Raw genomic sequence first — 71,939 nt, 5'->3', positions numbered from 1 at the left:
TATGGAAGGGAAAGGGGGAAGGGGAGAAGGGAGAAGAGCAGAGAGAAAGGCAGAGAGAGAGAGAGAGAGAGAGAGAGAGAGAGAGAGAAAGGAGGAGTGAAGGGGAGAAGTGGAGAGAAGGGAATGAGGCAGAAGCTGCCTCTTTGGGAGAGAGACAGGAAGTCAGGCTGGAAGCAGAAGAAAGATCCACTTGCCTTGGCAAAAGGGTGAGGGAGTGGGCGGGGCTTGATTCTTTAAGGGACAGGACAGACCATTACAATGATAACTACCATTCTGTGTGTGTGTGTGCACGTGTGCGCGTGTGTGTGCATGCGTGTGTGTGTGTGTGTGTGTGTGTATGTGGTGTAAGTACTCGCATGGAAGACTGAAGTTGATGTCAAGTGTCTTCCAAGATTATGCTCTCTCTACTTCACTGAGAGTATCCTGAATCTGGAGGCCACCATTTGGCTAGTCTAGCTAGTGAACTTGCACCAGAGACTTCCTATCTCCTAGTGCTAGAACTGCAGGGTGGTTGCCATGTGCATAGACTTCATGTGGATGCTGGGATTCTGACTCTATTCCTCACACTCGTATCATTATTATGGTTGAGAACTGATTCTTTTCCTGATTATTTTACAATAATAAGTACACTGAGAAAAAATGCTTCTTTTTCTTTCTGAATTTGTGTGTGTAATGCTTCAGATTAAACCTGCTCCACACTTTTGTTTTTTCCTCTCCTCCCCCACATCTCATCTGTTTAGTAGTAATGTATTCTGCTCCAGTGTCAGGCTTTCCCACATGGCTCAACCCTAGCTAATCATGCCACCTCAGAGCTCTACTGTTTGTCCCTACCCTAAAGATCAGGTGGAGCCCCTGGCCTATTAATACAGCTCTGTGCTCCTCACTATTGCCATAACTACTGTCTTAGTTGGGGGCTCCCTTGTGATAAACACCAAGACCAGGGCAATTTATAGAAGGAAGGATTTATGTGGGCTTATTGTATCAAAGAGATAAATCTATCATCATCAAGGATTGAAGGGAAGCGTGGCAGCGAGCAGCCATAGAGACTCGAGCTATAAGCTGAGAGCTCACATCTTTTTTTTTCCACCCTAAGACAGAGTTTCTCTGTGTAAACCTGGCTATCCTGGAACTCGCTCATAGACCAAGTTAGCCTTGAACTCACAGAGATCCGCCTGTGTCTGCCTCCCAAGTGCTGGAATTAAGTGCATGCACCACCACCACCACCACCACCACCACCACAGGGCTAAGAGCTCTTAAATGGTAAGCAGGAAGTAGAGAACAAGCTGGGAGTGGTGTGGGGTTTTGAAACTTCAAAACCCAGCCCCAGCGACATACTCCCTCCAGCAGGACCACACTTTCTAAGCCTCGCTGAACAGCAGCACCCACTAGGGGCCAAGCTTTCAAATACCTGGGAACATAGGGAATATCTATCATTCAAACCACAACAGCTTGTTTAACTTTCTGAGATCTGTGAGCGTCTGTGTTTCCTTGTTATATCCAATGCCAAGCAACAGTCCCAGGGACATGGGAGACGCATACTAACTTTTACTGAATTTCTATCATTATTCTATGTGTTCTTCAGACAGGACAGAGAAAATTAGAGAAAGAATTTTTTCAATAGCCTCTAAGTGCTCTTCATGAAGTCCAGTTTCTCTTCAGTAAGAAGAATTTGTGTGATCACAGAATATTGAGAATGAAATCTTCTGAAGATAAAGACATTTCTAAAAGCCCTTTTATTACTAATATCATGTACTATCTAGGCCTAATTTTGTTCCAGATACATTTTTGTATTGTTATGGCTACTGAATTTACATAGCATATCAGGCCGGATGATAAAAAGCACAGACTATACATACAGAAAACTCATTCAACACAGGTCTATTGCCCACAAAAGGTTCAATCAATTTCTCTCTAAGAGAGACCCACATGACCCCCACATGACCCCTATGACCATCGTGGGCAACAGACATCAATAGGCAAACTATTTTATTATATTGATTTATTTCATTGAAATAGGGTCTTATGACCTTCAACTTGTTCTGAAGCAGAGAGTGACCTTGAACTTCTCATGACCTTGCTTCTACCTCCTGAGTGCTGGAGTTATGGATGTGTGCCACCATAGCTGACTAAAATAATGAGGTGCTAGGTATCAAACCCAAAACTCCACACATGCTGGGCAAGCAATACTCTACCAGCTGAGCTCCATCCCCAGGCAGAAAACTCACTTTACTAGATGAGTCAAGAGAAAGTGCACAGATCTACAGAGACAACCACAGCTTACCTGCTCATTGTTCTCAGGAAGACAGCTTCTCTCAGACATCCCACTTCCTCAGCTTTGACATGAAACCAAAAGTCCCAGTTGCCAAAAGACAGCCTTGAGACCCAGGTAAAGTAACACAGTAGCCACTCAGTATTTCTATCTACCTAATTATATAAGGCCAGACACTAGCATTCATATTCTGTTTATGCTAGCTAAGTGTGTGTGCGTCTTCTGCCACACACCAGATTTGTACACAACCCTATTCAGAGTAGTAACTGTAACAATAGCTCACTCTAATCTTTGTCCTTGGCCACGAGCAAGTCTGAACAAGAAATGGAGACCACATCAGCACAAACCCATGACGGCTGTTCACAAATGCCCCAGAGAACACTCTGTGCTGACAGCAGGCCAGAACCATTGTTTTAATGTGTGAAGAACAAAATGTCCACATTATCCTGTAATTTCTCCCCTTGTCCTCTTCTTGCTATTATCCTGGTCTGGTCCATTTACTACTCTGTTGCCAAGGTTACCTCTGGCTTGCTGTTCCAACACTATTAACCCTCTGCTGCCTCCACTCAGAAATCTGAAAGGCTGTCCCGGAACCACAATCAGATGCATAAGCTGGTCCCAGGCTTCCGTCCTGGCTGGCCCTTCCCTGCCCCTCTGCTGCAGTTCATCAATGACATTCTCCCCATCCCACCCATGTCAATCTTCTTGTGATCTTTCCCATAGGTCCCACTCGGGACAGCCTTGCATGGGTGTGCTGTCCAAGGCTGGATGATTTAAAATCTCCCAGAGGACCATTCATGCTGGGTATTGTACCTTGGTTAGGTCTTGAGGAATCTCTTATTCCTCTTGCTAGAGACTGACTGTCTAATGCAATTGAGATTTCTGTAGACTTTTTCTTGTTAATGAGGTTGAGTATTCAAGAGAAGCTTGACTTAAAGAAATGCCAGTGGGCTTTGTTTATAACATTTATTTTAGATATCTTTCTTGATTCTCTGATTTTCCTCCTACTTCTTTATTGATATAATTATCTATTAACTCACCATTACCGTTAAATGTTCCAAATCTCAGGGAGTCGTCACTTATGGGTATGAAATCACTACTGGGGAAATGACCAAGGGACTTATTCATAATGTGGCATATGGTGGTTAGTGTGGCAGATGGTGGTAAGCATTATCACGCTTAAAAAAAGAAGTGCTGTTTCATTGACTTTATACATGTTGATTTCTATGTGCTTTGCTACTGTAGCATGCATTCCTGCGTATGTGCTATGGATCCTCAAGATATGGCAAATGTGGGCTACACCATGACCTTTCCCAAGGGCAGATCACAAACCTCTAAGGGAAAAGCCTAGCGTCTAATAAAGGAGAGTCAAGGAGAATTGCTACAGTCAGCCTTGGTCTTCAAAACCTAATGGCAGCCGGGCGATGGTGGTGCGCACCTTTAATCCCAGCACTCGGGAGGCAGAAGCAGGTGAATTCGAGACCAGCCTGGTCTACAGAGCTAGTTCCAGGACAGGCTCCAAAGCCACAGAGAAACCCTGTCTCGAAAAACCAAAAAAAGAAAAACAAAACAAATCAAAACCTAATGGCCTAGGTATATGCATATCTTGCATTAGACTGAAAATTTATCTGTTACCTTGTTTTGTGTGTATGTGTGTGGTTTTGTTCGTTTGTTTGGTTGATTGGGGTTTTGGTTTTTGGGGATAGGGTTTCTCTGTAAAACAGTCCTGGATGTCCTGGTACTCACTCTGTAGACCAGGCTGACCTCAAACTCACAGAGATCCGCCTGTCTCTGCCTCCCGAGTGCTGGGATTGAAGTGGTGTACCCCCATCCTCCTGCCGTGTGCGTGTGTGTCTCAATTCACTTATTTTATGTGTATTCTGCCTGCATGGTTGTTTGTCACTTATGTGTCTGGTACTCTAAAAGGTCAGAAGAAGGCTTTGGATCCCTTAGAATTGAGACAAATTTGGACCACCTTGTGGGCACTGGGAATCAAATCTGGATCTTCCGGAAGAACAGCCAGGGCTCTTATGCACTAAGCCATCTCTCCAGCCCTGTGTGACCTTGTTTTGTTTTGTTTTTTTTAACTGAAATGCCTGCCACTTACCCTGTGCGTCTTTCACTATGGTGTCAAAAGTATGGGGAAGCTAGCTTATCTTTTCAGGTTTATAGGTCTTTGAATAAAGAGGAAATCTGCTTAGAATTTATTCCTCCCTGGGACCTCATCTGGACCTGATACAGGTGGTGCTTAGAATTTATTCCTCCCTGGGACCTCATCTGGACCTGATACAGGTGGTGTTTTGCATCTTTGAGCTGGTGATCATTAGATAAGTGTTTGGACTTTGAAATGATGCCATGACAGGAAGAGACTTCTGTGAATCTTTTGGAGTAAATAGATATTTTCCACGTAGACTGTTGGGGATCCCTAGGGCCTAGGAGTAAACAATAGCAGTTGAACTTGTATTCCAATAACTCCCAGCCTTATAGTTATCCCCCTTTCAAGTGCAAGTGGAATCTGTGAGGGTGCCGTCTATTGTTCTAAGTCAGATGAAGATTAGCCTGATAGAGCTACCTTGTCTAGCTAATTAGATGAGCCTTTGAAAGTAGAGTTTTCTCTGGCTGGGGACTGTGAGGGCCCACAGACGTGAGCCTCTTCCACATTGACTGGAGGTCAGAGAGTTTGAACTTATTTTTGCTCTTTCAAAGTTGTTGACAACAGATGTGGCTACAAACAAGAGATCCTGACCTAGGGTGTGGGTAATTAGTATTTTGGGTATAGAGGTGGATCTGCTCCACCTGGACCTAAGGTGGGAGAATTCAGGTCTAATCCTTATATCATGTTAATGAAGTCTGTTGTTCTCCCCACCCCACTTTGGAGTGAAGTATATAAGCATGTGGAGAATAAACGTGGGCAGCTCCGTATTCACTGAATGTTCCTCCCAGTGCTGTTCTGTGTTTCTGTCTCTTATTTCTCTCATATCTCTATTCCTTTTGTTTAATAATTCTAATCCTCACGCTCCTAACCTGGAACATACAAATTTTGTTGAGGCTGCTCCTTGACAGGAGACAACAGAAATCAGTAGAAGCATGAGAGGAACTGACCTTGAAGGAAGTTCTCTTACTAGCTGTAAAGGGTTCTGTTACCACTATGTGGGAAGAAGGAATGGCCCTGAAGGTAGAAATTGGTGTCCAGCTGACGGCAAAGAGGTGAAGCCTCCTGTAGACACAAGGAACTAAATTCTGTGAATAAGAGAGATGAGGCTGGAAACAGATTCTCCCTCCCTTGTGCCCTGAGAGGAACACGCAGCCAGTTGATACTTGATCTCAGTCTTCTGAAACTCCAGGCAAGAGACCCAGCCCTGCTATTCCAAACTTGAACCAACAGAACTGTAAAGAATAAATGGGCATCGCTATAGTTCACCAAATTTGGGATGATGTCAATCATTGGGGTAAAGGAGTGACCTGTAGCAGTCTTGCTATGTGAGACCCACAGAGCAAGAGAAAATAAATACATTGATTGACTGTGTCAATAAACAATATATCTTTGTGTAAGTGAAGCCAATTACTAATTAAATCATCAATGGCTATTGTGCTATTAGTTGTTACAATTCAGCCACTATCAATTTACACAACCCTGCCTTAAGACTCCATCGAATAAGCATTCCTATTTCCCTTTAACTTCTAAGGAAAATGAAACTTAACTACACTGAAGTTTTATAGATGATTAATTTCAGGAGGAAGTTAGGGGACAACAGAACTGTTGGTGCAAAAGGAGGTAGATGCATGGGTGCAGAAAGAAGACCAAGAGAAATGTCAAGGTGAGCCCACTAAGACAGAGAAGCCCCGAGAAACAACTGTGGAGCCAGCCTGAGAATACTGGGTTCCAGGATCAGAGATGCTGGAAGCAAGTGCTGTCTGCACAGGAAGAAGAAACTGGAAGCTAGCCTCACAAACTGATGCCAGAGAGTTCAAAGCTCAGTCTTGAAATGGGGATCATACAACACACCTGGGGTGGGTTCAACAGAGAGAAATGGAAAGAATTCCTTTTCCATTAAATAATGGTTCTTCGGGTATGGTTACTATTCTGGTCATCTCAGCAGTGCTTGGGAGCTTAGAGAGGCAAATTACTGGGTTCTAGAGAATCAACTATCTACGAAGGGTGTGACTTGGTAACCTCTGTTCTAACACGCCCTATTGGCCATTTTCATGTGCAATAATGTTTGAGAACCCACAGCAATCGTGTTTTCACACTTACCGCTTGCTAATGAGCAACCTGAGATCCACGGAGTCGTGAAGTAAGGCAAGACCCAGCTTCTTCTATTGCCACATGGGAGTCTTCCCAACAGGACGTGCCGCTGGGTCAACAGTCTTGAGTTTTGACGGTCTGAATTTTTCAGCTTTCATCCCAACTGTATTCTAAAGCAGGTTACTTCTGAGTTGCATATATTAATAAGGATTTAAGAGTATCAGCTAAAATAGATTATAAATTACTACTGAAGGAACAAGTCCCAATGGAATATGATCCAGAAGAAGAGAAAATGAATTGTAGGTAATTTGCTAAATCCATTCACAAAAGAAAAAAAAAAAAAAAACCCAAGCAGTAGGAAATTCTAACCTGAACACTGAGGTCACTTATACCTCTCACAGGAAAAATAGAATGATTTTAGAATTCGGGTGTTTGTGTAGATTTTCTGAATGAAGACAATTGCTTTTGGAACCAAATGAAGTCAACTCTCAATAGAAGCAAGAGTTTTGCTCCCTGTTTACTTCCCATTCCCCTATCTTCTGCAGAGCCAAACAGCACTGATGCTTTGGTTTATGTATCACTCTCATACATTGTTAATGGTAGAGATACATTCTGTAGATGAATCATCAGGTGATTTTGTCACTGCAAACATCACAGAATGCACAGTGAAGTTTATTCCATCGCATGACTGCGTCCTACCATCAAGCAGCGGGTGCCATCTATAATTGTACGTGCTGCTGGCAGAAGAGTACAGCAATATCAGCACATCTAAATATTTCTGTATTTAAATTAATAGTATTCACACACAATAGTAAAAAGCCAAGTATAATAGAGGAGAATTATGCAAATGAATAGGATTAGCACTCAGGAGGCTGAGGCAATCTCACCTTTGTTTAAGTTTGAAGTCACCTTGGGCCTCCAAGTAAATTCCAAAAACCTTGGGCTACAGAACTTGCCACAAACAAACAAACAAACAAACAACAAAAAAACTCAGCAAACCTAACTGTGTGTAGTTTTTTATTTCCTGCCTTTTGACTATTAAAGTTATCAAAGATTAAAAGGTGTGAGGACATTGTTTTGGGAAAATATGGGGTGACAATATGCTGGTAGGAATGTAAATTGATGCAGGATTTGTGGACTACCTATATGAATTATGAGTGGATATTATAACTCAGCAAGTTCATTTTGTAGCAGTAAGATCAAACTCAGAGCTTCCTGCATACTGAGTAAATGCTCTACCACTGAACTACATCCTCTGCCTCATGTTTTCATGTTGAGATATGGTTTACATAGCATAACATTCACTGTGTGTGGCAGACAGCTCAATTGTTTGGGTGTGTTTGCAGAGTTGTGCAAGTTCACGTCAGTGTAATTTTAGAATATTTCCATGTCACAGTGCTATACAAACGAAATGCTGAGGGCTGGGGTATTGGCTCAGTCTGTTTAGTATTTGCTGTGCGAGCATGGGGACTATATTTGAATTCCCAGCCCCCACGTGAAAAGGTAGGAGTGGCGGTGGTGTTTATCTGTAATCCTAGCACTGGGGAGGCAGAGATAGGGAGATTCCTGGAATTCTCTGGCTAGGTTGTCTTGCTTAATCAGTGAGCTTCAGGTTCAGGAGAGACTCTGTTTCCAAAGGTAAGGTAGAGAAACAGAACAGATCCAACGCCAACCTCTGACCTCCAACCTCGGACCTCCACACACTTGTGTGCACACACGAGCATATACTGCATAACACACACGTGCCACCACCACAGAAATATCTACAGCTGGATTGGTGTCCTTGCAATATAAAATAAAAATCCTCTGGAAAGACAAGTTTGCTGAAATTTCCTTGTTTCTAAACCTGTAATTTGAATAAAGAGCTGGGAGGAGCAGTCCTGAATAGATTATAAAAACTACGAGGCTGTCAAGATGCCACTTGGCAGGCAAACCTGATGGTTCAAGATGGATCCCTGGAACTCAAATGGAAGAGAGAACCAATTTCTAAAAGTTGTCACCTGACACGTGTGCCATGGTGCAAGCCTGCACACACATGTGCAGCATACATAATGGTAAGGGAAAATATAATGTGACACTGCACAGACATTTTTTTCTTTTCATTTCTTTTCCACGGGGTCTCTTGTATCCCAGGCCAGACCTGAACTTACTGTATAACCAAGATGACTCTGAAAGTCTTATCTTTCTGTCCATGTCCCAAGTGCTGTGACTTCAGACATACATCACCATGTCCGCATTGTACTGAGGACAAACCCAGGGCTTTGTACATCTAGACAAGCACTCCAGGAACTGAACTAACCAAGCAAAATGCCCAGGAACCTATGGATTCCTGGTATTAGCTAATAAGCATCCCCATTCGCTCACCGGAGTAAAAGGACCCAGAACTCCCTGAATTTGAAGAGAACAGGAGAAGCGCTAAGTTAGGTAAAGGAAATGGCTCTCCAAAACAATTCTCACTAATGACAGGAAGGATGGAAGGGGAAGGAGTGTGGATGGAGGAGCAAGTGGTTGTGAAGCCTGAGTACTTGGAAGGCAAGCAAGAGCAACACTGATTCTGTGTGTTCACAAGCTAACCTGCTGGGGTTTAGCTAAGTGATCTTCATGACCCAAGTTATTAACTAATAGCTTCTTCAATGATACTTCTTTAATTCAAACTCAATGTGCTGATTGGTAGTGGGAGTTACCAAATACAACTTGTGTGTGTGTGAAAAGTGTTCTTATCCAAGTATTAATGGTCAAAATTTAATAAACTCTTCACTCAGCCCTCTTAAGAAGCACCAGGCTCATGGGCAACATTAACTCTGTGCTCGTTCATGGGCTTAAGGACATCAAGTACTTGGCTGCTTTGACATTTCTTTCCTCTTTGCTCTTTGGCCTATCCTGAGGAAGGCATGGCCATGTGCTGTAATGGTGTAATAGGTGACCTGCAACTGTGAAGAGAAGGAAAAGCCGCAGAGGCTGCACTGACTGCCAAAGTCAACACGCTGGATCCCCTCCCAGTAAGATCGCGACAACAGTTTCCTCCATGCTGTATGACAAGCCCCATGCAGTCACAGATGGCCTGGTTTCACCCAAAGCTGGACATGCTTAGCCTACTGCAGAAGTTTAGCATGTCGTTCCTCTACCCACATGAAGATTTTTGTTGTTTTTACCTTCAGCTCTTGGTCTCAGTTCAGTCTCTTCCCCACAACGAGTATCTTTCATCTCTTTTTTTTTTTTTTTTTTTTTCCCAGAGTCCTCTGTTAGGCAAAGATATGACTTGGCAAGATCTTGACATCTTGTCTACAGGTAAACCTTGTATTTGTGTCTTAGGTACTTTTGGGTTGCTGTGATAAAACACCACAACGCAGGCAGCTTGGGGAAGAAAGGGTTTATTTTGGCTGATGGTTCCAGAGGATTAGGGTTCCTGAGGGCCTAGAAGAGGCATGGTGGCTTGAGCAGGAAACAGAGAGCTTATATCTTCAAGCCGTAAGCACAAAGCAGAGAAAAATCAACTGGAAATAGTAATGAGCCTTTAAATTCTCAAAGCCCCTTCCAATGACATACTTTCTATAACAAGGCCACGTGTCCCAAACCTCCCCAAACAGTCCTATCAGCTAGGGACCAAGTATTCAAATGGCTAAGAGTATGGGGGATATTTCTTATTTACACCAAGACAACTTGCTACCAGGAGACACAAGCATTGTGCTTTTTTAGGTTTGAAAGAATGGCCACCACCACCGACGAGGCTTAGAACTTTGACTTGGAGCTGTAGTGAGATGACTCGAAGGCTCAAGGGAGCTGTTTCTGAAGATAGCAGCAAGATACCCCATGAAGTCAGGAGGGTCCAGCTTCACCCCAAGGCCTTGGGATTTGCAAAGGCAAAGTCAAGAGCTAAGGTAAACCTCATTGTCTGGCCATGGGAACACCCCAGCATGCAGCCGTTAAACTGGAAGATAAGTCAGATAGGAGAACAAGGAGCAAAGGGGATCCATGACTGTCCCTCCTACCTACCACCCCCCTCAAGGGAGATAGCCCAGCTTCCACCCATTCCTAAATGAGACAACTTCTCTGGGCTGAGCACCATAAATCAAATGGATTGTAATCCATCTCCCCAAATGCAAATGCGTGCAGAATGAATCCACAAAATCCAGCTGAAGGCATCCTTCTGAGCCACTCTTCCCCCAGATGGGTTCAAGATGAGTACTCCTGTACTCCAGTCCTCTGCTTTCCTAGTTTACGGCCCAACTGTCCCAATTCTTTAGATTCATGGGACCCAGCTGAGGCACCATCCTTGCTACCAGCAGCTTTCTCCATGCAGAATCCCACCACTAGTTAACAGCTGCACACCCCTGGCAGATCAGGGGGCTCCTATCTGGCCCGTGCAGCTATACATACTTCACTCGCAAAGAATGCCCAGCAGCTTCTCTTTTGTTTTAAATCTGTTCTTCACAAGAAGCAATGGTTCTAAGAGTAGGGTTGTGGGAAGGATCAAGAACATTCGTTCCCTCTTTCCCATCCCGTGCTGTGGATTAAAAGTGCTAAACAATGGTCGTGCTAATAGCATAGATGTGGTATGTGTGTGTGTGCATGTGTGTGTGTGTGTTGGTTAGTTTTGGGTTTGTTTTTTTGTTTGTCAACTTGACACAAGTGTCATGTCATCTGGGAAGAGGGAACCTCAATTAAAAAATGCCTGCAGGGAAATATGTGGAGTGTTTTCTTTGTTAACGATTGATGTGGGAGGGCCCAGCACACAAGGGCAGGGCACCTTTGGGCAGGTGGTCCTGGGAGATACTAAGGAAAGAAGTTGAACACGAGCCTGGAGAGCATAAGCAGGCATCCTCTGTGGTTCTGCTACAGTTTCTGACTCCAGATTTGCGCTCTGGGTTCCTGCAGATGGACTGACCTGGGGGGTGTAAGATGACTCGCTTGTTTCAGTCCGTGTTTTATTGCAGCAACAGAAAGCCAGCTAGGACGATGTGTGAGCCGCTCAACAATCCTCACAGTGACTCTTTCTTGTGTGTATTATCTTTATTTTTCGAGGACACCGAGATCAGCAAGGTTTATTGATGGCTGACTACATGTGTGAACACCCAAAATTCCAAAACAAAACCTTAATCCGCAATGTGATGGTATTACAAGGTCAGGAGCTTGAGAGACGATTGGGAAAGAGGGCTCTGCCTTCAAGAATAGGACTCGTTCCCTGACTACAGATGCTTCCAGGAACCCATTTCCTCTTCGTCCATGTGAGTAGGCAGTAAGAAGATGCCATCTCCAGAAAACTGGTCCTCATCGGATACCAAATCTTAGTACCTTGTACTGGCTTGATTTTTTGTCAACTTGACACAAGCTAGAGTCATCGGAGAGGAAGGAGCCTCAGTTGAGGAAATGCCTTCATGAGATCCAGCTGTAAGGCATTTTCTCATTTAATGATCAGTGGGGGAGGACACAGCCTGTGGTGGTGCCCATCCCTGGGCTGCTGGTCCTGGGTTCTATAAGAAAGCAGGCTGAGCAAGCCAGGGGAAGCAAGCCAGTAAGCAGCACTCCTCCATGGCCTCAACATCAGCTCCTGCCTCCAGGTTCTTGCTCTGTGTAAGTTCCTGTCCTGACCTCTTGTGGTGATGTAATGTGGGAGTGGAAGCTGAACATCCTCCCCAGCCCCGTGGTCTTCTCGCTTACTAGAAACACTAAGACATCCTCAGCTCGGACGCCTCAGACTGTAGAACTGTGAGCGGCCACTTCTGTTCAGACAGACCAGTCTGAGGAGTTCTGTCACTGTGGCCCAAGGACACTGCAGGGGTCCTCTGTGTAGCTCTCTTGGCCCTCACCCATGTTTTAATGTTAGTTTTAGCAAAGTTCTACTAACTGTCGCATTTTAATGATGATCGAATTAACACTTAAAACATTTAGCCTTAGATCCAAATTTTATTTAAAAGAGTGTTCTCTCTCTCTCTCTCTCTCTCTCTCTCTCTCTCTCTCTCTCTGAGTGTGTGTGTCTTAAAACTACTTCTGGAAAAAAAATTATAGAGGACCAAGCTGGGATTCAAATACAGGTAGTTTGACTTCATAGCAGTGTTCCCGAGTGTGGTGGGGCAGATACAGTGACAAGTTGAAAGAATTTAAAAATACCAATAAAATCACCCAGAAGTCAGAATGGAGCTTCAATATCACTGAATATTTTTAACTTTTAATAGCAGTAATGAAATATTTTTCCTCCTTGGGTGGACCACTCCTCTGGACTTAGTAGGCTGGATACTATGTTGTCTACATGTGGGTCCAACGTGGAGCAGCCACAACACAATTCAGAGGAAATCATAACTGGAAAACTGAGAATAGCCGAGAAAAAAGATAGGAAGACCTTGGGCTTATACTTTTTGGTCTGTTGTTTACTTTTTAAAGTTACTGTGGCAAAATGCACCTATGGAAACATATTGTTTTAATCATTTTTTAAGTGTACAGTTTCATAGCATTAGGTCCATTCACAATATATCTAGCAAGGGCTTTACCAGAACTTCCCCATTACTCCAAACCAACCTCTTCAGCTATTGGAAAATTAGCTTCCTATTTCTCCTGCTACAGCCCCTGACTGTCTCTGTGACCCTGTCTCCATGAATTTATCACATATATGTGAAAGCATGTGATATTTACTTTTTAAATATAATGTTCATTTATGTTTTAGCACATGTCAGAATTTTACTATTTTTCAAGGCTGTATAATATTCCACTGCAGGAAAGAACCTAGGTCTTGAGTGACCTCATTAAGCCACCGCATCTTCTAGGATGCCTAGAAGTGAGATAAACTATCCTTCCTTCCTTTTAGTTTTTCAAGACAGAGTTTCTCTGTGTAACTATTTTTCTGGAACTTGCTTTACAGACCAAACTGACCTTGAACTCACTAAGATCCGCCTGCCTCTGCCTCCAGAGTGCTAGGACTAAGGGCGTGCACCACTACACCTGGCAATACACTATACTTCTTCTTTAGGTCCTGGAGAATTGTTTGTTCAGGCATAGCTCACATCCTTCTACAGCAGCTCTCAGGCGGGTGGCACAGAGTACCCCGGACAACTTGCTGGCATGTGGCAGAATTTCTCCGAATCATTGATGTGCATATCTAAAGCTATGTATGTGTGCATCAACACAGACCCATAAGGCTCACTTCTCTGCCTCCTTTTATCATTAGTTATTTTGATAACCATTTCTTGCTCATTTTAACACTTATAATTACTCAGTACCTAACATTTAGTTCTTCATAAAAACAAAACAATAACAACAACAAAAAGCCTGCCAAAGCTCCAGGTTGCCTGGATCATCGTGCCATGCTCTTTCAGGAACATAGATTGATGTTTCTCAGAATACTTTTCTACAGTCTTCACTGGAGATGAAAAAGAAGAAAAACATTTGTTAAGAAATGCCATCCAGCATCAGTTCCAGTGTGGCAGGCATGTGCAGGGTGGGTGGTTAATGTCTTATTATTATATGGCACTTGTGAAATTGAAAGCATTACAGCAATAATAATAACAATAATAAGGAAGAGATAGTTACTAAAACCGAAAAAGATGAAATGAGTAGTGAGTTACCCTGGCAAAGAAAGTTGAGAACATGCCATGAAGGCAATCACCTTCTCTGAGAAGCAGGCACGAGGTCTGACTGATCTGCAGGCTCCTTGTGGGGCACAGTGGCTGTAAAGAAGTGAGCGTTGACACTCGGGGATCCAGGGAGGTGAGGACCAGGAGACACATGAACTGGGAAGAATGCCTTTGTTCGTGGGTTCCTATAAAAAATATATATCTTAAAAAAACTTGAGTAGCTGCATGTGGTGATGCAGACCTTTAATCCCAGCACTTTCAAGGGTAGAGGCAGGTGGATCTGCGAGTTTGATGCCAAGTTTGGTGTCAGGGCAGCTAGGGCTGCATAGAGAGCGCCTGTATAAAAACAAAGCCTGAGTAGCATGTATAGATTCTTTCCTGTGACTGTCATTAAAAATCAATTATGATGCAAATATTAATTCACTATAAGCATGCATTATGTCTTCTGCAATGATTACACTATGTAGCACCTCATGAACATTTAAGGCTTTGCTTCTTGCTTTCTGGCTTCCAGTTTTTCCTGTCCTGGGAGCGTACAAAGGCCTTTAGAGATTCATCAATCCAACCCTTTCATTTCCTAGACAAAGGAGAATGGCTGCCCACTGGCACATTCATCCTCAGTGGCAGAGATTGGCTTGCAAGTAGGTCTCCTGGCCCCCACTGGGCACTTTCTCATTATTTGACATGACTCACCCTTAGCCACAAGCCCAGCCTGTGCTTGTTTGCCGAGCTTCGGTCTCAAATAGGCTGCGGTTCTGTGAGGGGAAGGTACAGGTCTGTGTGGGCCTATTAGACCTAGAAAGGGGAGATGGTAAAAATACATTCTCTGCACAAACACACACCACACCCACACCCAGTCGGACCACCCTAGATAAGAAACATCCCCTGAATCAATCACTGTGTATGAGGGACATTTCTAAGGGTTCACATACGAGGTTATTGATTTCAGAGGCAAACAGCTAGAGAATCGGATGCTTTTTATAAGTTCTGCGAATAAAACCCTGGTTATAGATGGGAACTGGGAGGTCAGGGGACATCTCCACACAGTCCCTAGTACCACACTCTCAGAATGATTGCTAATTCGTGGTGGAACCTGGTTCCAGACTCCAGCACAAACAAAACCACAGAGGGTTGGATTATTATCAAAAGCCGAACCATTCTGACATCTACTTGTGATCTACTATGTGTGTGCATCCATACAGCACATGTCCCAATCTGGCCATCCGTGTTTCTGCTTGACAGCACCAGGATGCTTTGTGGTACCATTCCTGAGAGAAATAGGAATGAGTGGTCAGGCCTCTCACGATCAGAGTCATTTTTTGTTCATGTCTTTTGAGGACTTTTAATACCGTAGTTTGAAAATGTCTGTCATACGCGCCTGTTCACAGTAACGTAAGAAATGAGTTAAGATGCCGGGCGATGGTGGCGCACGCCTTTAATCCCAGCACTCGGGAGGCAGAGGCAGGCGGATCTCTGTGAGTTCGAGACCAGCCTGGTCTACAGAGTAGTTCCAGGACAGGCTCCAAAGCCACAGAGAAACCCTGTCTCGAAAAACCAAAAAAAAAAAAAAAAAAAAAAAAAAAAAAGAAATGAGTTAAGAATATTCATAAACTGTGGATACTATAAAAAAAGTGCTAGAAACTGACAACCTGGAGTTTATCATCAGAAAGTACCACAGCCCTAAGCCTGCAGAAATGTAGCTTTCCTGTGTTCCACAGATTTCTTGAAAGCAGCCCCACTCATAGAGAAGCATTGCCTAGACACTGCTTTCTCAAGCGAAGATGAATCATTTCGTTTACAAAACAGGAGTCAGCAGGGTGTCTGCTTCGTCTCAGGCAACGAATTGTCCCCTTAATGCATTCCGCGTCTCCTTCCATATCGTTCGCTGCCTCTCGTACACGGACTCCTGGAAAATCCTTTCCACTTGGGTAGAAAAGCCTCGGCTTTCTTCCTCTAAGGCGTTGATGGTCTGTAGCGCCAAGGGAGTCCTTTCCCGAGGGAGGGGGCTGTTCAGGGGCCGCATGGGTATGACGGAGTTGTACTTGTGCTGCCTGTTCACAGAGTTCATCAGGGAGGTGTAGAACTGGAAGTTACACCAGGTGTCTCGTAGGAAGTTTTCAGTCAGTAACAAGATGGTCCACGCAGACCCATTTACAGCATCGTCTAGATTCTGCAAATGCAGCCTGCCACACGGCATCTCGGCAAAAATTATCCCCGGCCTGATACCAAAGTCATCTTGCAGCAGATCCTGGACTCTGAGGGCCTCATCTATGTCGTCCTCTGCATGCAGAATCACAAATTTGAGGAAGACTTCTTCGCCTTCCTCCTCAGGCATCTCTCCCTTTGCCTCAGCTCCCTCCTGCTCTCCTGTCGGCGGCTCTGTTCTATTGCTGTGCTCCACAAAACCATGCAAGGACACATCTTTAGAATCCTCCGATTCATGGCAGTCTGGATCTGCATCCTCACTGTGTCTCTTGTGCCAAGAAAGAGGGCAGTGATCTAGTTTAGACTTCCCAGCACCCATGGCGGGCACGTGGAGCAGAAGAGGGAGCTTTACTTGAGTCTCAGCATTTCTTCTCAATCTAAAAAGGGAATAACAAAACAGAATATTATATGTTTAATCAAAACATTTAAAAAAAAACTTTTGTTCAAGCTGAAAAAAACTAAAAAAAACCCACTGTAACATAAAGGCCTAAGAAAGAAACGGCAGCCAATCAAGAAACCAAACTATCAGGCTTTTGTGACTTTCAGGAGGGCTGCCAGAGACAAGAGAAACATTTTGGTAGCAAACAGATACAAATGAGGCAAATATCCCACAGACGACTGACAGTTGCTCTGCTGTCAGCACCAAGGGATCTGAAATGTCGGTGTTCAGGATTCACTGAATTTCTGTGGCGGTGGACGTGACAGAGAAGAAATTAGGCTATACAAAACCATCTTTCCCCAGGTAGTCTTCAGAGTGCCAGAGAACAAATATTCACCCGAGTAAAGTTAATAGCCCAGTTTGTGTCAAAATCTAGGGACTAAGATCTGCGGCTTTCTTGACTAAAGCCAACTAAGGATGAATTTCCATTTATTCTTTTGTGATCTGAGATTCTGGAATTAGAAGAATTAGATCAGCTGCAAGAGAAAAGTGATCCATGTGAGTGGGATTTAAATAATTTCAGAAGATGTTGGCAAGGTTAACTTCAAGGGAGAATCTTTCATCAAAAGACAATTTAGAATACACGAATACTACTTTCATATTTTCAAATATAAGCTACGGGATATATAATCTATTATTTATGCTCAGAGACCAGATTCGAAAATAAAGTAGGCTTTTGAGCCTATGCTTTCCCCCAGCTTGCACACATTCTTGGTGCTGTCTTTCTCTTTCTTAATTACTCTCTGTTTCTGTTTATACCATCATATATGTGTATACAGCCACATCTGCAATGACCTAAATAACACAATGGCAAGGTTCCATATAATTCAGATTTAGAAGAAGTGGTGACACTATTGGAAAAATACACCTGGAATATTATTCTGGTACATGTAGAGGATAAAATCCCTTGCTGCTGCCTCAGGTTAGTGAAGGAATTGATAGTCCCTGCTTGTCACATGTGGTATTTGTTCTTTAAGGCTGGCTCCAAGGTGCTAGTTGACCAAGAGGCAGTGTAAAGTGCCACTCTAAAATGTAGCCCGTGTGCATTGGAAATAATAAAACCCAATTAATTTGCCATTCTTCATTGGCTAGAACTCACTGCTGCCTTTTGTTTCTGCCTTTTTGGGGAAGGTCTCATGAGGTCACTGCTCACCATGTGTGTCTGTGTTTAGTTTAGCTCACCTTTTTTAAAAAAGGCAGTGATTCTCAGACATATACCCAAAGGGTACTTTATCCCACCATAGCAACAACTGCTTAGTCATGTTCCTTGCTGCTTTATTCACAACAACAAGAAATTATAAAGAAACTACATGTCCCTCAACAGATGAGTGGATGAAGAAAATGTGGTGCATTTATACAATGGAATATTACTCGGCCATCAAAAAATTAAATCATTAAATTTGCAAGTAAATGGATAGAACTAGAAAAGGTTATCCTGAGTAAGTTAACCCAGACCCAGAAAGACAAATGTAAGTATTCACTTATATGGGGAGATAGTCAATAAGTCAATGGTAAGCAAGGTATAATCCACAGAACCACATCCGTTAGGTATAGAGTGAGTGGGTGCAGATAGATGTCCCCAGGACAGGGGAATGGTATATTTATGAATGGATGGGAGACTGGAACAGAAAGATCAAGAGGGGAAGGAGAGCGAGGAGGATGAGGGAGGGAATATGGAGCGACACCTAAAATTAACAGCCATTTGAGGAAGGGTGTGGAAACCTAATACAACAGAAGCTTCCTAAAATATATACACAGATGAAGGCGAGCTAAATGAAAGAGCCAAATAATGGGGGAGGCAGATCCCCAACTTGCCATCTCTTGTCACCAAATGAGCTTCAGGTTCCAGGATTGGATTATATCTAATTGAATTGTTGGCCATAGGGGTCCCATGGGAACCCCCAAAACAACCCAGGCTATTGCTAAGACTATAGGTTGCTCTCCAAAAATTGATAGCATTACTAAAAACACCACCTATACAACTCATTGAACATCGAGAAATGGGGTTGGTACCTTCACCCCTGTGTTCTAGTGTCTTTGGTACAGCAAAATGCTGATGGTGGAAGATACAAAATAATCCCACAGTAGTTCAGAATTATGTATAATAAAGGGTTATTTATTTAGGGGAAACTCACAGATCACTGTTCTAGATCACAGTTCTCTGCATGAATGGGGAACAGGAACCGAATCTAATAGCTGGAAGCGAGAACCGGAAGCAAGAGAGTGAGCGCATGCTTTACAGCTACATTTATAGTATAAGAGTCCACACCCAAGTGCGCTGATATCTTAAAGGCTATTGGCTGAAGGAGCTGAAGGAGCTCCCACAGTACTGCCTGCTTCCAAAGGAGATATATAAACACGACTAATGGCTTGATCTACAATGGTATCCTGTTGGCAAGATATGCTAGTTGCAACGGTGGCAAAAAGTTTGTGTGAGTAACTAACCAATGTCTGATTTGACTTAAGGCCCACTCCATAAAATGCAACCCATACACGACACTGCTTGGGTGACCATAAACCTGAGACTAGGTAGCCCAGGGACCTAGGGTAAAACCAAATATGACAGTTCTATAAATAAATAAAAACTAATAAAATGATTCCTAATGACATTTTGAAATACTAGTAGATTAGAGCAGAGGTTCTCAACCTTCCTAATGCTGCAACCCTCTAATACAGTTCATGTTTTGGTGACCCCCCCAACCATAAAATTATTTTTCTTGCTACTTTATAACTATAATTTTTCTACTGTTATGAATCATAATGTAAATATATGATCTTCAGATAGTCTTAGGAAACCCCTGTGGTAGGGTCATTAGACCCCTCAAAGGGGTCACCATCCACTGGTTGAGAATGAATGATCTTGTTCAGCCTCCATCAAAAGAGCTTCCTTCTACAGCAGATGGGAACAAATACAGAGACCCACAACCAGACATTATACAGAGAATGAGAGACCTAGGAACACTCACCCTCAAATGTGATGGCTCTGTCAACCCCTTGGAAGAGGAGGCAGGAAGAGGACCTGAAAAAAATGGAAGAGAAAGAGAGGATGGAGGACACTAAGAAAACAAGGCTAAATCAATGACCAACACACATAAGAACTCACAGAGACAGGCAGCACGCACAAGACTACATGGCAGAGGGAGGGGCAGCCTGCTCTGACTTATTTCACAGGATCTGTTACAGAATATTAATTTAAGATGTGTTACATTCATTTATTCTGTAAAGCATTTGTTTAATGATGCAAAGATGTGTTGCTTTCTTTTATGTTGCTTTTGTTTAACTCTGTGGAGCTGGGTTACTTTGCCTGTCTAAAACTCCTTATAGTCTAATAAAGAGCTGAACGGCCAATAGCAAGGCAGGAGAGGGATAGGCAGAGTTGGCAGACAGAATAAATAAAAGAAGAAATCTGGGGAAAGGGGACGGAGGAGTGAGAAAAGGAGGAGAGGAGGATGTGAGGGGCCTGCTACCCAACTACACAGAAAGCCCACAGAGTAAGAAGTAAAGAAGGGTGTATAGGATAATGATAAAAAGCCGGGCGGTGGTGGCGCAAGCCTTTAATCCCAGCACTCGGGAGGCAGAGGCAGGCGGATCTCTGTGAGTTCGAGACCAGCCTGGTCTACAGAGCTAGTTCCAGGACAGGCTCACAGAGAAACCCTGTCTCAAAAAACCAAAAAAAAAAAAAAGGGGGGGATAATGATAAAAGCCCAGAGGCAAGATGGTATAACTTAAATTAAGAAAAGCTGGCTAGAAACAAGTCAAGCTAAGGCTGGGCATTGATAAGTAAGAACAAGCTTCCATGTAACTATGTGGGAGCTGGGGGGTGGACCCCAAGAGTCAAAGAGTAAAAGACAAGCACTGAGAAATAAGGAGAGCAGAGAGAAGTGCCCTGAGACGAGCAGACTCAGCACAGTGCGGGAGGAATGGACAGATCACTTGGGGAGAATGCAAAAGGAAGCCAGAGAAAAGCAATATAGAAAACCCGTGTGGCCGGGAGGTGGTGGTGCACGCCTTTAATCCCAGCACTCGGAAGGCAGAGGCAGGCGGATCTCTGTGAGTTTGAGGCTAGCCTGGTCTACAGAGAAAGTTCCAGGACAGGCTCCAAAGCTACGAAGAGAAACCCGGTCTTGAAAAACAAACAAACAGAAAGAAAACCCATGTGTGTGCGCAGGATACAGGACAGCCTGAAGTGTCATTCCTCAGGGCCTACGCACCTCATTTTTCAGACAGAGACTTGGAGCCCAACAGTTAGACAAGGCTGGCTGGCCACTGAGCCCCAGAGATCTGAGTTTGCTGGAATCAAAATGAACACCTCCACCCCCAACTAAAAAAAAAAAAAAAAAAAAAAAATGGGTTCTGAGGATCAAAACAAGGTCCTCTTGCAAGCATTGGTGGATATTTGAAGAAGATCTCTTCTTCTCTTTTCCCAATAAGATAGGAATGGGGACCTTGCTGCAAGTTGCCTCCTCTCTCATTTTGAAATGTAACAGGCAGTGCCTGTTGGGGAGAAATATCATGTCTGCATGCTATTATTCCTGCACAGCCGCAGAACGGAGGAGTCTTAGGTTCACTCTTCTTCCTAGAAGATGTCTGTATGCAGGTCAGAGCACCAGGGCTGCTCTTTCTGCAGAAATTTCCCAGGAGGTCCCTCTCAGGTGTTCCAGTTGCAAGCCACCCCGTCTGGCCCATGACTAAAGATGGAAACATCAGTGTGCACATCCCCTTCTTGCTAAGCTTAGTCTCTCCGTTCCACTCTTTGTAATGATTAATTTCATGTGTTGGCTCCCAAGGCCATTGTAGCCAGGGATTTGGCCAGTGTAAATCCATGAAGGTGATTAACATTTAAACCAGTAACGTTGGAGTGAATGGGGTTAGCCTCCGTAATGTAAATGGGCCACATCCCATCAGCTGGATGTTCAGAGAAAGGATTCTGCTGGGAGAAGACAACACAGTCTTTAGAGTCAAGAATGTATCAACTTACTGTTGCTATTCTTGGTTGTTATTATTTTGTTGTTTTTCCAGACTTGAGATCGAACCTAGCACCAAATACTGGCTAGGGGGGCACCTTACCACTGAGATACATCCCCAACCCCAGGAATGCGCTCTCAATTCTCAGTCTGGTTCACCCTACTTAGCACTCCCCGTCCTGCAAGCCGATCTTTAAAATTTACCCTTCTCCTTTAAAATTTACCCTTCTCCTGGCCTCCAGTTATCTCATATGGGTTCTGTTGTTTCAGAAGGACTCTTAATACAGTCTTCCTTGGAAGGATGCAGATGTAGCTCAGCTGATAGAATGCTCACCTAAGAGTTTCCTGTCGTTAAGTTAAAGTTAATCTTTTATAAACATTTTGACCACCTAATTAGAGGGGCTCTCAAATGGTAGGAGTAAAATAATAATCTGATAAAATACATATGAACATTAAACTTTCAGTCTGTCTGTGTGTTTATCACGGGAAAAGGTTATATATTTAAATAAGTACCTTTGAAATTTAGCACATTTAAAACCTTAGTATGTCTGTGATGTTTGAGTCAGAGAACCTTTTTTTCTTTCCTATCTAACAGCACCATCTTGTGGCAGAAATAGGTAAAGTCGATGCTTCTTGTTCAACTAATGTTTTGCTATTAATGAAAAAAAAAACTGCTTTATTGTCATTTACAGGTTTTGTTGAAAAGTTATTCTACACCGAGACTTGCTGGGTTTGAAGGATGTGATGCCACGATGGGCAGACAGACAATCAGGACCCACTGCACTCTGCTTTATGCAGGGTACCAGATGATGGGAATGCCCTCAGGAGGACAATTACAGCAGGGAGCAAGGGCCAGGAGCGCGTGGCTCTCAGAAACGCTCAGGAATCAGAGACCCAACTGTGTCGGGATCATTCTGCACTAGATAGTTATAGGGTTCAAGTTTACACATTTGGGAGACAGGGACAGAACAGAGGTAAGGGAAGGCTGGGGGAATTATGAGCAGAGGAGACTTAAAGGTATTGTGTTCAGGGGTCTGGAGAGATGGTTCAGTAATTAAGCCCGCATACTGGATTTGCTGAGAAGTCAGGTTTTGCTGTGGAGTATTTAACTATGTAAAGGTGTGTTGCCTTTGTTTATGATGTGGAATTTTACTTTAACTGTGTAAAGGTGTGTTACATTTGTTTATGCTGTGGAATATTACTTTAACTGTGTAATGGTGTGTCATATTTGTTTATGGTGTGGAATTTTACTGTAACTGTGTAACGGTGTGTTACATTTGTTTATGGTGTGGAATTTTACTTTAACTGTGTAAAGATGTGTTACATTTGTTTATGATGTGGAATTTTACTGTAACTGTGTAAAGGTGTGCTACATTTGTTTATTGTGTGGAATTTTACTGTAACTGTGTAAAGGCGTGTCACATTTGTTTATGATGTAATGATATATTGCATTTGTTTCACCTTGCCTGCCTAAGGCACTTGATTGGTCTAATAACGAACTGACCAGACACTAGGTAGGCAAAGAATGGATAGGTGGGGCTGGCAGGCAGAATAAATAGGAGGAGAAATCTAGGCTCAGGAAGAAGAGTGGAGAGAAGAATGAAGAGAATGAAGGAGAAAGAGGAGATGCCCAGGGCCAGTCAGCCAGGCAGCCGCCAGCCAGGCAGCTATGGGATAGGACATACAGAAAGAAAGGTGAAAAGCCCAAGGTAAAACAGAAAAGAGAAAAAGGTGCTGGGCCGTGGTGGGGCACACGCCTTTAATACCAGCACTTGGGAGACAAAGCAGGTGAATCACTGAGTTCAAGGCCAGCCTAGTCTACAGAGAGAGTTCCAGGACAGCCATGGATACACAGAGAAACGCTGTCTCGGGGGGGAAAGTGAGGGTTGGGGGTTGGGAACGGGTTAATTTAAGTTAAAAGAAACAAGCCTGAGCTAGGCCAAACATTTAAAACTAATAGTAAGTCTCTGTGTCATGATTTGGGAGCTGATTGGTGGTATAGGGTTCAGTTCCCAGAATCCATTGGGTGCTCACAACTGCCTACAACTTCAGCTCCAAAGGATTCAATACGCTCTTCTTGATCTATGGGCTCCTAGACTCATGTACAGACATCCACACACAAAAGCTGTAGCCCAAGGCTACGTCTCAAACTGTCAGCAGAACATCCCTGTGGTACTCAATTTTGGAGGTATGGAAGACGTACATTTGAGGGATTGTGGAATCCCTATCCACAGTGTGGGAGAGCAGCTGAGGACAGGCAGTATGTGCCAGGACAAGAGGAAGTGTTGAGAGACCGATGCGTAACTCTGTGAAGATGAAATACCGGCTTCAGAGGAGACCAGGATGTTGGTGATGGCAAAGCTGTGGGATGTCTGCCATGGAAACCTGTGGGTATGGAGTGGAGGGGGCTCAAGGGCAAGGCTGAGTGCTGCAGGTGGCAAAGCTGGAGGAATTAGGCTACCCAAGGCGTTTAAAGCCTGGCCAATTTAATTGTGACAGTACCACGGCCACCTCCATACTGGACACTGAGCTACAGGGTTTGGTGTTCACCCTGCTGGGTTTTGGTTTGATTTTTGTCTGACTATCCCTTGCTATGCTCAGATTCTTCTCTTTTGGAATAGAATGCTAACTCTGGCAGGGGACTGGAGCGATGTCTCAGAGGTGATGAGCATACTGCTATAGCTATAAAAGCATTTTCTAGCATTCTGTTCTTGTTATAGGACCCAGGTTCAGTTCCCGGCACACAAGTCACGGGGCTCACAAACTCCTGTAATTCCAGCTCCAGGGGCTCTGACACATTTGGCTTCCAAGAGCACCTGTAGTCACGTGTACACACCCAACACACACCCATAATTAAAAATAAAATAAATCTCAAAAATGTTTACTTTCTGTCGTTTTACGTTAGAAGTATGAGATCTGGTTTTAAATTTTTATCCGAACTCATAATTAAGAGAATTTTGACTTTTAAAGTCTAGGAACTATTAATGACTCTGAGATCTTTTGATGTTGGACTGAATTTAGTGTCCATTAACAGCTATGAGCCTACAGGGACGAAGAGTGAACAGTGATGGCTTAAAAATGATGCGCTTGAGCCGGGCGGTGGTGGCGCACGCCTTTAATCCCAGCACTTGGGAGGCAGAGGCAGGCGGATCTCTGTGAGTTCGAGACCAGCCTGGTCTACAAGAGCTAGTTCCAGGACAGGCTCCAAAACCACAGAGAAACCCTGTCTCGAAAAACCAAAAAAAAAAAAAAAATGATGCGCTTGCTTGTGATGTCGACAAGAGGTGAAACCGGGACAGTCAGTGTCAATTGTCAACTGGTTAGATCCAGAACCACTTAGAAGCCACGCATCTTCGCATACCCACCAGAAATGATCTAGTTTAGTCTCTGGCCATGCCTGCGGGGGATTATTTGCTTAGGTCATTGTGGTGGGAAGGCCTGAGTATTGTGGTTAGCGCCATTCCCTGAGTTGGGATCCTGGACTGTTTAAGAAGGAGCAAGTAGGGCTGGAGAGATGGCTCAGCGGTTAAGAGCAGTGACTGTTCTTCCGGAGGACCTGAGTTCAATTCCCAGCAACCACATGGTGGCTCACAACCATCTGTAATGAGATCTGGCACCCTCTGGCCTGCAGGCATCCATGGAGGCAGAATGTTGTATACATAATAAATAAATAAAATCTTTAAAAAAAAAAAAAAAAAGAAGGAGCAAGTAAACTGAGCTTGAATCGATCACTTTCCGCTTCCTGATGGCACTGTGATGTAGCAAGCAATTTCAAGCTCCTCCTGCTTTGATTTTCCAGTGCTGGGGAGCAAGAAACCTGAGGTCTTCTGGGGCTTGCTAACCAGCCAAGCTGAATCGGCTAGTCCCAGTGTGAGAGACCTTGCCTCAAAAATCAAGGTGGGAGGCCATCTTAAGGGACAATCCCATAAGTTGATTTCTGGCTTCCACAATGTATGTATATATCTGCATGCACAACCATACCCACAGGCTCCCACATGTGCACACACATACACAGAAACAGTAGCAATGTTTTGGTATTAAGAAAGCACCCCAAATATTCCTGCAGCCTGGGAGGATTGATTGATAGTTACAAGAGTGGAAGAAATATGGCTGAAGGCCTTTCATGACTCTAGGAGATTATTGGGTCTTGCTATGTAGTCCAGCTTTGACTCCTGCCTTAAGAGACTTTTTCAAAGGTCAATGAGCTCATCCATATTTGAGATGTCCAATAGAGAGTAAACTTAGTGTTCTTATTTCTAGAAGTCACCCCTTTGTCTGGGCCCATGAGAGACTCAAACTCTGAATGCTGTTCTGTGGGATTTCCATGAAGGCAAGACCACAAGAATAAACGCCAGTGACAGGGACCATAGCATTTCCCGGAACAGCTGACCACTACTGTTCTTAGTAGGTCAAGCCAATAACCCCTGACCCGTAATACACTGTCAGTATGTGCAAAATAGATGGGTGGATGGACTAATGGACACACTCACCACGTTTTCCTTTTTAATCTGTTCAACCTCAGACATGCTTCTCTGTAGATGAAAGGTTTATACTATTGGCCTACCAAGACAGAACCCTGAAAGAACCCTCACCTCCCCCATTCTCTCTCTAGCTTCTCCCAACTAATTTTTGATTCATACAAATATGTCTCCTAAACTTTACAAAGTTTTTTTTTTTTAATCCTTTCCATGGTATTGTCTCTATGAGGTAAAGACTCACATCCCTCCTTAGATGTCTATAAATCCCATAACTCAGCTGGTCTTATGGTTTCCACATCACTACCCTTTTAGGTTATTTTTAGAAACATTTTTCTGCAATGGAAAATCAGAAATGAAAAATGGTGTTTTTCAATTGCTTAAAGATTCCCCAGATAATAACCTGTACCTTTGGGGGAAAACTCTCTTTTCTTTGGCTATTAACCCTCCATGACTGCACAGTCCCAAAAGTTCCAACACATCTGTGGTGGTCACAGACTTTTATATTTGAATGTTTGGTTCCCAGTTGTTGGAACTGCTTGGCAAGGATTAGGAAGTACGGACTCATCAGAGGAGGCATGTCATTGGGGTGAGCTTGAAGGTTTCAGAAGCTCAGATCAAGACCAGTCTTACTTTCTTTGCTTGTAGAACAGGATGTAAGCTCTCAGCTATTGCTCCAGCACCATGCGTGCCTGCCTGCTGCCACACTCCCCACTATGATGGTCATGGACCAACCCTCTAAGTAAGCCCACAAGTAAATGCTTTCTTTTATAAATTGCCTTGGCCATGCTGTCTCTTCACAGCAACCAAGACACCATCATTCAGGGAAATTGAGGCAGGAAGTCAAGCAGCTAGTCACGTCACATTCACAGTCAAGAGCAAAGAGAATAATGCATCCTTGATTGCTTGCTTAGTATTCAGCTAATGCTCTTTAGTTTTATAGAACCCAAAGCCAAGGGATGGTGCCACTCACAATGGCTGGGTCTCCCAACATCAATTAACAATCAAGACAGTCCCCTGTAGACAAGCCAACAGGCCCACCTCATTTATACAATTTCGTAAGTTGCCAGTAAACCTAACCAGCACACCCTCGTGTGTCTTACCTGTGTTTTGCATGTTTAGAACATATGGTCCCATTGTATACAGAAGTAGTCTTTTCTATTTCAAGACACTGTTTAGGGCCATGTTGTCAGAAAGCATACCATGTCTCGGTTGAACTGAGTAGTGTTCCCCTGAGTTGCTGTAATGTCCTGGTCACCTCAGCACTCTTGTAGTCCTTGCTGACTTGGGAGGCAGCTTCAAACTACCTCAAAACCCACTCTGGCAAATGGCAATGTAAAGTGTTATTTATTCCCATGGCAGAATCCTATTAACAATGTTTATGAATTATATTAGTTCCTTCTGTAATAATTAGTTGATACAAAATAGTATATATAGGATGACCCTAGCTTTGTAATGCAAAATACAGATAAAACAGACAGGAAAAATTACACCAAAAAGTTAGTACTGATTATCTGTGGATGTTATATATACAAAAACATGTAACTATTTTTGTTCATATATATTTACACATATGTATAAACACATAAATATTTCTCACATACATAAACACACATAAGTACATGTATTTTACAAGGATTATGCTATATGAAGAAAGGGGGCATACTATATAAAAATATTTTCTACGTTTTGTCTTCTAAAATGCAGGTCACATTAACTCAATGCCCATATAGCATGGGTTAAGCCACCTTCGTATTTAACTATATTTCATCTTCTCTTTACATATATGCAAATTTTACAATGGCATGGATTTGCTAACTCCACAACAAATCCAGTTCCCAGAGCTTCTCCAGTCCTCTCCACAACTATAAATACTGCTCAGTCACCGGAATCTGAGCATCGCCACAGCGTGCAGAGGAGGCCCTAGAGAAAACAAATGATTAATTACTTTAAAAACTGCCTCTGTCAAGGTTGAAGAGATGGCTCAGAGGTTAAGAGCACTGGCTGCTCTTCCAGAGGTCCTGAGTTCAATTCCCAGCAACCACATGGTGGCTCATAACCATCTATAATGAGACCTGATGCCCTCTCTTCTAGTATGTAGGCATACATGCAGGCAGAACAATGAATATGTGTGTGTGTATGTGTGTGTGTGTGTGTTGTAGGAAGTCTTACAGCCAGTGGTTACCCGCCCAGTGGGGCGTGGCCTTATACTATATATACTGATGTAGAGCATGTGTCCGACTCTCTTTTCTGGCCTTTCTGTTCCGGTTGTGGGATTCATTTTCTGATCTCCGTTCAAACAGAGGATTCTGATTTGTGATTCTACCCCTAATAAATATCTATTTCTCAATTCTGAGCTAGTGTGGGATTTCTTTTATGCGTCTATCCACATGTATGTGCGTGCGTGTGTGTATAGATACATATATATGTGTATATATATATATATAAAATCTTTTTAAAAATGCCTCTGTCAGAGTACAAAAAACAAAATGAAAAATTGATTTTCATCCATGTATCTATTTTTTTGATTTGGGGAATCCAATCTTTTAGACTTTCTCCTCACCCCCTCCCAGATTATTGCCTATTCTTTTGGTACATTTCAAAGTTCTAGCATTATGGATGACTGGTACCGTATCCAGCTCTTTTCTTTAATTTTCTATATTCAGAAGACAAAATGAGAACTTGTATAAAAGACAAATCTCTAAACAAGGAAGATGATTTATTTTTAAAAATATAATTAATTTTAAGGCAATGGAATGTCCAAATGACACTCAAAAGAAAGATGGCGGGGCTGGAGAGGTGGCTCAGAGGTTAGAAGCATTGACTGCTCTTCAAGAGGTCCTGAGTTCAATTCCCAACAGCCACATGGTGGCTCACAACCATCTATAATGAGATCTGGTGCCCTTTTCTGGTCTGCAGGCAAACATGCAGACAGAACACTGTATACATAATAAAACAAATCTTAAAAAAAAGTAAGATGTAACTCAGACCCAGAAAGACAATTATCACATGTACTCACTCATAAAACAAAGAAAACCAGCCTACAAATCACAATCCCAGAGAACCTAGACAACAATGAGGACACTAAGAGAGACATCGGCATGGGAAAAAGACAAGATCTCCTGAGTAAATTGGGAGCATGGGGACCTTGGGAGAGGGTTGAAGGGGAGGGAAGAGGCAGGGAGGGGAAAAGAGAAAAATGTAGAGCTCAATAAATATCAATAAAATTAAAAGAAAGATGGCTGTACAGTTTTAACATCAGCAGCAGCAGGCGGAGGGCTTATAGATATCACAGTTTCACGGGACACAGCAACTCGAGGTTGCTTTTCTTCAGTTTCATGGGTTTAACCGCAATCCAAAACTACTAAATGGAAAAGTCCAGAAATGTATAATTATTTTTTTTAAAGATTTATTTATTATGTATACAGTGTTCTGCCTGTGTGCATACCTGCACCCCAGAAAAGGGCACCAGATCTCATTACAGATGGTTGTGAGCCACCATGTGGTTGCTGGGAATTGAACTCAGGACCTCCGGAAGAACAGTCCATGTCCTTAACCGCTGAGCCATCTCTCCAGCCCCAGAAATGTGTAATTCTTGTTTTAGTTTCTTCCTAGTCTAAGCAGTGTCCCACCTGGACCTGAGTCATCCTTCTGTCTGGTAATGTCCACACTGTATATTCTGTTTGTCCTGCAGTTACTGTGTAGAATGTCCACACTGTATATTCTGTTTGTCCTGCAGTTACTGTGTAGAATGTCCACACTGTATATTCTGTTTGTCCTGCAGTTACTGTGTAGAATGTCCACACTGTATATTCTGTTTGTCCTGCAGTTACTGTGTAGAATGTCCACACTGTATATTCTGTTTGTCCTGCAGTTACTGTGTAGACTGTCCACACTGTATATTCTGTTTGTCCTGCAGTTACTGTGTAGAATGTCCACACTGTATATTCTGTTTGTCCTGCAGTTACTGTGTAGAATGTCCACACTGTATATTCTGTTTGTCCTGCAGTTACTGTGTAGAATGTCCACACTGTATATTCTGTTTGTCCTGCAGTTACTGTGTAGAATGTCCACACTGTATATTCTGTTTGTCCTGCAGTTACTGTGTAGAATGTCCACACTGTATATTCTGTTTGTCCTGCAGTTACTGTGTAGAATGTCCACACTGTATATTCTGTTTGTCCGGCAGTTACTGTGTAGAATGTCCACACTGTATATTCTGTTTGTCCGGCAGTTACTGTGTAGAATGTCCACACTGTATATTCTGTTTGTCCGGCAGTTACTGTGTAGAATGTCCACACTGTATATTCTGTTTGTCCGGCAGTTACTGTGTAGAATGTCCACACTGTATATTCTGTTTGTCCTGCAGTTACTGTGTAGAATGTCCACACTCTATATTCTGTTTGTCCTGCAGTTTACTGTGTAAATGTCCACACTGTATATTCTGTTTGTCCTGCAGTTACTGTGTAGAATGTCCACACTGTATATTCTGTTTGTCCGGCTGTCACTATCTAGAATATCAGACAACCGTCAGAGTAGTACAGGGTGAGTATCCAAGTAACCCTTGTTTTGGCAACTTTATTACAGTATACTGCTATCACAGTCCTATTTTATCAGTTACTAATTTCTAACTATGCTTAATTGATAAATTAAGCCATCCTATAGGTATGTGCATGAAGAAACCCTTACTTTTCATATGGTTTTCAGGAACCCCCTGGACTGAGCGGATAAAGGCCGGCTGCTGTACTAGCTTCAGGACCTAGCAGCCCACTCGCAAGGCAGCGGCAGAGGGTCTGTTTATACCAGGGCAGAGCTCAACTGCACGTGAGAAGGAAAGGGAAGGGAGCGAAGGAGTCGAGTCGGAGGGAGTAGCAGTCACTGTGGCAGAGAGGGAAGCAGAAGAGATCAGAGAGTCAGGGGTAGGATCCCAGGCCTTTAACGCCACTGTTAAAGTTATTTGTTTTGCTTTTTAATCATTCTGATGAGAAGCTACCAGAGGGTTTTGAAGAGAGTAAAAGTTCTGACATTAAAAAAAAAAAATTCACTGCTTTTTAGAGGCTGGCTCTAGAGAAGCCAGGGCAGAAATGTCTCCTATGGCTTAGTTTGAGAGGGAGAAGGCAGTCAGGTGCAGACCACGGAGTTTGCTGGAGGCTTGAATCTCAGCTGAAATGAAGACAGCAAGCCTGGGGTGCTCAAGCACACCTTCAGTCCCAGCACGCAAGAGACAGGAGGCAGAGGCAGATGGATCTCTCTGAGTTTGAGGCCAGTCTGGTCTACACAGTAAGTTCTAAGACAGCCCCAGCCTACATAGCAAGATCCCCTCTCAAATAGCAACAACAAACCCAACCAACCAACCAAAGGCCAGAAATGATTCCTAGAGCTGGGGCCGTAGCTCAGAGGTGGAGCACTTGCTGGTCATGCACAAGGCTTAGTCCCCAGGGCTGGCAGAAAATAACAGTTCCTCGATTGTGACCCGCATGGACGGCAACAGTGTTCACTGAGAAACGGAAGATCACTAAAAGCAGGCAAATGAGAGGCTGAGTGTGTTGTGTGTGACATCAATAGTTCTGTCTACATATACAAAATTAAAACATCTATTGGATTGCTAGTTGGACACATCAATAAAGAGCTGGATATATGTTTGCGAACTGAAGAAGTAAAGCTAGAGATTATAATTTGGAAGCCATCATTGTATAGATGTTACATATAGTCAGGGACTAATGGTTCCCGGTGGAAATCATTTGGGGAGACTATATCACTAAGAAAAAGATAGCCAAGACCTGGGCTCTGGGACACTCTTTAGTCACTGAGAAGCCTCAGTGACCAATGGGGTGGGAACACAGCAGAAACCAAGAAGCTGCAAGTCTAAGGAAGAAAGCAGACCACTGAGGAGGCGCACGCCTAAGACAATGGCAACTGACTGGTCAGGGAAGACGAGAACTGAGAACTGTGCACAGATACCAGCTTTCACAAGACTGTCCCTGACGTCACTCAAAGCCAGCAAGGGGAAAAGGAGGAGGAGAAAAAAAATAGAAGTAGGAACACAGGCCCAGAGCCAAGCCTTCCAAAGAGGCTACTTAATAAAGGGGAGCCAGGATATGGGGACATTTGGCCTGGGGGGTATTATTTAAAGGTGGTATTCAACATTACACACTTGCTAAATTGATGACTAAAAAAAAAATCCACCAATGAGGAGCAAAGAAGACGTGATTGTACGACGAAAACATGGTTTGTAATTCAAGCCCCATATAGTAACAATGACTTTGCCTCAAATATAACTCATTCTTTATGTGCTCATCTGTTCTCTAGTAGAAATGATAGACAATGGAGCTAACTCCGAATATGTCCATGACACTGCTAAAATGTTAGGTCTGTAAGGATCATATTTTATAATACTTTTTAAAAGTTTATTATAGGTCTGTAAGGATCATATTTTAAAATACTTTTTAAAAGTTTATTGTTCTACAGAACTTGAGTGGTTCTAACTAATGCAATACTGAAACCAGCTCAAATGACTTCCATTCAAATTAGCCCTGGAAAAGCAGAAGAATAAAAAGCCTCACCCACAAATCTTTCTGCATTGGCTCTGCGTGGCTGGCTGAACCGCACAGAGCTCTTAAAAGTCACGTAAGCCGCTGGGCTATTTGCTCATGGTCCTGGGTGTCTTTCAAAAATCTGTTGCCAGCACTCCAGAGGGATAGGAAGGGTAGAAATTTGATGGGCTACGTAGGGGTGGAAGCTAGCCTCCACTACATTTCTTAAAAATAAAACCTTCCTAGTCAAAACGAAACCCAAGACTGGCAAAGAGGTGCACGGGTTTTCCCTCCAGAAAGGGGCAGCCTTCGGATGGAGGCACCGGGCCTGCCCAGCACACACTGCGGACCGACCTGGGCAGCACGCTACTCCCAGGCGCCCGTTCCCGGCGCCCGCAACTTGCCTGGGAAACAGTGCTGCGCGTCCACGAGGCTCTCCAGTTTTCTTCTCCCACTGAACAAGCCCTTATTGACAGGTGACTTGTCGCAGAGGTCTGAAAATTAGGATGTGACTGCCAGAGATCTTGTTCCGAAGCTGCTGCGACTCGGCACGCCACGCCCAGTGAAGACCAGGGCTGGTCACGGAGCCCTCGGGGCGATGGGCTTCGCCTTCAGAGGTCGTGCTCTGCGGACCTCCCGGTGTCCTGGCAGACTGGGCCACCAACGACAGACCGAGTGGAGGATGGGGTGCACTGTCCCCAGGAGGAAGCAGATGGCCAAGGGCGGAGGAGGGGAAATGCCGTGGGGAACTGCTACCCAGGCAAATGCCGGCTTGGCTCCCTGGTTTTTGTTTTCTTCCTTTTGAATTTCTGTTTTCCTCCTTTTAAATTAAGTCCCAAAGTCCAGGCTAGTAGAAGCCCGGAAAGGAATTCGGCTTCTATCTGTTCCTTACAGTCCAAATAAGGCCCAAGACCAAAAAAAAAAAACAAAACAAAAACAAAAACAAAAAACAAAACAAACAAACAAACAAAAAAAAACCCCCCCACACACAAAAGCAACAACAACAAAAAAAACCAAACCAAACCAACCAACAAGAAGAATCTAGTAAAACTACAAACCTTCCAGAGTCCCCATACTCGATTTTTACCTCAGGCTCCAATGTTGGACATACCTCAAAACTTCAGTTAGATCTTCTCTCTTCTGACATTTGGTGATTTTGAGACAGGATCTCACTATGCAGTTCTGACTGTCCTGGAACTCATTTAGTAAGAAAAAAACAAACAAAAAAGAAAAAACAAAACAAAACAAAAAAACGGATGCGACTGCTCTGAGGTACGATGGAAGAAAGTTTACTGTAGAGATAGGCGAGAGCACAGTCAGAGACAGGGACATCTGGGAAAGCCCACAGTGGACCATGAGGAGTGGGGAGGGGACCAGGTGCAGGAGCTGAGACAGCAAAAGGTAAAAGAGCGAGTAACCAAAAGATCTGGATTATACAGGAAAGAGTCTCTGGGGGAAGGGCAGGTACTGAGGGATGCTGTTGAGAATCTGGCAGCCAGGTTCGTTTTGATATGTTAAATAGGCACCCCAGCCATTTGTCCCAGGGTCTGAGATTAAACACAGACCAAACTGGCCTTCAATTTAGGGATTCTGGCTCTGCTGGGATTAAAGTGTGTGCGCCTCCATGCCTGGCTGACAATTTCCACTTGCTTATCGAGGAAAGGAACTTAACCAAAACCAGGGAGCCTACGGATAGCAAATTGGGCTTGGAAGCCTGTTGTCAGAGGCACACAGCGCAGACCTCCGAGTTACTCTCCTCTCTCAGCAGCCAACTGGGTGTACCACTGACCTCGGGAGCCAGTAGATAGTCCCTACTCAGACTGCTGCCCTGCTGCTCTTTAGGGCGCGGTTTTTCTCTGGCCATTGTCTTCTCCAGGGTTGCCTCGGTATTGACCCACTTGGCCTTTGTGCTCTTTTTGCCTCTTCTCTCAGTTCCCTTTGCTTGCCCCCTTCCTCTGGAAGTTTTTAGAATCAGTGCCCCTTTTCTTCTCTAGTAAACTATAAACTACTTATGTGTACCACTTGTGTATAATGTATAATCACATCATCAATCTAACTGTATGCATCCAGATTAGTGCTGGGTCAGTATTCTTCCTCTGGTTCTCCCGACCATTCCCAGAAATTCAGAGAACCTTGTTTGTGAAGCAGCAGTAAAGCCAGCATCTATAATAAGTCCCTGATGAGTGATCTCAAACTCTATTGTGGTGACTTGGACAATGTTGCAAACCTCTGTTTTTGTTCTCAGTGGAAAATTAGTCTTTGTAGCAGCATGTCCCCAGTTTTCCCTCAATGAAGGAACCAGCAAGGTTTAGTTTTATCAATCCTTGTTGTAATTGGTTAGTTAAAATAATGGCTGAACTGTGATTGTGAGGCTGATCATTTGTCGGGCTAGACCATTTAGTAATCAGTAGGAAGGGTTAGCTCATCAAGGACACGACAAAAAGGAAAGCAGTGCCGTCTGTTATTGCTAACTTCACCTTCTTCCATGCGTTCCAGCTGTAAGGTGAAGATGCTGAATGCAGGTAGCTGGAAGGTTTACCATTCTAGCAACCACAGAACTTCAACCAATACTGCTTCACCTGTCTCTCCTCCGAAACATTCAAACTAATGACAGATTTAACGAACACCTACTTCCTCATTTGACACATCAAGTGCGCCAATGAGCTAAAAGTCATTACCGTCCAGGGTAAACCGACTCAGACTTTCCCACTCTTTTAAATTGCTTCAAATGTTACATCGATCATCACAACACATACATGTACTGTTTGAAGAAGTTAAATTGGTCATACACACATAAACTTGTTTTTTTAAAGATTTATTTATTATATATAAAGTATTCTGTCTGCATGTATACCTGCATGCCAGAAGAGGGCACCAGATCTCATTGTAGATGGTTGTGAGCCATCATGTGGTTGCTGGGAATTGAACTCAGGGCCTCTGAAGGTACTGCCAATGCCCTTAACCTCTGAGCCATCTCTCCAGCCCCAAACTTAAGTTTTTAAAAGAATAAAAAACAGGACTTTTCAGTCCTTCACAATCTAGAGTAAATATTCAACAAATGCCAGTTTGCACAAACTGTAAGTTTCCTCTTTGCAGAGACCTGCTCAGGAACCAGATGTCTTGTCAGTCTGTGTGGGTGGGGTGAATGCGAGTCAACGCTGTTTTTTTTTTTTTTTTTGGTTTCTCAGGACAGGGTTTCTGTGTAGCTTTGGAGCCTGTTCTGGAACTCACTATGTAGACCAGGCTGGCCTTGAACTCAGAGATCTGTCTGCCTGTGCCTCCCAAACCACCACCACCCAGCTTAAGACTATTAAATTTTAAACAATCTAAGTTAGCTGATTTAAAAATTAGACCAACTGATGGTATCAATGTCTTTCACGAACATTTTCTTCTTCTTCTTTTGATTTTCGAGACAGGGTTTCTCTGAAGTTTTTGGTGCCTGTCCTGGAACTAGCTCTTGCAGACCAGGCTGGCCTCGAACTCACAGAGATCCTCCTGCCTCTGCCTCCCGAGTGCTGGGATTAAAGGCGTGCACCACCACCGCCCGGCCACGAATATTTTCATTAAGAATTTTAAGGATAAAAAAACAAGGCAGTGGTTGCACCCTTCTTTATAATATTTTCGTTAGTTCCTCCCATGTCCTCCTCTATGAAACAAAAAATAAACACTACTGTTGCAGAACAATACTATGAGCGGTGTTATTTTTATTCTTTGTTCATTTTTTGAAACACACATGGTTTCTCTGTTTAGCTCTGGCTGTCCTGGAACTCACCCAGTAGACAGGCTGGCCCCAAACTCAGAGATCTGCCTGCCCATGTCTCCTGAGTGCAGGGATCAAAGGTGCTGTGTGCCACCACACCTGGCCAGTTGCTATACACTGGCTAATCTCTTTTGTCTTTCTTTCCTCTCTGAAACCATTTAAAACATTAACACTGCCCAGTCTGAAACAGTACTATGAGCTGTGTATTTCTAAAGAGTTTTAGAAAGAATTAAATTCTGATAGAAACAAGTCAATTTGCTGATTTTTTAAAATTTTTTATTTTACATGAAACTGATTGGTGCAATCCTGTGGAACCATCTTTAGAGAAAATTCTTTTTCAAAAGTAAACAAAAATCCTTTGTATTATTTATATATTAATTTGCCTAATTTTTGAAAACAAAACTCATAGCTTTATCCTACTTAACTATAAATGATACACTTAAGAAACTGAAACAAAAGATGGATAGCATAGGCATAAATGGAACCGTTCAGTAAACTGCTTCAGTCCACTGTATTTTCAAAGGTGATTATTTGAGCCCAAAGGAAAAGTTGTAAGTCACAAACTATAGTTTTAATAGAACAAAAGAATGTTTAGATTATTAGCAAAGCAATATCTTAAAACATATCTTCATTCAATATTTCATATTGAAATAACTCATGTATAAAGTTGCTTTCCATTATTTACTTTAAAAATAATACAATTATGATGTTCAAATATGATATGACCAAACAAAAAAAATATTTGGAAAATTCAAACTCCTGCAACAACTTATATAAAGATTATAGAAAAAAAAAGACAAGCTACAAAATACATCATAGGAGGAAAACAGTATCACAGCATTTATGTTGGGTATGTATTTTCTTATATATTCATACCAGTTGAACAGATAGCTGTCAAAATTTAGCGAGCTATTAAGAAATGAAACTAAATTCATACTATTTCTGACATTAGGTAACTGCTGATTTCATGTTTGACTCATGGTTTCATTAAAAATGATTTATAGTAATATTTACTATCATGACATTTTGAGAGGCACAGATTAAGTGAGGGCATTATTATGCCAAGCCTGGCAGAATCTATACCTGACTCCATTTAATTACAGTGTAAAGTATCTGAAGAGCCCATGGCAACCAGATATGGCATTTAATATGTGCCCATGCTGAGTAACCACATTAACATTGGTGATTAAAACATTCACAGCTAAGTAGATGAGACATTTTAAAAAGCTGCAGGACAACTTCAATACAAGAACTCAAATGGATAAATCTCCAAAATCTTAAACTCTTCTTAATCTGTTTGTAAAGTCTGTTTAAGGAGTAGTGGTCTAGTCGTCAAGACCCTAAGAGATGGAAAACATGTTTACTCCTTCTACACTGGGACATCTGAAATTAGTAAGCAAGACAACCTGAACTCATTTTGCTCTTGCATGCAGAAGTGTGTGTGCATGCGTGTGCGCATCTTAAGATGGCTTAAATTTAAGAGTCAACTTCTCTAGTCAGTAATGGTAAAAAACTAGAATCGCTAGTCAGTCACTATCCTATGATGTCAAGTGTTAAAGTCTCCACAGCATGAGACTCATTTGATTCTCATTACCTGTGGTGAAGAGGCATGACTGAAAAGCAACTGCCATGGTTATCCTCTTTTCAACAGAAGAGAAGCCTGCTACCTATACAATTTTCCATCATTATGTATCCTATTCTGAATACTTGGATCAAAATCTCATTTCAATCAGCTTAATCCACACAAGTGTAAGACACAAACAGTAGAACCAATTCTAAAGACTTTAAAATAGGAAACATTCACAGCATTCAAAATTTGTAATTTTAGGGCTGCCAGTCAGAATCTGTAGAAACAAGAGAGAAATGAAGAGAAAAACTGACTTCTCAGTGCAACACATCGTCAGTATGGCACCTATGTGGTACCAGGTCACAACTGTAGACTGAAGCTGGGAATGACGTGACCAGAACGTTCAAATGACTCAGATCCCCTCTTTTCTTTGTAAAAGCCTTGGAAATGCAATGTCGCGGACAACTCACTAAAAATGTTTCTATTTCATTACCCACATTGTAGTGTCTCATATTCTTTATCCTAAGTTACACGGTCTGATTTTTAAGGTCTGTTATGCATTTTTTCTGAGTGGTGGCAACACCTCTAAACAAATAACAGCTAGTTATAAATCACAGAATGAGAGAAAACAAGCAAACACCTGTACATTTTCCAAACTAGCAAGAAATAAATTATATCATGATATATCAATGAAAATTGTATCAATATTAACTAATAGTTCTATGGTAGATTATTTTCCCCCATAAAATTAAGCAGTGCAGAATAGGGCTTGGCTACAGTTAATCACTTTTGGTTTTCTTAAAAACACAAACTTTATTCACTATAAACAATTAAAAGGCAGTTTTCTTCCTCTGTAATACACAGACATTAAATCTAAGATTGTTTTTTAAAGTCTCAACTACCTATTAAGAAAAGGATTTTTAAATGGTTAAAAGGAATCAGAATACCAAAGTTTAGTGTATGAAGAGTACATATAAACCAAGAAAAAGTAGATCATTGGTGTTAGGTATTTCATATGAATAGCTGCATTAAGGTCCAAAGTTTTTCCATCTTTACAAATAAAAAAGGTGTCCTCTCCCCATGGGGATCTGCATCGTACATCTCTCCCAGCACGTATGAGAAGGGTTTTAGAATGCTGCCAATATTAAATCTTCAGTACCTAGAGTTAGAGGACAGTAATTACAGTGGCTTGGTGCATCTGAAAGCGTAGTTATGATCCAACACGAGTTGTGGTGGTTCTTTTATCTGAGAAAAAACTTTTCAGAAGAAACACCTGCCCTATGCTAACCACCAGAAGAATGAGGGCTTCTCCTACTGACCAATAGGCCACTCTTGTATTTAGATCCTCTGCTCGGCTTCGGCCTTGAGCCTCCCTCAGTCGGAAATGAGTTTGATAGTCGATGACAGACTTCAGAGCTTCGTGAATGGAAACACAAGCAGATTCCATCTAAACAGAAACATTTCCAGTTAGTTTAACGTCTTTCATAGTTCTATACCTTCTGCTGTAGTGAGCTGGCAACTACTCTTTCACTCTTATTAGTTGCCCTGGCAGCGATGCTCTTCTATACATTCCCCTGGGCCAACCACTGAAAGAGGCCTGTTCCCCCAACCAGGATGCCACACTTCTAAGGCAGTTGATGGGACACAAACTAACTAAGTGAACATTTTCCTTTTTTAGTTAGGGTCAGTGGCTATTAAATTTCAAAAGGTTCTTAAGAACTAAAAGAATAGTAGGTTAGTAAATTCACCAATAATGGGAGCAGAGGACACAACCAGCATACTCTAAAAAATAAACCAAATATGCAAAAGACCCAAACCCAACTAATCAAAGTTATCTGAAACTTTAAACAGGCAAAAGTATTATCAACATCTTTAGCTAACTTTTGAATCTGACAGTGGGTAGAGAATGACCGTTATTCTTCAAATCAGTTTTTAGGGTTTTTTTTAATGCACATGAATGTCTGGCAGGCATATGTGCATGTACACCATGTACATGCCTGGTGCCAGAAGAATCCAGAAGAGGGTACTGGATCCCAAGAACTGTAATTACAGACAGTTGTGAGCTACCACATGGGTGCTGGGAGCCAAACCTGGGTCGTCTGCAAGAGCAACAAGTGCTCTAAACTGCGGAGCCAACGCTCCAGCCCCAGAGTTATCTTTTTCTAAACAACTACCTCTTCGATAAATAAATCTCCATCAGGCCAGTGACTAAACCAATGTGTACATGCCCAGTACATTCAAGTTTCAGCATCACTATTAAATGGCTTGTGGTCCTCAATTTGGATGACATTTTATTTTTTGTATGATTGTTATCTGATTTAAAAATGGTTATACTTTTTAAATATATATATGTATATGTGTGTACACACACACACACACACACACACACACACACACACCAGGGTTTAATATTCTACTGTTGAAAACCTAATCCTGGAAATGAAATACACAATTCATTACTATTTTATCTCACAAACCATGTAGGAAAAATTTAAAAGACACATCTAACTTTGTCTTAATTTTAATTAAGATACACAGATATTAGGAAATAACCTATTTACTCAAATTTTACTGCCAGGTATGCATGCCTATAATATGAAACCGGGCGAGTTTGGACAAGAAGATCAAAGCACAAGTAGACCTACTGGATTATGTGGTGAGTTGTAGACTAGCTTGGACTATAGAACAAGACCTTCTGATAGGCAATATAGCAATTAACATGTAAGAACCACTTGGATTATGTCAGGAAGCATGAATTAAGAACTGTTATACTTGCTGGTGTGGTGGTGCATATCTTTAATCCCAGTACTTGGGAGGCAGAAGCAGGCAGATATCTGTGAGTTCGAGGCTGGCCTAGTTTACAGAGTGAGTTCCAGGACAGTCAGTGCTACACAAAGAAACCCTGCATCAACCTCCCCCCCCCAAATACCCAAACAAAAAAACCAGAGAACTGTTATGTTGGAGAAAATTACTGCAATTAAGTTAAATTCATTCCTACAATTTTTGAGATATAGGCTAATTTTTAAATCATTAAAAGTGAAAATTTTCATATATATTCAAAGAACAAAATAGCGAGCCCCATATCCATATTTATTGATGGTAATGCATGGCTGACCTTTTTTCACCTTTATTTCTATTTTTCTAATGATTTAGAGCAGTTCTTTCTATTAAGATTTTTTTTCTCCATTTACGCACACACACACACACACACACACACACACACACACACACACGAGTGTTTTCTGCATGTACGTATGCCCACCAAGGTCTGAAGAGGGCATCAGATCACGGGGAACTAGAGTTACTGATGATTGCTGGGTCCTCTACAGACCAGCAAGCACTCTTAACTGCTAAGCCAACACTCCATCCATATTTAAAGCCATCTATGATACTGTAGCATTCCTTCACAACTGAAAGAAGATGCTTTAGAACACTGGAATTATTAGCCTTGCTACTTTTCTATCTTAGTGGCTGCTATGGTATGGATCCCCAGTGCCCGCCAATGGAGAAGAGAGAATCTTTAGGTGACAGTGTCTACTAGAATGGAGTTATGTCTTTGGGGGTTCAACCTTGAAGGGTATACTAGGATCCTGGCCCTCCTCTCTCTTTGCTGCAGTGAAGGTGAGCAACTTTCCTCTACTGCGCATCCCTGGCAGTGTTCTACTTCTCCACAGGTCAGCTGACCAGAACTGCAAACTAAGACACATGAACCAAAATGACCCTTCCCCACCTGGGTTGGTTATCTTCAGCTCTGTCCCAGCAACGGGAGACGAGCTGTGAGCTACCACCCGCGTTAACACTTCTTCCTTTCTCTACACGTAGGGGTTCATAACATCTTTGAACATGGGGTTGCACCACAGAGGTCTCATTATCTTTTGAATATCTAATCTGCAGGAATTTAGATTTTTAAACCATTTCAAAATTCAATGTTCATCAAGGAGTGAATACATGCTATTACATTATGTACTCTTCCCCCTTTTAAGCAATGCTCTTCAGCTCTTTTTTATTACCTGGGTAAGGGCACTGACTCGATTCTCACTGGGAAACAAAGGTGGGTCTTCTCCAACTTGAAAATCAAAATACACCGTTTTGTGTGTGAAAGTAGAAAACTCATTGCTGAAGCAAAATTTGTATGTCCCATTTCTGGAGGCAGTGAAGGTGAAACTGTCGTACTGTTTCTTCATCTCCTTGTACAACACCTGACCGTCAGGATCTTCTAGTCGACAATCTACATCGTAGTGACCGCCAGTGATGACCTGGAAGAGAGTTACAGTGATCACGGTAGCTAACATTTGAAAACAAAATCAACCAAGTTTCTTGCTAAAATGACAATAAGGGTGACAGAGGTCTTCCTATCACAACTTCACAGACCCTGATTTTTACCAGTGGATTAAAGACAGAGTTAAAATTTCAGTTCAACTAAAGCTTTATAGAAAGTGAAGAGGTCCCTCCTAACAGTAGAGAGGAAATGTAATCATATCAACCATTCAGACAACTGTACTGGTTGCTATAGCAAAAACAAAATGGTGAGAGAACAGTTTTGGCAATCTCTAACCACGAAAGTGGATGGTACAGAAATGTTATTTCAGGCTTTCTCTTGGCTAACATACCATTGACATTATGCATCAGTAAGACAAAGAGGTCTAAGTTAGACTTCAAAGAAATTTCTATTACTTATATGACCTTTTGTTTCAATAGTCACACAAGATATAATTTGTATTTGCAGAGCTATAATGTACACATATATATTATACACACAAACACGTACAAGTACAAATATAAATGAATGAACCCGTTGGATTAAGACTAGGGCTGTGCAATGCTATGTAAATATTATACCAGTGAGCTACACCCCTTGCCTGATTTTGCTTGTGGACTAGATCTTGCTAACCTGATCAGAATGACTACAAACTTGATCTGGTTGCAAGCCTTTAACGGGTAAACTCTCCCTCCAGCCAGCACACGTTTTGTTTTGTTTTTTTTCCTTTCAGTTTTGTGTTTTGGTTTTTGGAGACAGGATTTTTCTGAGGCCTGGCTGTCCTGAAACTTGCTCTATAGACCAGAGCAAGATCCGCCTGTCTCCCAAGTACTGGGATTAAAGGCGTGCACTACCACTGCTTGGCCTACTACAAATTTGTAACTCACCACTTCAGTTACAAAGAAGGTGGGATTACATGTATGCCAGCACACATGGCCAGATAAAACATTTGGGGCTACAATTTTAAAAAGCATTTAATAAACAGGGCATTTACCCTTCTCTTTAAAAATAAAAAATACCCTTTCTTCTAAGAGAAAATGTCTTCATTCTAACATATCTAGATATTCATACCTGATTACAGGACTCTGAATAAAACAAATTGAAAAAAAAAAGACTTGGTTACCAGCCACATTTGTTCTATCAAATTTAAAAACAAGTACCTTACTTTAGTTAACAGTACCTCTTCTAAATTTGCTCACCTGTTCCGACTAAAATTGGGTATCATCTCAAACTCAAATTCCACCATCTGTTCACAAGATCACACTTTCTTGACCATCTTAAACCGTCCATTACTAATCCATGATATACTATGGTCCTAAATGCCTAAACGTTCTCAAATCTAATCTCTTCTAACATGGGGTTTCCCAACCTGGTAGTAGGGGCTGTATTCTGGGCACCATATCACATTCACATTTAGGACTAATCTCTCTGCAATCTCAGTATATTAGATGTCAGCTGCAGCACCCCACAACTTGCAATTTCTCCTTGTGGGGTGGGAGTGGGGGTGTCTTATCTATTTTTATCCTTCAATAAAAAAAATCCCTTACTTAAAATCTTTTGAACACTCACTATACCTCAAGAGACGAGATCTATCATATCAGCATGCACTCCCTACCACCTCTTGCCTCAGCAACTTCCTGTTGTCACCCCCAGACTTCACAAGCTCTCTGCCTAACATCTCTAATGACAATGGGGTTCAACAGAATTTGTTTGCCAACATATCACAGGACCTAACACTGCAAATTTTTTTTTTTTTTTTTTTTTTTTTGGTTTTTTTGAGACAGGGTTTCTCTGTGGTTTTGGAGCCTGTCCTGGAACTAGCTCTTGTAGACCAGGCTGGTCTCGAACTCATAGAGATCCGCCTGCCTCTGCCTCCCAAGTGCTGGGATTAAAGGCGTGTGGCACCACCGCCCGGCTACTGCAAATGTTTATAAACCTAGTTTACAAGACAATGTAATATAAAACATTGCCAAAAGTTCTCACAGAGATCTGGAGAGATCAGGTATGGGCCTTCTTTGCCCTTCCTTTTTGCCATCTGGGCCAGATGTACTCAGACCAGGACCATTCAAGTGTGAAAGGAACACCTTGCAACCAGAGAAACCAGAGCTGAGTTTTGTCTGAGTTGTCTTCTGGCCATATAGGCACAGGTAACTAAACTTTAGAGCAGAGCTCTGAGTCAGGAATTGGGCTACAGGAGAGCAGAGAGACCAAATACAACTCATGTTAGTTACAGGGGAAAAAAAGACAATCTGATCCAAAATCACCTCTTAGAACTCTCAGCTCGCACAGCCATAAAGCAATTTTTTTTTAAAATTTATTATGTATAGTGTTCTGCCTGCATGCCAGAAGAGGGCACCAGATCTCATTATAGAAGGCTGTGAGTCACAGGGGTTGCTGGGAATTGAACTCAGGCCCTCTGGAAGAGTAGCCAGTGCTCTTAACCTCTGAGCCATCTCTCCAGCCCCAGCCAAACTATTCTGCTAAGACTTTAGTACCAGAGCTTAGCCTAATGCCAGGCCTGCTGGAACTTTCAAACTATCTCTTCAGTGTGCCCTTTCCTCCTCTGCTGTATTGCAGACCAAACCTTAATCATCCTTCCTCGGGCAGCTCAAACCTCACTGCGCCACTACATTTCCCCTGGTGAGCGCTTTGTCCCCTGCCAGCATTCTGCCCGTGTATCACTGCACTTTAATATCCAGACTGTGTCTACTCTAGGCGGTACTACAATAGAGTTCATCTTGAGACTCTCATTTCTAGTCCTTACAAGTTGGGTGATCTTGGATCTAAGCCCACCTTGGATTCTGTTTTACCAATTGAAAGGAATACAAACTCTTCTCTATTTTATATTAGTTTTCTTGAGAAAGAACATATATAAAAATTTTGGCATTCTGTATACATAAGAGATTTTTTAAAACTGTTATAGCACCAAGCATATTATCTACAGATATAAAGTTCAGGAAATGTATATTGAACTCAGGAAAGTCTGACTTACATCTTACAATTCCTTTGTAATTATGAGAATTGATACACACATATATCCTCAATGCTTTTTTTGACCCTTAGTCTCTTCTCCCTCCCTCATCAAGTATTACCACCAATATAAACACAAATTACCAAGTACTGTCGATTTTACCTTTTGTTTTTCTCCTTCTGCACTATGCTAACCTAGTCGAAGCTATTATCGCTTCTTTAAAAAAAATACGTTTATTATTTCCAATTATGTGTATGGGCGTGTCTGGGAGAGAGTGTGTGCATATGAGCGCCAGTCGAGGCCAGAGGTTGTTGGATAACAAAGGGATGCAGCTCCAGTTACAGGTGACTACGAGTCACCTAGCACTCCAGAACTGCTGGAATGTTAAATGAGCCTATGGACAAAAACGGGAGGCTGTTTTAGTCTACTTTAAGAAATCACATCGAAGAGAAAAGTTCCTGGTTTGCACTGTCCCCAAACTGAGAAAGAGCCTCTGGTGTAATCACAATTTTTTTTTTTTTTACAACACCCTTGACAGATGATCTTTAAAAATCCCCTAACAGAGAGCTTCCAATCACGTCTGCAGTAACCAAGAGTCCGGGGTCATACAAAAACAACCCCCTCCCCGACCCTAAAAGATCATGGAGTTATATTAAATCCGATTACACTGGAGTTGTGGATTACAGGAGTAGAGAGCTGGGCATTTGTGTGCAGAAACAACTTAAAATAAATCCCTTAATTTTTTAAAGACGAAAGTTATTTAATAGGGCTTAAATTCAATGAACCGGAGAATGTCACAGCCACAGGAAGCATTTCTATATTCACAATGCCCTGCCTCCATAACCGATGTGACTCAGGTTAGGCCAACCACAGTGGCTGGGGCCGGGGGTACCTGGAACTCCAGGGTGCACTTGGTGCCCTGAGTGATGTCCTCGTAGAAGCACTGCTTGGCATTGTCGGGCAGCTCAAAGGTGATCTCGGAGGCGCCGCTCGGGCCCGACAGCAGCAGCAGCCCCCACAGCAGCGGAAGCAGCCTGCATCCCCAACGGCCCGCTGCGGCCGCCCAGCGCGGCGACGGCGCCGACTCCGGCATCATCCCGGCAGCGCGGCGGCCTCAACGGAGCTGCGGGGCCTCGACGCGCGCAGCAGGCCCGGCCCCCGCCGGCCCGCGAGCCTCAGCGACGCGTGCGACGGGGAACGAGCGCGGGCTTCCGAAGAGACGCGCTGAGGGAACCGGCGCCGCTCCGGGAAGAGCCGAGGGACGCGGGGGCACAGCCGGCAGACCAGCGGAGGAAGAGGCCTCGCTGACCGGAAGTACAGCGGGCGCCTCGGCGGAAGGGGCGGGGCCGGGGCAGGCCCCAGCGACCCGGATGTGATATCCGGGGGGCGGGCGAGGCGTTGGAGTGAGGACGTGGAAGCGCGCGAGGCCTCGGCGTTGCGGGGGCGGCCTCCTAGGGCGAGGGGCGGGGCCGCGCGGGAACTCCACGGAAGGGGCGTGGCCGGCCGTTGCCTAGGAGGGGCGCGTGGTCTCGCTGCTCGCCAGGCTGCGGTGGTGAAGGGCTTCCGCTGCGTTTTGTCACCGTGAGTACGGAGTTGGGGGACGCTCCACGGGACTCTGAAGAGCTCACCGGGGCGGGGGCGAGGAGCGGGGACTCATCGCCAGTGGCGGAGCGCTTTCTGGTTTGCAGGAGGCTGTCTTGTTAATTGTAACAGTGGTGGAGGAGGCGGCTTAGGCAAAGAGCGCATGTTCTCAGAGCCGAACACGAGACTGGGATTTCTAATCCCTGCTCGTTACCTCCCGGCCCTCTGACCTCTGCCTGGATGCTTAAACTCTCTGCCTTCATCTAAAGAGTGCTGATAAATACGGATTATTGCACGGGTTCATGATCTGGGAAGGGCCTCTAGAGGAGGGGCTGGCACGTGGTGAGCACTAGCTAAGTTTCGGTTTAATAGAAGCACACGTCTGTTGTGCGCCCCTTTTCAGGGTCCTTCCGCCAGAGTAAGTGGTCATTGTGTCTCTTGTGCTGATTAGGGAGTTGAGGATCCAACACGGTAGAATTACAGCAGAATTACTAATTTACCTATGAGCAACATGGCGTTTCTTAATACATTTTACGATGCGTCTGCCAGTCAGGTGGTGGCTTTTTTTTTCTTGCTTTTTCTTTTCTTTCTTTTTTTTTTTTTTAGAAAAAGGCAGGGATGGACTTTATTAGTACGGGGGTTTGTGAGTGAGGGTGGGGTAGGTTATATAAAAGGAGAGGAGACGGAAGTCTATTCTATGGCCTGGGGCACCCAAAGCTTCTGCAGTGGCCAAAGGAATGGAGGCCAGAGGTCACAGTCTTAATTTCATCTAGACTGGGGAGAGACTACACCTTCCTGAGAACCGGGCCAGAAACAAATATTATTTTGTTGGCGAGTAAAAGTAAAACTGAATTTGACAGTGAGAACTGTAGGTTCTGTTTTCTGACTGAGCTGGGTGAGGTAAAAGGTAGTGCTCTTTTAAACTAACCTCGGCCCGCAGTCCCAGCACTCAGGGAGGCAGAGGCAGGCCTGATCTACAGAGTGAGTTCTAGGACAGCCAGTGATACACAGAGAAACCCAGTCTCAAACAAACAAACAAACAAACAAACAAACAAAAAAACCCGAACAAAATAGAAAAGAAAAAAGAACTGAGCGGTAACGTGACTCAGTAGGAGAGCTGGTCCTAGGCTGACTCTTCAGCCCTGCGGGGGTGGGGGTGGAGGGGATTTCTAGGACACACCCAGACCAGTCTGCCTTCTTTCTTCTTAGAGGACAGTGCAAATAGGAAAGAAGTAAGATTTAAAATCTCAGTACAGTGTGAGGGGTTTGTGAGGGAGGAAAGGGGAAATGATATAACTATAATCTCAAAAAAAGTAATAAAAATCAGCGCAATATCACTTTTAATCGCAATTAAATATTACCAGACAATTTTTTTTAATGATAAACATTTTATTTCTGTAAGTGTAGTATAACAAAGGCAATCTTGGTGGCCAAAACAACTAAATAGCAAGGAGAGGGCTAGAAGCGAGGTTAGAAAGAAGGGAGTGTTGGTGTGGCTGCTTCCACAGTCTAGCAATGCTAGACCTGGCTGTGCACCTCTAGTAGAAAGGTGAACTGGACAACCACTTTGGGGAAAGCCAAAGATACACATATACTATGGGATACATACATGACCTGGAAGTTTCACTTTTCATATTTTTAAAATTATTTTTTTGTTTTGTTTTTGAGACAGTTCCTCTGTAGCTTTGATGCCTGCCTAAGAACTCACTCCACAGACCAGCCTGGCCTTGAACTCAGAGACCCGTGTGCCTCTGCCCCTGAGTGCTAGGATTAAAGGCATGGACCACCCCTGCCCTGCTGGCTAAGATTTATTATGTGTACAGTATTGTTTGCATGTTTGCCTGTACACCAGAAGAGGACAGTGGATCTCATTAGAGATGGTTGTGAGCCGCCACGTGGTTGTTGGGAATTGAACTCAGGACCTCTGGAAGAGCAGTCTCTCCAGCCCCACTTTGCATAATTTTATACCTTACAGTACAATGTACCTTAGAGTATTTACTGTGGAGCATGATTCTCAGAGTATCTTCTGAAGTCTCCTGGAGGTTTCTGAAGATCTTTCAGAGGGTTTGTAGTTTTTGAGGCTGGATTTTTCATGTGTTTCAATCAACACAGCATAGCAGATTGAAGGAGGTGAGCATTCAGGCTTTTCCATGAGTCTAGATTTATAAAAGTAGTAAAGCAGTGTCTTTCCTATCCTTTCCTTTTATTTGATGTAATTATGCTTCATTTTCAAACATACTGTGTGTGATAGGTTGAGTTGTATACCTTCAGACACAATTCCAAGACCTCATTCTCAGGGCTGGAGAGATGGCTCAGTGGTTAAGAGCATTGCCTGCTCTTCCAAAGGTCCTGATTTCAATTCCCGGCAATCACATAGTGGCTCACAACCATCTGTAATGATGTCTGGCGCCCTCTTCTGGCCTGCAGACATACACACAGACAGAATATTGTATACATAATAAATAAATATTTTTTTAAAAAAGACCACATTCCCATCCCTGTGGATATCGCTTCATTTGGAAGTAAGATTTCTGCAGTTATTGTTAAATTAAGATCCCCAGAAGAGATTATCCTCAATCTAGTGCCCTAAGTGCAGTGACCTGATAGAGAAAAGACACACAGATTTGAGTGGTGTGTAGTCCCGAGAAGCTGGGAGAGAAGCTCTTCAGAGCCTCCAGACAGAGTGAGCCAGTACCTTCACTTCAGCTGTCAGGGAATAAGCTTGTTATTTTTAAATCACCAAGTTGGTGGTTATTTGTTACATGGTATAAGGGACATGACCATATTTCATAAGTATAGTAAAAACTTGTCAGATATCTTTCATATTTAAGAAATGTCACATGGACCCAGTACTCAGCACTCATGCAGATGTGGAGGACAGCAGTTGATAATAAAGTGCCTCCTATTGATCTCTGCTTGGGTTTGGAAACACGTTATCCAGGATCTCACAGGTTGGGCTAGACAGGCTGGCTAGCAAGCCCAGGGATCTTCCTGCCTGTCTCCCTAGCTCTGGGGTTGCAGGCACAGGGCACCCCCTTTGACTTTATGAGCTCTGCAGGTCTGAACTCAGGTCCTCATGCTTGGGCAGCAGGCACTTAACCCACTGGGCCATCAGTCAGCCCAGCCCCTTTTCATAATTTCTGTTTCAAGAGACAGACAGACACAGGACAGATGCTTGGAGTCCATATTCCTAAATCTGAGCGCTTCTACAGCCTGTAATTTCCCCACAGTAAATTTGGTGTGTGAGTGTGACAGCCTATCTGATCCCGAATAGAGAACAAAGCCACGAGGAAGCCCTGACATTGCTTTGTCAGACAGGGCACGTTTGTCTCTAGGAAAAAGCAGAGGGTCAAAACCACTAGTTCCAGAAACTGCTAACCAGGAGCTGAAATGGCAACTACGGAAGAAATCTCTAAAAGCCGTGAATCCAGTCAATTCCTGGATGGTTAACTCGTCAGGAAGTATGGTAGACCATATTGCTTGTCTCTTTGTAGAAGTTCCTCAACGTGGCAGAATTAAAATTTGGTGTTATGAGCTTGATATTTTGGGCCAGTAGTTTTTTATTATTATTTATTTATTTTTGGATTTTCGAGGCAGGGTGTCTCTATAAGGGCCAGTATTTTAAACCCCCAATTGGAAGGCTCTGTGTAGTGAGAGCCACGCTGCCTTTCTGTTTCAGGAAACCTCATTGCCCCAACAGCCTTTGGCCACCAGGTGGTGCTGTTCACTTTCCAGATTACTACACAGGCACAGGCGCTGCCTTGTTCTGCTTTCCGAGGTTTACAGAAGTAATGCAGCTAAAACATTTGAGCAGAATTTGCTCAAAAACACCAGACCAAACAAAAGGGAGAGTGGGGAGTGGTTAGGTAATGGAGAAAGAACACTAACAGCTGCATCTAGAGAGTCATGTTAGGAATGTGAGCCTTTCCTAGGGCGGTGAAGAACGTCAAAGAAATTGAACCACAAAAGGACCTGGTTGGAGTTCTGTTGTTAAAAAAAATGTTCTGGCTGCCATTAGATTAGATTGAGGTGTATAAATAGGGAAGCAAGATTAATCTATGTAAAAAAGTGGTTGACTAGGTGGCTGATGGCAGTGTCTGCTGATACAAGGTGACTGGAATGGAGAGGTTCTGAGTCATCACAGGGGCACAGAAATGGTCTGAATGAAGGTAGGGATGCTCAGGAGAGCGAAGTGGGGGGCAGTACCTGAGGCAAACACAGAAGAGGCTGAGGCATCCTTTCAGCCGGGGTGGGGGTGCTTAAAGCAGTCGTTTCAGTCTATGAATGATGATCTCTTTTCTAGACCCCATGCTCAGTGTAACTCATGATGCTTTCCTCCGTTACGTAAGACACTTTGTTCCTTTAGTTACTCCAATCCTCTAAAGACACCATATAACTCTCCTTATATAACTTTCTTGCTCCTGTATTGGCACATAATGAATACCCAACTATATTAGTTAAAGACATGTTATAGAATGGTAGAGAAGTGTAATATAGAGCACCAAAATCTTCCCCTTTTGTTTTGATATACATGGTAATGCTATTTTAATCATTGTAAATAATTGACTTTCGTGGCATGCATGCTTTAAATGGTGTATTTACTAGGCTGTTTTGTATCACATGTGATTGGTTATCTTTTTATTTAAAGTGCCATATGTCTTGGAAAGCAAACCACATTGACAGCCACAGGTAGTTGTAAGTCTGTATTCTAGGTAGGAAGCTGCTGAAAAGTTGATCAGTTCTTGGGCGTAACTGAGGGTTTACACGAGCTGTCCTGTGCATCCAGTAACAGTGGAAAGAATAATAATAAACAATGTCTTTCAGCCTCATATAGGCCCTGGGGTAGGGACAGCCTATGTGAGGGACATTACAGCTCAGAAGAGCCCAGTTAAGAGTGAGTGTCCTTTGGAAGTATATATATTGTTAACTATACATTCAGTTCCCTTTTGGGGTCTGTTGAAGCAACTTCTGCCTTTCAGAGAGTCACTGTTGGAATGTCCTCTCTCCACTGGGCTCAGGGAGCCGGTTCATGCCCATTTATGTATTCATTCTTCCCCACTTCCTGGCTGAAACGGACTTGTGATTGTTAGACATCCCTTTAAGGTGGAGCCACAGCCATTCGTTCTTACTCAGCATTTCGCACCTCGCTAAAGACAGCTCATAGAGCATATTTACGTAGTTCCAGTGTGCGCCCTCAACCTAATTACAGACAAAACTGTAATTATTAAATTATTAAACAGGGTTTCTCTGTGTCTCTTTGGCTGCCCTGGAACTCACTCTGTAGACCAGGTTGTCCTTGAACTCAGACAGATCCAACCGCCTCTACCTCCCAAGTGCTCCGATTAAAGATGTGTGCCACCACACCCAACTTCTCTCTTTTTTTAAGGACATTATCCTTTTTCTTTTCTTTTGCGTTCCAAGTCTACATATATTTTTAAACACACACGAAACCATTTAGAGGTTTTTTCATCTAAATCTAACTTTACTGTATATCCTTTTCTGACCACATGAGTCTTTAATTTGCTAAGCGATGCGGCTAGGATTAAAGCCGTGGCTTTGACTGGATCCATCCCATTTCTTAGCTTTCTGAGAGTTTAGCTTCGCAGTGGAGGTACTGGTGGGAACCATGTTTATTGCCAGAACTCTATGGAGTTTCAAGGCCATGCCACCACCAAGAAGCGTGTAGTCGGCTCTATCAACACTATTTAAGTGCTGTGTGAAGGACAGTTTGCTTTTATGGTGCTGGGATGAAACGCAGCTCTTTTGCATGCTAGGCAAGCTCCAAAACATTAACTGTTCTTTTCATATGGGTTTGGATATATTTGTTCATAGGACCCATAGAAGTCATAGGGAAGCAAAACACACAGACACATATATCTCGGCATAAACAAACATAACTATGTTTTTAAATATATGGAGAAATTAAGGTTGTAAAACTAATAATGGTAAAGTCAAGGTTTGAAACCATTTTTAATACTGGGATTCTACACTCTTTATTCTTAAGGTTTTTTGAAAATTAAGGGATTGAGATGGGTGTTCTTTATTTACTTTCAAGCCATTACACTGGAAGTCCTCAGTTCTTGGCTGAAACTCCCTTACCCCCTGGGTCTCTCCATGTAAACAAGGCTGGCTTGGAACTCACTGTGTACATCAGGTCATCTCAGACTCCTCATCTTCTACCTCAGCCTCCCAAGTGCTGGGATTACAGGCATGCGCCTGTACACCATGCTGCTTAAGTATTAGTTTCTATAGACCCAATTTAATTATTTATAGAAAATTGGAATGTTAAGCCAGGCAGTGGTGGCGCACGCCTTTAATCCCAGCACTCTGGAGACAGAGACAGGCGGATCTCTGAGTTCAAGGCCAGTCTGGTCTACAAGAGCTAGTTCCAGGACAGGCTTCAAAAGCTACAGAGAAACCCTGTCTCGAAAAACCAAAAAAAGAAAGAAAAAAAGGAAAGAAAATTGAAATATTAGCATTTTTTCAGACTTTTTTGCTCATTCCACAGTAGGCAGCATGAACGTCACATATTTTTATTGAGTTTTCTTGCCATCAAGTCCTGCAAGAGTGATCAGGCTTAGATGACTACTGCAAACAGTGGGTTTGGATTGCAGCTGAGTTGGGTTGCTCACTGAATGGGCAACCCACCGCTTTTACTGCAAGCGTAAAGTAAGCCTGCTCTTGATTTGAAGTAAGATGACAAATTTAGCAGCTCAAAACATGACCAAGACAAAGCCCCAGGAAGGGCAGTCAGGCTGTTTCAGACTTGACACCGGAAGAGGAAGACAAGCGGCCCATGGACACAGCCTCTTAATACCAAGTGTAGAGCTGTGGTATCCGAGCATGTTCACAGTTTGCTTCTTCATACCCACCAGGTCCATTTCCAGCAGAGCTGATCAAGAAAGCCAATTTTCCCAACTCACAGTGGGTCTTATTGACTTAACTTATGCTAATTGTATAGCTTGAAAGAAATCTCTTTGACCAGTAGTTAGGTTGGGCATCTTTCCCTATTGACTGGCCCCTCGTTGTTGTGAACAATATGATGTCCTTGTTTTCTCAAATTTGTTTTCTTGGCTCTTCTTGAGCCCTGGAAAACATGGCTAGGGCTGTCTGTCACAAATTGAATAAGACTCTGGTCTTTGTCCCTTAGGTTCCTCCACACTAGTTGGGAGGATGAACTGACAAACAAATGCTCTGAATGCCAAAGGTCAAAGTTAAAACATAGTTCTCCATCCAGCTATCACAGTCCTTCCATTTCCAGGTGGAGACATAAGAAATAAACCTTCTGCCCCAAGGCACAGACCGCTGTCCAGAGAAGACAGTTCTCATAACAAAGCAGACTCCAGGCTTGTGATAATAGGAACAATGTACAGGGTACAGCAGGTCAGAGACAGTAAGGTTACATTCCTAACATACGCAGCCTTTGTTAAGTAAAGAGAATATGTAAGAAAATACTATACCATCAGAACATGTTTTTATTAAAGATAGCACAATACCATGAAAAAAAATTCGGAAATGAAAAGACCAAAGTTTGTTTTCCGTTGTAGTCATTTTCTAACAATGTGATACTAACAAATTTTGTTAATAATGTCACAAATAATAATGTAAAAAATGTTAAACATAACCTCGTATTTGTGGGGCAAATACATATTGTGTATATATGAAAAAGTTTAAATCATTAACTTTAGATCAAATGCATTTTCTACCAAGATTTAAGTTACCTTTGTAGAAATTGACAGATTGATCATATGGTTGTGGAAAGACCTCAGACAGTCAAAAAGAAAAAAACCCAAAGAACAAAGTTTAGTGAGTCATACCTCATCATTTTAAAGCTCACTGCAGGAACTCACACAGCGTGTGGTTGTAGTGTCAGGACAGATGTGCAGACCCACAGAGAGCCTGGAATTGAAGCCTCGTAGCTACGGACAGTCGTGTGAGAAACAAGTGTCAGCAAGGCTGTCAGAATTTTTTGCCCAAATATCTTAAACTTGTACCAGTAACTGTTCTCTCTTTCCCTAAATACAAAGCTATTGCTTATAGTCCTAGAGAATTGTACTGTTCTTTTGTGTGGGGTTGGTGGGTTCAAGACAGGGTTTCTCTGTGTAGCTTTGGCTATCCTGTAATTTTCTCTGTAGACTAGGTTGGCATCAAACTCAAATCTGCCTGTCTCTGCCTCTTGAGTGCTGGGATTAAAGGTGTGCACCACCACCACCCCACTGAGCATTGCACTATTCTTTATGGTGTGGTTTGCTATTGCATGTTTATAAATATTCCTTCAAATTACCCAACATGACTGTACCATCTCTTTACCCAGTGAACCCTGGGACTAGCCCCAGAAATCAAAGCAGAGTCTTTGAAACAGACCCTAGATTGTGTTGTGCAATACTTGAGGAATACGTAGAGAAATGGGCACTGTTGCTCAACTGTCACTACTGATGACCTGAAATGACAAGGTATTAAGAAATCAAGTAGCTGTGGAACTTGACTGCTGCAGTGATAATGCTTTTTAAAATAGCGTCTCATGTGGGTTATTTTGATGGTACCCTAGAGAACATAAGTGGAGAAAAGGGGACACGAAATAGCCAGACTTCATAAACAGTCTGGCTCTAAATGTATTATGCATGTAGTTGCAATATAGACAATATCGCTTAGCGCTCTGCATAAGATCTAACTGTAGGTTTGCAAGGATTGTAGCACCAATTAACCGTCAAATCCATGTGGTTACTTATGGTAATGTAAGGACACTTAAAGAGAAAGAAAGGAGTGGGGTTCTGAATCATGACTGAAGGTTTACTCAGTAGAGAGAAATCACACCCATGTCTCGCTAGTCTCACGTGTCTCCGTCTCAGTTGGATTGCTAAAAAGTGGAATTGCCTGTTGATAACACAATTCTAAGAAAGCATGCTTGTAGGAGGCTAGTTTATACGTTTGAGTATGTACCTTAAATGAGCGGCTGAATTAATCTAGTGACAACAAATATGTTTGCAAAACTGTACTAGTAATTTAGTAGGACAATAAATTCTTGGCAATCGATAATATACAATTTGTTTTTCAAAAATTGTAAACCATAAAACGAAAAAAGAAAAACTTGTTGGGATTAAAAAGAAATGACAGAAAACTCACCAATATAATATTGGTGATAAGAAATAAAGTCCCGAGCTTGAAGAGCCAGGGAGAAAATTACTAACTGTAGGTGTTTATTCGCCCTGCTTGCCCTAAAAAGACTCAGGACTGACAGGAATTTTGAGTTTAGTAAAAGCTTTATGGACATCTTTATGTAAATATCAAAATACTAAAATATTTAAATGACATTTTTGGGTTCAAAAAAATTAAAAATTCAGAAATAAATTCTGCAAAAAAAATTGAGAAATTTAAAATATATCTACATGAAGGAAATAATTTGACATTTTAAGATATTTAGACTCAATTAAATGTTAATTCTATCTGATTGGCCTATGGATGGTATATAAGAAAAGAAAAAGGCATTATATCTAAGTTCCCGAAAGAACTGAAAAGTAAGCCGGGCGGTGGTGGCTCACGCCTTTAATCCCAGCACTCGGGAGGCAGAGGCAGGGGGATCTCTGTGAGTTTGAGACCAGCCTGGTCTACAAGAGCTAGTTCCAGGACAGGCTCCAAAACCACAGAGAAACCCTGTCTCGAAAAACCAAAAAAAAAAAAAAAAAAAAAAAAGACAGAAAATGGAGCTGGGCATGGTGCACACACCTTTAATCCCAACACTTCAGAGGCAGAGAAAGAGGCAGATCTCTGTGAGCTAATACAATGCCAGAATTTATTGAATACAATAATTCATAAACCCACATTAATTTTATTTGATTTAAGAAAGCCAGATTTGCTTGCTAGCTGATCACTGACAATTACAGGGTCTTTTATTCCAACTTTAATTACTGATATTAACTCCCAGATCACACATTGCACCTCACTGTATGGTGGGTTGCAGAGTCTTCCTTAAGAAGGGTTCAAAGAGGCTGCCTGTGTTCGGATTGTCGAGGGGCTGTTCTGAAGGCAGACAGCTACTGGAGGAACAGGGGCAGGCCTGTAGGGCACTAGACCACAGCTATTTAAGTGCAAAGACGTCATGCTGCTACATTCGGCCTCTGGGTGCACCTTCTGGTACAGTCTCCAGTGAGGAGGGAACTTGGTGTGCTTGTGTAAGCACATGTGTCTTGTAATTTGGTGGGTTTCACTGTTTATTGGCAGAAAATACCAGTCTGTGTCTCCTGATGTGCTAGCAGATGATGGTATTTACTCGTGTAAACAAGATGTGGAGCTATTCTTTCTTGGCACTTTCACTGAAAATGGAGTAGCTCAGGTCAGGGCTGTTGCTTCATTAGATAGAGCAAACCATGGCTGGGCAGAGGTTAGAAGTCAATATTCCAAACAACACGATGCAACCCAGAGCTGACCCAGCCTGTTCTCCATGGTGACTTAATATTTACAGGGAACTTTTACTAAAGATATTTTTGTTTTTGCAGCTAGCAGAAGGCAGGACTCTGGAACACTTTCTGCTGCCTGTGGATCTTCTGAACTGACAGTTTACCAGAAAGTTCCAGCCACTGCACAGTTTCTTCCAATCTACCACTGTTAAGACACTTCCTGCCGCCCATCCTTTCCTCTTGGAGAGGAGTTGCAGGCAACGTCAGTAAAGAGTCTCTCACCTCGACTGTTGTGGTTACCCTTACCATCATGCCGAAGAATAAAGGCAAAGGAGGCAAAAACAGGCGCAGAGGTAAAAATGAAAATGAATCTGAAAAAAGAGAGTTGGTGTTTAAAGAAGATGGGCAAGAGTATGCCCAGGTGATCAAAATGCTGGGAAACGGACGATTGGAAGCAATGTGTTTCGACGGTGTAAGGAGGCTGTGCCACATCAGAGGAAAGCTGAGAAAAAAGGTTTGGATAAATACCTCAGACATTATATTGATTGGTCTACGAGACTATCAAGATAACAAAGCTGATGTAATCTTAAAGTATAATGCAGATGAAGCAAGAAGTCTGAAGGCGTATGGAGAACTTCCAGAACATGCGAAAATCAATGAAACAGACACATTTGGTCCTGGGGATGATGATGAAATCCAGTTTGATGATATTGGAGATGATGATGAAGACATTGATGATATCTAAGCTAACCTAAGCATGCTACATCCCAAGTTTTCTGAAGATAGTTTGCATACTTGGGATCTTGACCTTCAGCTGTTAAGTAAAACTTCTTTTAGCATGAGTATGACTTGTTAAAGCAGATTGATGTATTTTTATTTTTTGAAGTATTATATTTCTTTGAAAACCAAAGATGTTATCGTAAGTGACATGTTAACCCTTTGTTCTTATAGATGTAACTGAACTTAGGGGTAGAGCAGTGTGCACTGCTGAGACTGCCTTTCCATTTGGGACACTTCATTTCTGGCACGTGAGTGCTTTGTGTCTGCAGTTTCCTGTCGCATCCTGGGCTGAATATGCCCCAGTTCCAGCACATCTGCTTCAGGCCCTTAGGCCTTGAGACTTGAGTCAGATTTCCACATTTGTAGTCAGAATGCAGCTGTTTTTGTACTTATGGAGCCATGCCATTTTATACTTTTCATGTTCTGTACATTTTAGCCTTTATGTTGTTGCCACCCATAAATAGGCATTTTGCAGTGCAGTTTTTAAATTACATCAGTAGCAATTTTGAGTTTTAAAAATTAGCCATTGCAGAACTTAAACACTTAGGTGATAATCATCTTGACTTTAGAAATCCAGTAGTTGACAATGTTTATATGTAATTTTTACTTTCCTAAGGCATACGCAAGAATTGAAAATAAAAAGTGAAATAAATACGTTCTGATACTTGCGGAGAGAAGGTGGTTGTTAATAGCATATGGAACATTTTCACTCTGCAAAGTAGGTTGTGTAAAAAGTCATTTCCAAAAAGCTACTGTATTGAGGCTTTGAATAATTTAATTGCTGTGTATGGATTAAAGTTAATTACATAATTGTATAAATAAAGTCTTCCTTAACCTAAGCGTAGGTTAAAGGGAGAGGAGCAACAGCTTAATGCAAAGGCAATCCCTTTTTCCTGAATGGCAGAGTCCAGAAGAGAAGCCCAGTGAAATATGTTGGCATAAAAATACTTTTCCCTTTTAATATGTTCATTATCTCTCTGGTATGTAACAAAAATAAATGACTGGATGATTTTTAGTTCATCATGCGAGAGGCTTTTTCTTTAAATTAGACTCTGGTGCTTAAGAGATGAGCTTGCTGTTAGCTCGTGTAAGTGATGCTGTTGTCGGTCTGCAGTTTGACCTGTGCTGCGTGGGAAGTAAGTATAAGCCTTGTCCGTCAGCCCTCGATGCCTTCTCCCTAAAGAGTAGTTGCTTTCTCAGGCTTTGTTCCAGGCACCCTTAAATGGTGACTGCACATGAAAATAACAGTATTCACCTTTTTCTTTTTTCCCAGTTAGCCCATAATAATGTAGCTTAAGAAAATTCCCCAGTCAGAAAGAAAGAAAAGCAAATTCAATTTTCCTGCTCACTGATGGGTGGATCTCTTTAGATGGGTATGCAGTTCCTTGTAAAGGCTGATTTTGTAAAATGAAGCTGGACATGGTGCCGGACTGGCATTGTCTTTCTCCCCAGAAGGACAATGTGTCTTCTGGAAAGAGAACACATTGCTGTAGCTTGTTCTACGCAGCATACCTAACTATACTGTTAGCTGACATTTGTCCCATTACCACTGTAAATTGTTAATACAGAAGAAGCGTGATCGTGGACCAGCTAGTCTGGTGTTTTCTTTCAACAGCAAACAAGAGACTTCCTGTAGATCACCAGTCAGATCTTCTAGCTTCAGGGTTTCTCACCCTCAGTGCCAGTACTGACCACAAAAACAATTCATGTAGATCATATCCTAGGGTGTGTTATGATAGCTATCATTATTTATTCCAGGTTAGCCTTGAAATGACCATGCCCCTGCCTTAGTGCCACCCCGCACTATTTAAAACTGATTTTCTAATAATAGCTTATACATGAACACTATGCCCTTAGCCAGCAACTTTTTATTCTTGTGTTACATTTTGCTCCTAATACCTCCAATTTTATCCACATACATTTGGAAGTACCCAGTTTTCTACCTCCCCTTAGATTGTTGTTTCTGTTCATGAAAATACTGGGGTTTATGCTGTCACTCTAAACACCAAGGGCTATTTCTCTGCACTTCAAGTTTTTTTTTTCCTCTTTTCCCACCATCCAACCTAGATATCTTTACTCCTTAACCTCTTTCCCCATGATTTGCTTCTTGATGGTTTATCCTTAGTGGATATTTAGTCAACATTTATTATATATCTCCACATTCTGTGCACCTTAAGATAAAGACTGACCCTCGAAAGATGACAGGTGGCTCAGCATCCTCTCTTCCTAAATCCTGCATGCCAGTCACAGGTGTTTTTTTCAAGGCAAAAATCCTGCATCACATGGGCCAAGTTGAAGCTGCACCCCAAAGGCCCAAGAGTCATTCCCAGGTGCCTTGTCTTCAGAAGAGCCAAGGCTCTTCCCCTGCAACTGGGGTGCTTTTTCTAAACAGGTGTGAGAAGAGTACTTGACAATAAGAAGCAAGAACGATGGAGCATAACTGGAACGAGGGCAGGAAGTAGAATCTGAGACTGGGGAGTGGGGAAGAGACACGAGTGAAGGACACCTAGAGGCAGAAGCTTCTTCGCCAGTGTTTGCGTCACTTGGTGTCAGTCCTGTCATCTCACAAGACTGGGGATTTTCACCTCTGCACTGCCTGAATTCAGGTCTCATCACAGGAAGAAAGCAGTCACAACTGGATGTGACCCCCGCATACAATGCCTGTGCAGACAGAAGTTAGAGGGAGAGTTTGGATTTCCAGAAGGCTGACTGAGGCTGTCTTAGTGTTTCAGTCGCTGCGGGGAAACACCATGACCAAAAGCAAGTTGGGGAGGAGGCTTGCTTGGCTCACACTGCCACATGCTAGTCGGTGAAGGAAGTGAGTCAGGACAGGAACTCACGGCTGGAAGCAGGAGCAAGTGCAGAGGCCATGGAGGGGTGTGACTCATTGACTTGCTCCTCATGACTTGCTCAGCCTGGTTTTTTTACAGAACCCAGGACCACTAGCCCAGGGGTAGCTGCACCCAAGGTGAGCTGAGCCTTCCCTCATGAATCATTAACTAAAATGCCGTCTTAGGAGGCATTTTCTCAGCTGAGGGTCCATCCTTTCAGACAACTAGCTTGTGTCAAGTTGACGTAAAGCTAGTCAGCACAGGATTTAGGTTGATTTGCCATGCCTCATAAGGACTAAAGGTCCTTGACAGTGCTGTACACAGGCAATCAACTGATGGACCACAGGCAGCGCTTAGCACTTAAACTTGCCAAGCACGAACAGCACGTGAGGAGCCTTTCAAGCAGGGGGTCCTTTTATTCCTATGGGTCTCTAATTTTGCAGCCATATTTTCCTAAGTAAATACTGAAGGGTTCCTAAGTTGAGTAATCATAATCTAAAATTAGCCACTTGCCAGAGTTAACTGGGGAGCCTTACACAGGCATCTAGCTGCTGCTGAATGCTACGAAATCCCCAAAGTGCCATGCACAGAAAGACCAGAGCTTCCATCATTCTCCAGCAGGCTAAACTGCTGTCTGCATCATTAACATCTGCCTGGGGTCATGGTCTCAGCTGCTGCTGTTCTTCAAATGGTCACTAGGATGTCACTTTTATAGTTTGTGCTTGTGGTCTGTAGAATTGCCACATTGCTACTGTTTTTCTTCTGGCTCTCTCTAGTTTGTTAGTACCGATTTCTTCCCTCCTGTGGAGATGGAAACAGCTTGGTGAGATAGGTTTCCCTTCCAAAGGTTCACCAATTGATGACTAGTAACTGCGGGCATTCCGGTAATGCGTCTGTTAACTTCTGCAGTGTGTCCTGCACATAGCTCAGGGGATGCTAGCATGGGAAGACTGTGTTCAGTGACTCTGGAAAAGCTGACAGCCTTGTGCCAGGGCCCAGTGCACCTTTCTTGTGTCTCTAGGCTTAACAGGTGATGGCCACTGACTCGTTCTTGGCTTCAGCCATTTGAGTCTTCTTCTTCCTCTTCCTCATCCTTCTCGTCTCGTATCTTCTCTTCTTCCTTCTTCCATCTTCCTCTTCCACCTCCATTTTATTTATTTATTTTCTTAGTCAGCTAAAAAGTTGGCAATTCTTGTGAATCTTTTCAAAGATTTTAGACATGCCAGTTTTTTGTTCTCAGCTTCATGTCTTTGCACTATTACCTTGACTGTTTCTCCTGTGTACCGTAGTTTTCTCTTACACGCCTTAAAGTACTCCACTAACGGGAGGTGGTTTGGGGCGTGGCACCACTGCCCGGCAAGATTTCATTCTTTATGCAGGCTATAAATTCCCCTTAAAGGACTGCTGTGGTGGCCTTCTACAAGTTTGGGTGGGTTATATCTTCATTTTTAACAAAGTGACAACGAGGTTGGGGAGGAGCCCAGGGTGAGCCCAGAGCACTCCCTGTGCTCTGCTCCTCCCCGGTGTCCTTGACCCTGTCCTCTTTTGTCACTGCTGTGACAATGGGCACTGCTACAGGAAGGTTTCTCATGAGGGACGGAAAAGTCACTACAGCAGAAGCACTTCCCCTTACAATCCACGCTAGGTCAAGAACATGGCCGAGCACCAGAGTTAATGCATATACTGGGCAGGGAGAAACTAAAGTCGGAATCTTTGTATACCAAGCTGACAATTAAACCAGAATAGAATGGGGAGCGATTGTTCCAGACACTGGACATAAGCTGCTGATCAAGACAGATAAAAAGACCCAGCACTCCTGAGTTATGGGCAGATAAAAGTGCTACAAACAGATGGAACGTTTTTAATTATGCAATTGTCAAGCGTACAAAGCATGGGAAAAACTCACAATATTTTTATCACTCAGCCCAACAATGATTGACACATGGCCAAACTTATTCAGTCTGTAACTCCCATACTTCAGAACTGCTTGAAGGCACAGTAAATGCTTGACTCTTGCTTGCAGAACTCCCTCTTCTGATTGTTAGTTAAAACAAAGCCAAACAAAAACCTAAAGCAGAGCCCTTAATTTTTCCAGCCTTGGCATGGTGAGAAGAGATTTTGTTCTCAGTAGGCTAGCCTCCCGTGAAGAGCCTGGGGTGGCCAGTGCTCGCTCACCAGCCCTGGACGGAGCCTCTGTAACGATCTGAGCCGACTGTGCTCTGTTGTTAGCGCACTGCACCAACCACCAGCCACAACGTGATTCTGGATCTCAGAAATGAATGTTGAAGAAAAATCTCTCCAGACGCATACACATGTATGTGTGACATGTACACAGAGCCTCGAGTTCCATCCACCGTAGTGAGCATGTCCTTTGTTTAAACGGGAAGGATTTCAGCGTGACCATGGACTGTCACTGTTTTCTCCTCTGTTAGCCACCCGTCCCCAGTTACTCCCCCTGGACACACGGTTCCCATCTCAGCGTTAGCACTGGCTAGCAGGTCTACTCTTGGACCTAAGTGTCTGTCTGTAACGTCTAGGCCCATACCCATTTCCTTTTGCCAGGCTGGTACACTAGTGTGCTTCCCAAGTGGAGTACAGGGCCCACTCTCTCGCGTGTTGCAGTTGGTGAGGAACAGGACTAGCTCTCCCTTTTTCTTGACCCCGGGGCCAGCTCTGTCACTTACCACAGGTAGCAACCACGTGGCGGCTGGGGAGGGGCACGCTCCTGCCCTGCTGCCCTCAGGGCTGGTTCACCTGCATTCCTGAAGCTAGGCTCAGCTCCAGTGTGCTGCCCAGATGGGGTGCACAGCCGGTTCTTAAGCTAATGTGCTCCAATCCTCTCCACACTTATAGTTGATTGAAAATAAAAACCAATGACAGGGAAAAACTAATCAATGATAAAAAATGAGTTAAATGGAGCCTAATTTAATGTTTATATCCACTATGTAATCTAGATATTATTTTATTGGTGAAGCTCACAAAGATGAGAGATTAAATAATCTGCCCCAAACCTTAGTAATGAGTGGACGTGGAACTCAAAGCTGTGTGTGTCTGGCACTGTCCAAAGACTGGATTGTTATCCCCTGTGGATAAGCTAAGCATTAGTCCCCTGGAACTCCTCAAAACAGATAGCATGCCACCAATGATAGCACGACTGTTAGTTTATTGTTTCAGTTGTGTTATCCCGTGTACTGTTCCCTGTGGGAGGGTTAGATTATGTCCCCATAGGAGATAGATTGAAGACTAGAAAGGCATAGTTTCCACAATTATCCATGAGAACTACAATCAGAGAACCCCACACCACTGCACAGCAAGTGTAAAAAGAATATAAAAAAACCACTCTCAAATACAAATTTTCCCCAAGATTCAAAGGACTCATGAAATCCTGACAGATATTCTCTTGGTTATAGGGCATTACAGTGAAACACTACCTCCAAACAGTGTATGGGCCACGAGAGTTGCCCTGGGGAGCTACCAGTGATGCTGTGGACCGAGCTTACCTGCCCCTATACAGTGTGTGGCAGCATGCACTGAACACTGCCAACCAAGGGATCTCACCATCCTGCAAGTCCAGAGCTTGGCCTGTGAATTGGTCACAGAGATGGTTGACTGTCCACCTGGTTGACTTTCAGTTTTCAGTCCTTCCAGAAGTTGAGTTGAAACCACCACGTTGCTATCTACTGCTACCAAAGGTATCCAGGTAAGCAAATGCCATGAGGGATTCCAAAGGCCCATTTCCTGGGAGCAAAGGACAAAGGTCAGACTGATTCTTCACCACATAAACTGCCCATCTCATGGTGGAGACAACCATTCCTCGTTTTTTGGTTCTAGTTCAGGTTCTTCTTGTTGCAGTTATTTAGCCTATAGACTGTAGGTTCTTTTCTCATTTAAAAATATTTACGTGTATTTATTAGTTTTATGTGTAGGGTGTTTTGCCTGCATGTATTGCCTTAGCCAAAGTTGGTTGCTTCAACATGGCAAATGGGACTTTGGGTGATTGCTCAGGCAGCCAGTTGTCTCTGTCATCTACTGTACATTTTGGAAGCTGCCTGACTGCACTTCCTGCCTACTCAGTAATAGTATCTCCCTTCTCAGGCCTTCGATGGGGTTAAAGATTATAGTCGTAGTATAATTAAAACTTCAAGGTTAATAGATAATCATCTATATTAGTCAAGCTTGTAGTCATGTTAGTTAGGTTTTCTATATATAGAAAGATATATTTCAGTTAGATAGGTATTCTTCAAATCTTTCAAAGACTACAGAATATGACATTTAAAATGTTTTAAGAACTTAGGACTTTTCATGACAATGAGACACATCTATCTGTTCTTGGCAGCACCAATTACTTCAAGAGGATGATGGGCATCAAAGAGGCTTTTTAGGGAGTTTGTTAGCCATTTGGGCAAGAAAATTCTCTTGCCTGGACTTCTTGCTGTTATGCTGTATAAACTGGACATGCAGGACCCACAGAAAAAAATGACTACTAAAGTTTCCTAAAGAAGGTAAAACAGTCCTTCAGGGTTCCTGCTTCATTCGTCAGGACACACACACACACACACACACACACACACACAAAACCAACTAATGGACTTTGTCATAAGGCAAAACCGATCTTCAAATTTTCTGCTTCATGGAAAAATTTACTGGATACTATGGGCCTGTAGGCTAAAGATGGATGCTCCAAAGATACCAAAAAACTTTGGGTGACTGTCTAGGCAGTGAGATGTCTCAATTAATTCTAGAGTTTTAAAAGTTACTTATCAGCCTGGTCTACAAGAGCTAGTTCCAGGACAGGCTCCAAAACCACAGAGAAACCCTGTCTCGAAAAACCAAAAAAAAAAAAAAAAAAGTTACTTACAATGCACTTCCTGTTACCTTAGGTAATATTATATCTTTCTGCCATCTTTGATGGAGTTGAAGAATAGATAGTTATAATTATAGTTTTCCTTAGTTATATAAAAGATAAAGTCAATATAAATATTGTAAATTTAATTCTTACTTGATATCTGTTTTGTTATATGGAATATATACATATGTTTTACTATGGTAAAGTTAAAACCTTTTTTATTTAAACAGAAAAGGAGAAATGGTGTGGAAATTCCTTCATTTATGTGTTGCTTTTATTGGTTAATGAATAAAACATCTGCCTCGGCCTGTGATAGGGTAGCATAGAGCTAGACAGGGAAACTAAACTAAATGCTGGAAAAAAGAAGGCGGAGTCAGGAGACACCATGTAGTTACCAGTGGGGAAAGATGCAAGCTGTTGGTTAAAACCTTGCGGGTAGGCCGCAAACCTCATGGTAAAATATAAAATAATAAAATGGATTAATTTATTTGTAAGAGCTTACTAGAAACATACTATAGTAATTGACTGAGCAGTGATTTAATTAATACAGTTTCTGTGTGGTTATTTTGGGAGTCTGGATGACCAACAAACAAACAAACAGCCTCCTGCTACAATTAGTTTTATGAGTATGGTGTTTTGCCTGCATGCATGCCTGTGCACCATGTGTGTGCTGGTGCCTATGGAGGCCAAAAGAGGACATCAGATACCCTGAGACTTGAATGAGAGTCAATAGTGAGCCTTCATGGAGATGCTGGTCCAGATCTTCTGGAAGTGTTTGGTGCTTTTAACTATTGAGCCATCATCCCTCCAGCCCCTGTAGAATTCTTTTTTAATCAACTGAACTGAATTACTTAACTCTCAGTGGAAGAGGAACCACAGCTATGTATTTAAAATTTTCTGTGCTTCCCCCAATGAGATCCTTGTTCCTCAGAAAGGCAAGACCATTCATGTAGTGTTTCCTGTTGCAGGCAGGGGGTCACAGCATTTGGTAAACTTGAAGCACTAATGCAGAGTGGTTAAAAGAGCCACCCTGGAGTCCAGGAGACCTGGAGCCCCGCTACCGTCTGTCAGCAGTATAACATTAAGTATGAAGGTCTACTTCCTCTATTGGATCTTCAGCGCTTGTGTAACAACCATGGCTGTCCTGAAACTCTCTTTATAGACCAGGCTGGCCTCAAACTCACAGAAATCTGCCTGCCTCTGCCTCCTGAGTGGGATTAAAGGCCTGCACCACACCACCTGGCCTAAATCGTAATAATAATTAGAAATCTTACTTTGTTCTATGACATCAATTCTGGAGGATAGTTCTGCTGTTTGGATTTTCCCTTGGCTCTTTGGCATTGATAACCCTTTGGTTGTGTATCGTTAAGAGCATCCAATCAATCTCCCTTCCTTTACTGCCTGTGAAGTGAGGTGCAGTACTCCAAAGGAGATGCTCCTCCATCCTGAGGGTACCACCAACTTCCTGGTCCTGTGCAGATTATACAGCCCAAGAATCTCCACTCTCTTTTTCTATCTGGGAACACTACTGCTGATTATCTCTGATTCACAGCACTGGGGAAACCTTAGAAGTCCATGACCAGTTTGGTTCCTCTTCCAGTCCTGGAAAATTGCCTTGTTGGAGGCTTCCAGGTCCTCCTGCAGCAGCTATGAGTCCTGGACCCTGTGCATGTCAGGACTCTGTGCCTTTCTTTCTGCAACAACCCCATTACATACATGTTAGTGTACATACATGTACAATACATGCATGTAGATGTACAGCATGTCTGGGCCCTGTGTCTTTTCTCAGCAATCACATTACATGTGTTTGGAATATCAATTTTTCTGACTTCATCTTTCTGAAGAAAAAATCCAGTCTGTAGTTCACTGCAATTAATCTTTTATTTCTATATTGGGGCACAATATTTTTAAATCATCTTTATTTATTTCAGAATTTTGGAGCATAAGACAGACACTTCTTTGCTTTACATATTTAGTTGACTATTTCCTTCTCTTGATTGCCTAATATTTTAGTTCTAACTCACAGCTGCTGTCCCCAGGTTGGCTGAGGCAGTTTAGCTGGCCTGAGACTCCCTGAAACCATAAAGCAAAATATTAAGTATCTGCAAACATGCACATTTTCCAGTAATACTTGTTTTCAAAGAAAGCCATGAGCCATGTGTATGATGATTATATAAAAACAAGCTAGCCAGGGTAATGTAGTAAGACTCTGTCTAAAAATTTAAAAAAGTAGATAAATAAATGAATAAATAGCATTGAACAGAACAGCAATATGATATTGATTTAGAATTTTAAATCTGATCTTAATTTTAGAGCTTTTAAAAAAGTTTTAAGCCCTGAGTGTCTTTGATCTGAGGGCTGGGAGGGGCACAAGGGACTGAAGCATCTGATTTTCTCATAGGTTTCCTGTTACCCTGCAAACACTTTCAGCCAAATCCAGACCAGGGAGGAAAGAGAAGAATTTTTCATGTGCATTCAGAACAGACAGTGAGAGCAACGGAGTAAGAGTTCCTTAGCCTTTGTTCCCCGTGGCTTCTCATAGCGATCTCTCTGGGGGAGCAATTGGAATGTCAATAAGAAAAGGGAGAGAAAATATTCTCTTTCTTCCCTGCAAAGGAAACAGAGGTTAAAGAGACATGTGGGCACAAAACAAACCAGCGCCAGTCTGTAAATGGGCAGCAATGTCTTCAATAGCTGCACTTGGGGTTCTGTAAACACACAAGCCCAGGGTCAAGTGGCCTGTGGCCTTCCAGAAAGAGAGCACTTCATGGATCCTTAGCAGCGGCCTCCAGATAGTCAAAATGGTGACAGCTGTGAATGATGGAACACGGTTGTGTTGAGGGTGAAGCCAACACTGCAAATCTCGAGACTCTTGAAGATCACATCTGCACTTCATAAATAACACTGAAGGGTGGATGGCCAGAGCACAGTTGTTCCTCTGCTTCTCCTTTAGTGGCATCTGAGGAATCTGCTTGGGTTGCTGGAGGAATCCTTGCAGGACTTATAATCAGGTAGCAATTGGTTGATAGTTCTGCTTGCCTGTCCCACGCTAGTGATGACTAGATGCTAGTTGTGGACAGGAGCTGTTAAGTGGATCCTCTTTTATACCTTCTCTGACAATATTTGGGAATCCGAGGACCCTCTGAAGATGGGTGCTATAGAGAACAACAACCCCAGCCTCTTTTCTGCTCTGGAGGTGCTGAAATTAACCGTCAGGCATCACACACCTCCCCAGGGTTACCCAGTTCCTTAGAGAGATTCCAGAGTTTTCAGGGCCCCTAGTACTGAGCCAAGTTTGAACTAGGCATAAAAAAGTTTCCTACTTGCCGGGCGGTGGTGGCGCACGCCTTTAATCCCAGCACTTGGGAGGCAGAGGTAGGCGGATCTCTGTGAGTTCGAGACCAGCCTGGTCTACAGAGCTAGTTCCAGGACAGGCTCCAAAACCACAGAGAAACCCTGTCTTGAAAAACAAAAAAACAAACAAACAAAAAAAAAAGTTTCCTACTTTTCAAATATGTATCCACTCTTGAGTCCCTCCCTGTCCTCTGGCTTTGGCAAATCTGTCTTCCATTCCTGAAACCCAGTCATTTTAAACATGTTAGGTATGTGGAAATACATAATGAAAAATGTTTTGGAGTTGGCTCCTCTTCATTCACTGTAATATCATGGAGTCATTCAAGTGACTTTGTTTATGCATAGAACTCACTGGTGTAAATATACCATAGTTTATTTAACTATCCACACATCCAGCTTTCTGACTCTGAAAGAGAGAATGCTATGCATACTCATATTTATTTATCTGTAAGCACAAGTTGCCATTCTTTCAAAATAAATGTCCAAGAGTATAATCATGAGGCCATAAGCTTCAATTTTATAGAAAGTTATCAAAAATATTTTTCAGTATGACTGGGGCATTTTGTATTTCTGCCCGCAGTTGACCTAACTCTAGCATCCTTTTGGGATTTTCACTACTCTTTATTCTAGCCGTTCTGGTAGGCGTGTAATGACAGGTAACTGTGGTTTTCATTTTTATTAAGGCTAATGAGACTGAATGTCTTCAAATGCTGCTTTTCCTTTGGAGATCCATCCTCACCAGTGAAATGCTGTTAATGTCTTTTTCCCGTGTCCTAATTGGGTTTATATACTCTAGATGCCCATAGTCCGTTGTTCACATGAACTATTTCAGTACTTGCCTATTAATGGGAACACACAGTATTTGTCTGTTTATGATTGGCTTGTATTACCTAGTGTAATGTCCCAAGATTCAGACACACTGTAGCACATACCAGAGGTTCCTTTTTAAAAAAAAAAAATACTAAGTGATACTGCATTGCAGGCATGCCTCATATCAGTCTGTCTGCTGCCTCTTGTGAATACAGATGCTGTGCTTGTGTATGAAAACCCCTCTTAGGCCGGGCGGTGGTGGCACATGCCTCTAATCCCAGCACTAGGGAGGCAGAGGCAGGCGGATCTCTGTGAGTTCGAGGCCAGCCTGGTCTACAAGAGCTAGTTCCAGGACAGGAACCGAAAGCTATGGAGAAACCCTGTCTCGAAAAATCCAAAAAAAAAAAAAAAAAAAAAAAAAGAGAGAGAGAGAGAGAAAGAAAAGAAAACCCCTCTTAGTGCAATGAGCAAGATTTTGGTCTCAATTTATAATTTTCTGAGGATGAAATAAGAATTCTGAAATATAAAGAGTTATACCATGTGTGGCACCAAAATAAATCAGTCTCTTGACCCTATACATGTACTGAAATGCTGTTGCTTATGTAGTTTAAGGCCTCCTGGCAACTTCCAGCAAGGAAGTAGGACATGGTGAGATAAGAGAAACTTATTTTTTTATTAAATTTTTTCATTTACTTTATATACCAATAGCAGTCAGTTTCCCTTCCCTCCTATTCTCCTGTTCCCTCCCCCATCTCCTGTCTACCCCTCCCCCATCCACTCCTCCTCGGTTCAGAAAAGGACCGGCCTCCCATCGGAGTCAACCAAGCATGGCACTTCAAGTTGAGGCAGGACCAAGCTCCTACCCTTGCACCAAGGCTGGGCAAAGTATTCCAGCATGGGGAATGGTTCCCAAAAGCCAGCTCATGGATCAGGAATAAGTCCTGATCCCACTGCTAGGGGTTCCACAAACAGACCAAGCTACACAACTGTCACCCACACACAGAGGACCTAGGTTTGTCCCACACAGGCTCCCTAGCTGTTGGTCCAAAATCCGTGAGCTCCCACTAGCTCAGGTCAGTTGTCTCTCTGGGTGCTTGCTGTCATGATCTTGATCTTCCTGGCTCATATAATCCCTCCTCCCTCTCTTCAACTGAATTCCTGGAGCTCAACCCAGTGCTTGACCATGGATCTCTGCATCTGCTTCCATAAATTACTGGATGAAGGTTCTCTGATGACAATTAGGGTAGTCACCAATCTGATTACAGGAGAAAGTCAGTTAGGCACCTTCTCCACTATTGCTAGGAGTCGTAGCTGGGGTCATACTTGCAGATTCCTGGGAGTTTCTCTTGTACCAGGTTTCTCCCTAACCCCAAAATGGTCCACCTATCGAGATATCTCTTTCATTACTCTTCCCCTCTGACCTTATCCCAACTTGACAAACTCAATCTCTTATTTTCTCATCTCTCCATCCCCCAATCCACCCCCAGTTTACCAAGGAGATCTCATCTACTTCCCCTTCCCAGGGAAATCCATGCATTCTTCTTTGGGTCCTCCTTGTTGCCTAGCTTCTCTGGGGCTGTGGATTGCAGCCTGGTTATCAAGATAAGGGAAACATATACTAAAAAGGAAGACCACTGTAGTGGTTTGAATGAGAACGGTCCCTATAACTCATGTTTAAATGTTTGCTCCCCAAGGAAACTGTTTGGGAAGGGCGAGTAGGTGTGGCCTTGTTGAAGGAGGTGTGTCTCTGGGTGTGGGCTTTGAGGTTTCCAAAGTCCAACACCATCTCACTTGGCTGACTACTTAAGCTCTCAACTACTGCTCCACTGCCATACTTGCTTGCTTGCTGCAATGCTCCCTGCCATGATGGTCATGTCTCAACCTCTGAAACCATAAGCAAGCCCCAATAAACCCTTTCTTCTCTAAGTTGTCTTAGTTATGACATTTCATCATAGCAATAGAGAAGTCACTGAGATGGAAACTTACAGGAAGGGGCTCTGACGATAAGAACCAGAGCTCTAAAGTTCCTGCCATTCAAGACTCACTAAGTATTTATGTGCAGAAGAACTTGTAGAAAAGGGGGTAAACTCG

The 71,939-nt window shown here is 42.8% G+C and overlaps 3 protein-coding genes across 3 annotated transcripts; 1 reads left to right on the top strand and 2 right to left on the bottom strand.

The window, feature by feature from the left end:
* Positions 1 to 15,684: 15,684 nt before the first annotated feature.
* Ticam2 (TIR domain containing adaptor molecule 2) lies at positions 15,685 to 16,652 on the bottom strand. The gene has a single exon (XM_057788276.1). The coding sequence runs from the start codon at positions 16,602 to 16,604 to the stop codon at positions 15,912 to 15,914; it is 693 nt and encodes a 230-aa protein (XP_057644259.1). The 5' UTR covers positions 16,605 to 16,652; the 3' UTR covers positions 15,685 to 15,911.
* A 20,043-nt stretch (positions 16,653 to 36,695) lies between these two features.
* On the bottom strand, positions 36,696 to 46,563 carry Tmed7 (transmembrane p24 trafficking protein 7). The gene is made up of 3 exons (XM_057788277.1): positions 46,145 to 46,563; positions 42,034 to 42,279; positions 36,696 to 39,470 (listed from the first exon to the last, which is right to left on the bottom strand). The coding sequence occupies exons 1-3, from the start codon at positions 46,346 to 46,348 to the stop codon at positions 39,234 to 39,236; spliced, it is 687 nt and encodes a 228-aa protein (XP_057644260.1). The 5' UTR covers positions 46,349 to 46,563; the 3' UTR covers positions 36,696 to 39,233.
* Positions 46,564 to 46,677: 114 nt separating this feature from the next.
* LOC130886467 (eukaryotic translation initiation factor 1A) lies at positions 46,678 to 59,021 on the top strand. Its single transcript, XM_057788278.1, has 2 exons — positions 46,678 to 46,833; positions 57,327 to 59,021. The coding sequence occupies exon 2, from the start codon at positions 57,538 to 57,540 to the stop codon at positions 57,970 to 57,972; it is 435 nt and encodes a 144-aa protein (XP_057644261.1). The 5' UTR covers positions 46,678 to 46,833; positions 57,327 to 57,537; the 3' UTR covers positions 57,973 to 59,021.
* Positions 59,022 to 71,939: the final 12,918 nt, after the last annotated feature.

This window comes from Chionomys nivalis, chromosome 14 (genome assembly GCF_950005125.1).
Source record: "Chionomys nivalis chromosome 14, mChiNiv1.1, whole genome shotgun sequence".
NCBI lineage: Eukaryota > Metazoa > Chordata > Mammalia > Rodentia > Cricetidae > Chionomys > Chionomys nivalis.
The sequence above is the reverse complement of the archived record's forward strand: the minus strand, read 5'-3'. Positions and strand labels throughout refer to the sequence as shown.

What these genes read in the sequence shown, in the direction of transcription:
- Ticam2 (XM_057788276.1), bottom strand. Translation starts at nt 16,604, where the DNA reads ATGGGTGCTGGGAAGTCTAAACTAGATCACTGCCCTCTTTCTTGGCAC.
- Tmed7 (XM_057788277.1), bottom strand. Translation starts at nt 46,348, where the DNA reads ATGATGCCGGAGTCGGCGCCGTCGCCGCGCTGGGCGGCCGCAGCGGGC. An exon ending in AGTGCACCCTGGAGTTCCAG is followed by an intron (nt 42,280 to 46,144) that starts GTACCCCCGGCC and finishes ACTCTCTTCCAG; the next exon opens with GTCATCACTGGCGGTCACTA. An exon ending in GAGTCAGTGCCCTTACCCAG is followed by an intron (nt 39,471 to 42,033) that starts GTAATAAAAAAG and finishes GTTTCTGTTTAG; the next exon opens with ATGGAATCTGCTTGTGTTTC.
- LOC130886467 (XM_057788278.1), top strand. Translation starts at nt 57,538, where the DNA reads ATGCCGAAGAATAAAGGCAAAGGAGGCAAAAACAGGCGCAGAGGTAAA.